Source organism: Alnus glutinosa, chromosome 13, assembly GCF_958979055.1.
Source record: "Alnus glutinosa chromosome 13, dhAlnGlut1.1, whole genome shotgun sequence".
Classification (NCBI taxonomy): Eukaryota; Viridiplantae; Streptophyta; class Magnoliopsida; order Fagales; family Betulaceae; genus Alnus; species Alnus glutinosa.
Window position 1 is genome coordinate 19,899,944 of NC_084898.1, and position 66,173 is coordinate 19,966,116.

At 38.2% G+C, this 66,173-nt stretch overlaps 2 protein-coding genes, 1 long non-coding RNA gene and 1 pseudogene across 5 annotated transcripts; 3 read left to right on the forward strand and 1 right to left on the reverse strand.

The window, feature by feature from the left end:
- The first annotated feature begins 20,773 nt into the window (after positions 1-20,773).
- Positions 20,774-22,411, forward strand: LOC133853942 (uncharacterized; annotated as a pseudogene).
- Positions 22,412-23,372: 961 nt separating this feature from the next.
- LOC133854963 (uncharacterized) lies at positions 23,373-41,267 on the forward strand. 2 transcript variants are annotated; one of them, XR_009896895.1, is made up of 3 exons: positions 23,373-23,754; positions 25,569-25,667; positions 40,990-41,267. It is a non-coding gene; the product is annotated as an uncharacterized LOC133854963 (long non-coding RNA). The 2 variants fall into 2 exon arrangements; XR_009896894.1 differs by lacking the exon at positions 40,990-41,267 and having other exon boundaries at positions 25,569-27,086.
- Positions 41,268-45,279: 4,012 nt separating this feature from the next.
- Positions 45,280-48,356, forward strand: LOC133854958 (cytochrome P450 CYP82D47-like). 2 transcript variants are annotated; one of them, XM_062291241.1, is made up of 3 exons: positions 45,280-45,410; positions 46,008-47,130; positions 47,601-48,356. In XM_062291241.1, the coding sequence occupies exons 2-3, from the start codon at positions 46,144-46,146 to the stop codon at positions 48,222-48,224; spliced, it is 1,611 nt and encodes a 536-aa protein (XP_062147225.1). In that variant the 5' UTR covers positions 45,280-45,410; positions 46,008-46,143; the 3' UTR covers positions 48,225-48,356. The 2 variants fall into 2 exon arrangements, with proteins under 2 accessions (XP_062147225.1, XP_062147226.1); XM_062291242.1 differs by having other exon boundaries at positions 45,287-45,421.
- An 8,942-nt stretch (positions 48,357-57,298) lies between these two features.
- Positions 57,299-60,672, reverse strand: LOC133853943 (putative receptor-like protein kinase At3g47110). Its single transcript, XM_062289963.1, has 3 exons — positions 60,307-60,672; positions 58,062-60,240; positions 57,299-57,720 (listed from the first exon to the last, which is right to left on the reverse strand). The coding sequence occupies exons 1-3, from the start codon at positions 60,670-60,672 to the stop codon at positions 57,299-57,301; spliced, it is 2,967 nt and encodes a 988-aa protein (XP_062145947.1).
- Between the last annotated feature and the right edge of the window lie 5,501 nt (positions 60,673-66,173).

The window sequence follows — 66,173 nt, forward strand, 5'->3', positions numbered from 1 at the left end:
CGAGTGCGACCACCCAACCCGGGTACCTCGTAACACCCGAGTCCGCGAATATCTCGGGATTACCCGGGATTTAAGGGACACGACACACTATACATAACTAGATCGTGCGCCCGAAGTCTCTCCAAAAAACATGTCACCCATAAGGGATCGTGCGCCCGAGATACGTGGTCGTGGAACCCGAAGTGTCCGTGCGCCCGAGGCCACGTCTTCCTCAACTGCCGATCCCTGCACAAACCGGGAACAATCCTAAACTGCCCATCAATCTCTATAAATACCAGAATCTCTTCTAATATTAAGGTACATGCTATTCTATGCTTTTAAAAATTACTCAGCTCATATTCAAACTATCATCTGACTTTGGCATCGGAGGGGGATCGTCGGCACCCCCCGACGCAGTGTTTATTATTTTGTAGATCATAAGAACAAAGCGAATCTTCAGGCGAATCATCATTCGACACGTCACCATGTCGAAAACTGTATCAACAGTTTGGCGCCGTCTGTGGGAACGCCATTGTTCCTTAAAAATAAAAATAAATCCGCAACGGTGACTACAGATCAATTCATGGCCGAAAGTAGCCGATGATTTCTTTCTTCAAGATCTTCACGAGTCCATGACAGATCTATTCAAATTTATATTAACATAGAGCAGATCTGCGTCCACCAACTTGTTGGATGTACGCTTGAAGTTTGCTCCCTGCGCGTAGAATTGATCCATATCCATCTATATCGGGCGTGCTTTAACGCACATTAATCCAGTGTTGGACCTCATCGTATATACCAGGTGAAGGCTGCAGCACATACAGTCTATACAAAGAGAAAGAAGAAGAACCTACGGGTATGTCATGTCCAACCTGGTCCAGGTTCTAATTCCTTCCCCGAAGAACTGGAAGAACCCTCGACTAGTCAGTTCTTCCTTTTCTGATGCCGGCGAACATCACGAATTGGCGTTACTGCCGGTGATGCCGAGTCACTTAAGGAGGTTCCGCTGACAAGAAGGTCTAGTTCTGACCCCGAGACCATCGGAACCCCGGTGACGCGATCCACTCCCGCTGACTCCGAGACCATCGAGAGCCCCGGTGACGCAATCCACAGGATGACAAAGGAAAATCTCCGGTACTTTGGGTTTTGCCCAGTAGAATGTTGGAGCCCAGAACGAAGAGGTTGTCAAACCCGGACCTCCGAGGCGGCGATGATGTTCCATTGCCACGGTAGTTCTAACCAGAAGCTTCTGACTCTCGTCCCGAGCTCAACCACACTCCGGTTCTTCCCTGGTCGGTGCCATTGACATTCTCGGTACGGCCATTAGATCCGGAGTACTCCACGATCCTGTTCTTGCCGAGTCTTGGAGCAATAAGGGAGCAATTTTCTATGATGAGTATGCTCCCCTCGACGTTGTTTCTCAGCCCCAGCAGCCCAATTGGCCCAGGAGTGCATAAGTCTTATAGAACTTCCGAGCTTAGAGTTCGACTCTCACTCTTACACCACTATGCTTAAAGATTGTACTTGAAACACTGACCCAACCTCAGGGAAGGATGGAAAGATGCTCCAGTTCATTGGGGAAGCGACGAGAAACGATGGCGCTGTGCAAGGAATGGTTTTGGCCGAAATCTTGAGCCAGAACACTGATAGGGCAGAACTTCAGCGACTTGCCGTCCAACTATACGCCGATGCCCAATTCGGTCAAATTCTCCCTTGTCTACTGAGTCGTGGCTCAGAACCTCCGTGGCACCAAAGACAGTCAGAATTCGAAGGATGCTCGAATTGTTTGCACGTTCTCGGCAGTTGGGATGATCTACTTGACCACCGAAGCCATCATCACCAAAGACCCCACGCTGTCCTTTGAATCAAAGTCACCCGTGTAGTGCCCCTTTGCCAGGTCGGGTATGTAAATCACAGATCGGGTCCACGCAAGGTAACTGCTGGTGAGTAATTTGAAGATCGGAGGATTCACTGCAGTATGTTTAGTAAATATATCAGAAAAAGAAAAAGAAGAAAAACCCAGATCAGTGGGCTATATTAGATCACAGTCTTGGCCTCTCTTGGCTACTGAGTCATGGCTTCGGGCTTCCGAGATGATGGCTACACAAATCTGGAACCGCTAGTGTCTAGCTTCCAGATCCACCTTGCCATCAAGAGGCTGCAATGTTTAGAAAAATTGAAAGAGGCCAACCCATGTTGTGAGTCGGCCAGTACCGGTTTTTCCACAAGTGTTGGGCTCGGTCCAATAAGTTAAAAAAAAAAACTGTGCATCGAGAGCTCCCTCCTTGGAGTCGGGTTACCCATATCCTGTAAAGGGTCGGTTTTGGATCCCAAAACGTCATCTCTATTCCTCGGTCGCCGGTGAGTACAGGTAGTCCTTCTTCCATTCGATTTCCTAAGACCTCAGGTCGGTCTCTCCCAGAGGATAGTCCAAAGCTCGAATTTTCACTCCGGAGCCCAGAATCACCAAGTAGAAGAAGACGGTGGTGCCGTCTCCGGTACTTGAGATTCCGGTGATGGGGTCTGTCGACTCTGGCGTCACTTCCGGTGAGCATACGAAGCCATCTCTATCAGATTCCAGCGCCTCTACGAGGACGAAACCCATCTCCCTGTATCAGATTTTGGTTTCAGAACTTAACCACCGGGTCTTGGCCCACTGGGTCATGCCGGAGCCCGAAGCGGCCTCGGTCATGGACTCTTCCCTGCCCCGATTCACTTCCGGATGCACCTTGTCCTCGGGTTCAAGGCTACTAAGTCTACTTTCAAGCACCAAATCAGTGTTCTTCGCTATCTTCCTTCATCAGAAAAGTCTTTTAGTAAATCACAAATCCCACATATGAAATTCGTGAAACACAAAGGCATATTCAAATCCACAAGGAACCCACCCGAGCCGATGATCATTCCGAGCCTAGGAACCCATCCGAGCCGTGGATCATCTCGGTCCGAGGGTGCATCCGAGCTGAAACTCTATCCGAGTTGAGGATGTCATCTGAGCCATCGTCCATCCGAGCCGATGATCCATCCCAAGCCGCGGATCATCCCGGTTCGAGGGTGCATCCGAGCCGAAGACTCTATCCGAGTCTAGGATGTCATCCAAACCACCGATCATCCCGGTCCGAGGGTGCATCCGAGCCAAGGATTCCATCCGAGTCTAGGATGTCATCTGAGCCATCGTCCATCCGAGCCGATGATCCATCCCGAGCCGCAGATCATCCCGGTCTGAGGGTGCATCCGAGCCGAAGACTCTATCCGAGTCGAGGATGTCATCTGAGCCATCGTCCATCCGAGCCGATGATCCATCCCGAGCCGCAGATCATCCCGGTCTTAGGGTGCATCCGAGCCGAAGACTCGGTCCGAGTCAAGGATGTCATCCAAGCCGCGGATCATCCCGGTCCGAGGGTGCATCCGAGCCGAAGACTCTATCCGAGTCTAGGATGTCATCCAAGCCATCGATCATCTCGGTTCGAGGGTGCATCATCCAAGCCACCGATCATCCCGGTCCGAGGGTGCATCCGAGCCAAGGATTCCATCCGAGTCTAGGATGTCATCCAAGACATCGATCATCCCGAGCCAATGATCCATTCTGAGTCGAGGATGTCATCCGAGCCATCGATCATCCCAAGCCGATGATCCATTCCGAGCCAAGGATTCCATCCGAGTCTAGGATGTCATCCAAGCCATCGATCATCTCGGTCCGAGGGTGCATCCGATCCGAGCCATCGATCATCCCGAGCCGATGAGTCGAGGATCCCAGGCGAGTTACGGAAACCATCCGAGCAAAGGATGCATTCCGAAGTCAAAAGTGCAATCCGAGCTAAGGTAACCATCCGAGCCGCAGATCATCCCGGTCTGAGGGTGCATCCGAGCAGAAGACTCCACCCGAGTCTAGGATGTCATTTGAGCCGTGGATCATCCCGAGCTGAGGGTCCAATCCGAGGACTCATTTCGAGGATCCCATCCCAACCGCGGATCATCCCGGTCCAAGGATGCATCCGAGCCAAGGATTTCATCCGAGTCTAGGATGTCATCCGAGCCATCGATCATCCCGAGCCGATGATCCATTCCGAGCAAAGGATCATCCCGGGCGGAGGGTCCAATCCAAGGACTCATTTCGAGGGTCTCTTCCATGGAGCCCAAGTGCACAACCTCATCAAAATATTGAGATATGCATACATATGTGCCGCTTAGACACAGGCGAGGATAATATTTCAAGCCAGAAGTTTTTATAAGAAAATTCCAAAAAAAAAGAAAAAGAAAAAGGGCCACGTTACCCTCAGCTTGCGCAACACGAAAAAGAGCTTTAACGCCGCCTCTCTCGGTGACAAATAGAAGCCTCACAAGAATCGATGGTCACTCAAAGCATCTCTTTAGAACTCATGTTTTTGATCTATTCGTCTCCTTGTGCCGTGTTAATACAGGGATCCACTGAAAAGCTCAAGAGGAGAAAAAGAAAAAAGTCTCGTCATGCCTCGAGTAGACTCAGCATGACTCGAGCCCCCGAGCAAAGGCCTCGGCATGCATCGAGCACACATAAGCCTTGGCAATCCCAAGCAAAAGCCTTGACAATCTCGAGCAGAGCCTCATCATGGCCTCCAGCAGACCCAGCAATCCCGAGCAAAAGCCTCGGTACGTCAGAGCACGAAGCCGAGCCGCCGTAAGCCTCGGGCCACCATAAGCCCAGAGCTGCCGTAAGCCTCATACCAGATCAAACCAGACCAGATCAACTCAAAGTGTTGTCTCCCTCGGTTTGAAACACAACCGGCTCGGAACACACACCCGATCATGGCCCTCGGTAGCACGGGGGTGACCCGGTTCAACTCAGACCAGATCAAGTCAACTCAAACCAGATCAACTCAAAGTGTTGTCTCCCTCGGTTTGAAACACAACCGGCGCGGAACATACACCCGGTCATGGCCCTCGGTAGCACGGGGGTGACCCGGTTCAACTCAGACCAGATCAACTCAACTCAAACCAGATCAACTCAAAGTGTTGTCTCCCTCGGTTTGAAACACAACCGGCGCGGAACACATACCCGGTCATGTCCCTGGTAGCACGGGGGGTGACCCGATTCAACTCAGACCAGATCAAATCAACTCAGACCAGATCAACTCAACTCAAACCAGATCAACTCAACTCAAACCAGATCAACTCAAAGTGTTGTCTCCCTCGGTTTGAAACACAACCGGCGCGGAACACATACCCGGTCATGTCCCTGGTAGCACGGGGGGTGACCCGGTTCAACTCGGACCAGATCAAATCAACTCAGACCAGATCAACTCAACTCAAACCAGATCAACTCAACTCAAACCAGATCAACTCAAAGTGTTGTCTCCTTCGGTTTGAAACACAATTGGCTCGGAACACACACCCGGTCATGGCCCTCGGTAGCACGGGGGTGACCCGGTTCAACTCAGACCAGATCAAGTCAACTCAAACCAGATCAACTCAAAGTGTTGTCTCCCTCGGTTTGAAACACAACCGGCGCGGAACACACACCCGGTCATGTCCCTCGGTAGCACGGAGGGTGACCTGGTTCTACTCAGATCAAATCAACAACCATTGTGCTTTCAAAGTGCTATTTCTGTGTTGCAACGTCAACAACCACAGATATTCGGAAGTCAGTCTATCAACTCAGGTATGCAAACTAATCATTATTCAATATATATACATCTGTTCTAACAAATTTCAGGGGTCCAGCTCCGGCACATACCATACGGGGAGGCAACCCCTACAACAAACCTTACGGGGAGTTAACCCCTACAACACACCCGGTCATGTCCCTCGGTAGCACGGGGGTGACCTGGTTCAACTCAAACCAGATCAACTCAAAGTGTTGTCTCCCTCGATTTGAAATACAACCAAGTCACTCCGATTATCCCCTTCGGTAATAATTCACATACAACCGGTTTGAAAGGCCGGCCACATGCACGAGCCACCTTCTCGGGATTGGAAAGTAACTCGGTCAAATCAAATAATAAACATCTCAAGAATAACTCAGACAACTCAATCAAATGCCGGCCTTGCAATTCTTCTCGTTGTTTTCAGCTAACCTCGAGCTCCCGATCCCAAGTCTCTAAATCAATCCGGAACACTCAATTCTTGATCCCCAGTCTGGACATACTCCTTCAGCACTCTATTGCAGCTTGATTATAGCTTGCTTCCTGGTCACAGTTTGTTCCTTCTCAGCCTTAGCGGCATACAGTTATGCAGCCAACACTATCTTCCAAGCCTGAGATACATTAAGCTCCGTAAAAGATGCTCTTTGTCTTTCTGGGAATCAATCAGTTCAGTCAACACCCATCAAGTCACCTGTTGTCGGCATGCACCCGAGATTGTGCAGGCCTGTGGCCGAACCAGAAGCTCAATTGGGTCGAATGAAACCAGAGAACCCGACCGGTCGTCAGAATCTTATGAGTATCCCGACCCCTAGGTCAGGAACATACTTCATCTCAGGAAGCTCAGCTCCAGGAAATACAAGAAGAGCATACGCAGATCTGGCATCTAGTTGGTCCCAAAAGCAGACATGGGCAAGATATACAGGGATCTCTATCCCAATATTGTCGCTTGTATTCACGGGACTGAGATTCTTCCTACTTGGCAGTTATCCTCCCCGGTTGGGGTAGCTCGGAAAACTGAACAGCTTCCTTCCTCAGTTTAAGAGGCATCAAGCTCGGCGGCAGCTGGGCTTTATCTCCATTAGCCGCAGTTAAGTCATTCAAAACTCGATCTAATGTTACCACTGATTCGCACACCCGGGACTCAAAAGTTGAACCGAAGTCGAATCGCATTAAATGCACCTTATTGCATACGTCAGCCGATCCCGAAACCCGAGATTTTGAAGGTGAGCAAATTTGAAATTTAGAATTTGAAAAAGTGCGGGAATTTTCCAAAGATGACTTTCAAAGGCCTCTGGACTGACACTCTTCGGGTGAAGCAACGACTAAAAATTCAAAACCTCCTCGGTAACATGCACCCGACTCAACTTCTGAATCCGTGATAAGTTAAGGCTGCTTGATTATTCCTAAATTCCCTTACGCACAAAATTTGCATAAAAGAATTGGGGGGTAACTGTTAGGGAAAATATTAGTTTACCAAAGCCTATCCAAATCATTTGGGCCTAACCGGTTCACCCGACCCGACCACACGAGTCCGACCACCCGAGTTCGACCACCCAACCCGGGTACTTCGTAACACCCGAGTCCGCGAATATCTCGGGATTACCCGGGATTTAAGGGACACTACACACTATACATAACTAGATCGTGCACCCGAAGTCTCTCCAAAAAACATGTCACCCATAAGGGATCGTGCGCCCGAGATACGCGGTCATGGAACCCGAAGTGTCCGTGCGCCCGAGGCCACGTCTTCCTCAACTGCCGATCCCTGTAAAAACCGGGAACAATCCTAAACTGCCCATCAATCTCTATAAATACCAAAATCTCTTCTAATATTAAGTTACATGCTATTCTATGCTTTTAAAAATTACTCAGCTCATATTCAAACTATCATCTGACTTTGGCATCAGAGGGGGATCGTCGGCACCCCCCGACGCAGTGTTTATTATTTTGCAGATCATAAGAACAAAGCGAATCTCCAGGCGAATCATCATTCGACACGTCACCATGCCGGAAACTGTATCAACAAGAACCATGTCTCAGACTAACTGGGAAGCTGATAAAATGTGAGTACTTTTGCCTTTTCTTCTGCATATTGTTCTGTTTTCTCTCTTGTTGTTTCATTATATCTGGTTTTTGTATTTCGGTTTCTCTTTTCTTGTCAGTAAATGGTTTCTTGTATTGTTTTCTGTTTGATTTGGGGTTCTGGGTTTCTGGGATTTTGTGGGTTCTGTTTGTTTTTTCAATGTTTTGAATCTAGGTTTGATCTTTGAGCTCTACCACAGTATAGTACTCAAATCACAAACAAAATCAATCTTGAAAATCTAAACTAAGATTAACAGAAACAAAAGAATCCATTGAACAAAAGAATCAATTAACAAATAAATGTCTTACAACATGGCCAGCAGAATCCATTGAACAAAATTACAAAAACATTCAAAGTTAAGACAATGCACTGTCGCAAAATTAAAAAAGCATTTTGTCTATACCCTCTAACTGAATTTCAAATTCAGCAGCTTCCTTAGATGAAGTATAAAAATCTGACGCCAGATCCCTAATTTCTTCCACCAAAATGATAGGTTTGACTTCTTCTCGCAGCTCGAATTTTGCACACCTGTATAATGTGTTAGAAGAACATAGAGGGCCTGAATGATCCTCTGTAAAATAAACTAAAACAAACAAATTATTCTTTAATAAATTACCTTAAGCTTAAGAGCATGGAAGCAACACAAACTAGTCTCCACTCCAGAAACTAAAACATATCACATGCAACATTTATTAAAATTGCATATTGGATATCTTTCCCATGTCTCCATAGCAAATTAAACCTCCACCAATGCAACAATGTTCCTAAACCCTCTCAGTCATTAATCAACAGAGAGTAAAGTTGGTTTTATTGCATACAAAATCAGAAAAGAAAAAAAAATAAAAATTCAGCTTAAAGTTTAATATATCATGTTATTATTGATCTTGATTAAAGCAGATATGCAATGCAAAACAGCAAAATTTTACCTTGATTTGACATCCAGCACCTCTACATTGTCTCCCATCACAACATCCTTGAGAACTGAGGGTTGGAATACAAACAACTGCGTCAAAGCTTGATTCACTTCCACGAATCTTAAAATACTTGTTTTTCTCTTGAAGGGTCATAATAAAGCAGGCAGTTGCGAGCATGGTACATCAGTATTGCTCCATTCTTAAACTTCTTCAATGGACGATATAAGCCATGAGGCCATCGTTGTTCAGTCTCAGTATTAACATGAAACACTTTACTCCAAGATTCTCGGACCCCATGCTTCTTCATCGCCCATATGCAAACACGGCCAAACTCAGCAGCATCACATATGCAGAGATGACCATTTAAAACACCCATGCTTATGAGATTTATATTCTTACCACCATAGCTGTTATACTTATCTGGGGGAGCTGGAATTAATTGGAATTGCTCTTATAAACGTCAAAATAAACAATTTTGGAATCCGCCTTCGTGAAATCAGGACGAAACCAATGAACTGCTCCATTAAGGTAGCTGGGAAATTTTTTTCCATATAGCATGAAGGGAGCACATGCCACACTTCTCCACGATCTAGTCCCAGGTGTATGTATCTTAGCCACCTTATCTTCGTACTCTCTCCTCCCACTAATGGGATCACAAATCTGTTGAGTGAAAATTCTTGTCACCTTATATTGTTTAGTTCTTGGACTGAAGCCCAAACAAGAATCAATCTTCTCTCTAGATTTCTCAACCTTGCTTGCTTCTGGAAGTTTGATAAATTCTCCAGTAATTGGATTGCATACAACAACAGGGTTGTTTTGTTTGGGTTCAGACAAGCACGTGCTTTTCTAGAGTACAACTTAGCAAATTCAGTACTGGATATACGATTGCGCCAAGGTTTGCATACGCACCTGCAAATGAGAATTGTCTTCATGGGAAGTTGAAGCAGAATTGTGAGAAAGATGGCTTCTGGGAGATCTGTTATGCTTCGAATTCCTTCATTGGCAACTTCCTCTGCTTCCTTGTCGCCATTTTGGGCATCAGAGGCTGTTGAGCTTCTTTTTCTTTTCATGGCTATTAGATACTAACATAGGTTGGAGGGTAAGTAGATAAAAAAATTACACTAAAAGAGTTTTCTATATTAACAATTTTAATCGATTATCAACCCAAATATAGACTAATGCATTAATTAACGAACTTAATCAGCGTAAAATGTTTTCTGTCCACGAGACAGAGAGATGACGAATATAAGCCGCAGAGAAAAAGAGGGGTGAAATTAAAATCCAGCGCAGTTGTCTGTCCATATTGCTTACAATTTGGACAGGCAATTGTGAAAGTGCCATTGTGGGGTTCACCTGCTCAGACAGTTAGACCCCATAAGAGGCACTTTTACAATAGTCTGTCTGAAAGTGTGGGAGAGCGGCAAAAAACCATTTACATAGAAGCGTAGAACATTTTACGTATAATGAAGATTATTTTTCTTAATCAACTAAAAACATATTCAGGTTGACCAATATTTTATGCTAAGCAGACACTCAAAATTAGAAAAAACATTTTTCATAAAATATTTTACGTCAAAACAAACGAAAAAAACAAAATCAAATTAACCCTTAAATCATATACACTGAAATAACGTAACTAGGTCCATAGTAAATCAATCCAATGAATCAAAAAACTTGATTCGTACTTTGCATGGATTTCCCTTTTCTTGAATCATGGAAGTAACAGCAAGAAACTCGAACACAGAGCAGCAGAAACCAAAATCGACTTTAAACAATTAAATATATCACAAAGCCGACCTAATAATCAGTTTGGTTATCAAAAAACAAATTAGAAAATACAATAAAAAAGAAAGAAAGGAGAAACTCAGAACTCCAGTAACCAAGTTCCAAGTTCTCTTTTTCACTGGTACATTTTCACATGAACCAAACACAATATACAAGTAATTTTTTTTGAAAAAAATGAAAACTTCACTTAACCCTTTAACTTATATCATTTTTGCAGTCTTCTTCCAAAATTTAAAAACTCTCAATTTAGTGTATCTAATTTTCAAATTTTTTATAATCTCACTCCTCCCGTTAGGATTTGAAATTAAATCAGATGGTAAAAGAGCAAAATGACCTTTATACTCCAGTAAACTTTATAAAATTACATTTAAAATACAATTATTTATATATTTTTTTTTAAAAAAAAAATGAGGGTATTTTGAAAATTTCTCATCGTTCTGTTAGGATTTAACGGAAAGGTGAGATTACAAATTTTTTAAATTCAATACACCAAATTGATAACTTTTGAACTTTGAGGAGAAAGCGCAAAAGTGACCACAGTTCATTGAGTTAAAGTGAAATTTCCCCTTTAGAAAACAACGAAAAAAATGACATATTTACTACTTTCCCCTCTTTTTCCTTTTTGTTCTGCCGAAAAGGAAATTAATTTCAAGCGCATTTAGAAAACAATAACGTTAGACATTTTCATTGCCATCTCTCATTCAACCATGCATGATTGAAAAAAAAAAAAAAAAAAAAAAAACTACTTGAGGTTTGAAATTGTGAATATAGATAGAGATGCAATGACAAACAGGTTGAGATAACATAAATGAGAGAAAATACCTGTCTCAGAAATCTGTCACCATGAAAGAGAGAGATGGAAAACGATGGGGTTACTATTGGGGTAGCGATGGCAACTAATAAGCACCAAAGTTGGTTTTTTTTTTTTGTTTGTTTTTTAATGTACATTCAAATAAGAAACAAACTACAAGCAGAACCCTTTTTAGCGAGAAAATGGGTGGATCTTTACCACTACATAGGAAAAAAAAAAAAAAAAAGGAAAATAAATGGAAATGCAGCCAGAATGATATCACATTGTCTTCGTCATTTTATCTCCTATTTTAATTACAACATTTCATATATTAGACCATACTTAATAATGGAGGAGTGTTAAAATTTTACTTCAATAATTGAATCCATTCATTTTTATTAGTTTAAACTTTTAGAATAAATGATGATTTAACATGATATCAGAATAAAAGTCCTGAATTCGAACCTTGTCTCCATCATTTTACTTCTCATCTCAATTAAATATTTCACATGTCACTTACTCATTGAAAAGAATGTTAAAATATCAATTAAATAAATAAAATAATCATTTCATATCAAGCTATCAGACACATCACCTATCTTAAACCCATCTTAACTAAATTGAGTAAAAATAACTATGAGCACTAGCAGTAGCTTCTATTAGATTTTTTTTTTTTTAAAATATCGAAAACTAAATTACTTTTTGCTTCCTTATTCAAATAAATTTCACAATAGCTTCTTTATCTCTTTCTTATACTATTTAAATATTTTTTTAAAATTAAATACTAGAGAAAATAGAGATGAATGAGAAATTATTTAAATATTATTTCAAATAAATGGTAAAAGAAAGAGAAAGCTTTATATATATATATATATATATATATATATATATATATATATATATATATATATATATATATATATATATATTAAAAAATGTTAAAGGAACCACTTTTACTTCCCTACATTTATGGTATAATTTTAAGTTCACTTGGTGTTCCCTTAGTTTATGGAACAACAAAATAATATAATTCAATAGTTTTTTTTTAGGAGTTTTCTCTATATTTAAGAAATGAGATGAGTTTTAAAGAAGCTACTGATACTGTTTAAAAAAAAATAAAAAATAAAATAAGACAAATACACTTTACCCCCCATTGTTTTACCACTTTTTCAATCTTTCCTTCAAAGTGAAAAAAATTGCAATACACCTCAACCAAGTTTCTTAATTTTGCAATGTAGCCCACGGCCTAGGGGTGGGTCTATTTCCGTAAAAAATGACGGACTTAAGTAGCTTAACAGCTACATTGCAAAATTAAGAAACTTGATTGGAGTGCATTGCAATTTTTTTTTCACTTTAAGATTGAAAAAGTGGTGAAACATGTTGGATAAAGTATAGTTTTCCAATAAAAAGAAAGAAAAGTACTCGCATATCAACACACTTTGTCTCTCTCTCTTGGAGGGGAGCCAAATATAACACATCCTTTACAAAATCTCACATGGTATCGAGCGTTCCTAAAGCTCACACTATTTTTTCTTTCTCGATCCTATTACTGGGGCAAAGGAGTTATACCTGAGTTTGGTTGGCTTCCATTTGCTTATGAACATTGCTGGAATTTATTGAAGAATTGTCCAAAATGGAGTACTAACAATGATAAAACAAGAAAACAATTATTCGGAAATGCATCTTCGCCTTTTACTGAAAGTCCGATAAATCTGGCGGAAGATAATGTCTCTACTAATAACTTTGTAGATTTGGAGAGACCTGAAGGCAGGAAGGCTACAAAATAGTGATTGAATAAAAAAAAAGAGCAATGATAACAATAATAACAATGATGATAATGTTTTGGGGTTACTAACTCAAATGAATGAAAGAGCAATGATAGCAATTAAGAGGAAACTACAACTTATAGAAAAAAATAGTGCTCAAGAGGATACTAGGATTCAATTTGAGGGAGAGAAAATTCGAGTTGAGGCAGAGAAAATTCGAGTTGAGGTAGAGAGGATTCAAATTGAGCAAGCTAAGTTACGAATAGATGAGGACAAAATCATGCTCACGGATACAAGTGGATTGTCTGAATCCCAAGGAGAATATATTCGTGTTCGACAAATGGAAATCCTTGAAAGTCGAAGGATGAAGTAAAGCATGTTTATGTTATGGCTGGAAATCATTTGGTTTTTCACTTACTGTTTGTTGGAACTTTTGGTTAATAGTTTTTGTTGGTGTAAAAGTTTCTATGTTGATGGTGATTTGTGGTTTGTTTATGTTTTAAAGGATAGTTTCTTTTTGTTCTCTTTTGTTCCTGGATCTCGTGTACTGAATTTCTTATACTGAATCTCATTTAAATCTGGATCTCTTGTACTGAATCTCATTTGCTGCAATTTAAGAATATTGGTTAGTTGGTGAATTCATTAAGTTGCTGGAAAATCTACACTTGTGTTTTAGAGTATTGGTGAGTTGGTGAATATATTGAGTGGTTGTGAATTTATTAAGTTGCTGGAAAATCTACACTTGTGTTTAAGAGTATTGGTGAGTTGGTGAATATATTGAGTGATTGTGTATTCATTAAGTTGCTGGAAATTCTGCTATATTTTAATGCTTATCAGGATTATAACTTCAGAATGTTAGAGACAAAACCAGTTATATTGAGTGTTGACAACTACTAATCTATGGAAAACACCTGGAGTGCTTTTCTTTCTTCATTAAAGCTCTGCATCTCTTCACTCGTCAGATCAATTAGCTTGTGTTTAAGAGTATTGGTGAGTTGGTGAATATATTAACTGGTTGTGAATTTATTAAGTTGCTGGAAAATATGCACTTGTGTTTAAGAGTATTGGTGAGTTGGTGAATTCATTAATAAGTTGCTGGAAAATCTAGACTAGTGTACGTTTAAGAGTATTGGTGAGTTGGTGAATATATTGAGTGGTTGTGAATTTATTAAGTTGTTGGAAAATATGCACTTGTGTTTAAGAGTATTGGTGAGTTGTTGAATTCATTAATAAGTTATTGGAAATTCTGGACTAGTGTATGTTTAAAAGTATTGGTGAGTTGGTGAATGCATTGCTTGCATTAAAGTCTATGTATTAAATGAAAGAATTTGAAATATGAGAGAACTTTGTGCTAATTACTTGATGATTTACAGCAGTGATACAATACATATATATAGGAAGAAGACTCCCTATATTGAGTGATACAGCTAATGTGCCTAATTAATGTGCATGCACGATTGCAGGGATTACATAACTGAAATAGATAGCATTCCTTCCTTCTGTGTCATAGGTAGCCTTGAGATCATAGCAGTAACACTTTCCTTAGACTGCTGTGATTCTTTCCTTTCTTGTTGATGTTAGCAGCTGTGCTAGGATTAATTGAGCCATGATTCATGCCTGACATATTGGCTGTGATGTTGGAGTGATGCTCGGCTGCAAGATTGATTAAGCCATGATCTGTGCTAGATAGATTGGAGAGATGCTCGGCAGAATTCCTGCTAGACAGCTTTGTTGTGCTACTGGAGTAGTTTGCTGCTACATGGTTGGGAATTGCCTTTTTGGGCAATGATGGACTTTCCTTGTGAGGCTCTGAGGTAGGTACACTAACATCCCCCCGCAAGCGAATGGGGAGGGCAGTGACCATGAGCTTGGACTTAAGGGCAAAGAAACGAGTCCAAGAGAAGCCTTTGGTGAAGATGTCGGCTGTTTGATCAAGAGTGGATATGAACTTAACAAGTATATCGCCATTGATGACCTTTTCCCGAATGAAATGGTAATCCACCTCGATGTGTTTTGTACGAGCGTGGTAAACTGGATTAGATGCAAGTGCTAAGGCACTAACATTATCACACCAGAGGATGGGGGCATGAGAGAGGGCTATGCCAAGCTCCTTGAATAACATTCTCAACCAGAACAGTTCGGCAGTGGTGAGGGCCATAGCGTGGTATTCAGCTTTGGTACTGGAACGAGAGACCACAGCTTGTTTCTTGTCACTCCAAGAAATCAGGCAGGGACCAAGGAACACTCCAAATCCGGATGTAGAGCGGCGGTCATCAGGACTGCCTGCCCAGTCCAAGTCACAAAAAGCTTGAAGCTGAAGGGATCCTTTTGTAAAAAGATGACCATGATCAATGGAGTTCTTTAAGTATCTGAGAACTCTTTTGGCAGCAGACTAATGAGAGGTGGAAGGGCTGTGCATATGTTGGCACAACTGGTTGACTGAGAAGGCAAGTTCAGGTCTAGATAAAGTGCAGTACAACAATGCTCCAACAACCTGTCGATATTCAGTAGGATCTGGGAGCAAATCACCATCATATTTGGATAATTTGGAGCCAGATGAGCAAGGAGAAACTGCTGGTTTGGCACGTAGCATGCGAGTGCGATGTAGGAGGTCAGTGATGTATTTAGCTTGACTCAAGTGCAGGGAATCAGAGGATCAATGAGCTTCAATGCCAAGAAAGAAGGCAAGAGGGCCGAGATCCTTGAGTGGAAACTTGAGCTGCAATTGAGCGATTAGAGAGGTGATCACTGAACTATGAGTACCTGTGACAATGATGTCATCCACATAAATGAGTAGAAAAATTTTAATGTTGTTCATGATGAAAATGAACAAGGAGGAATCCACTAAAGAGGCTACAAAAGCCAAGTTCCAGCAAAGCCGAGGAAAGGCAATTAAACCAAGCTCTTGGAGCTTGTTTGAGTCCATAGATGGACTTGTGAAGTTTGCAGACATGATCTGGTTTGGTGGAATCAATGAACCCCTGAGGTTGTTCCATGTACACCTCTTCCAGCAAAGAACCGTGTAAAAAGGCATTGGAAACATCCAATTGCCGAATGGGCCAGTCAAAGTGGACAGCAAGTGCAAGAACAATTCGGATGGTAGATGCCTTAATGACTGGACTAAAGGTTTCTTTATAATCAACTCCATCCTGTTGCTCAAACCCTTTAGCCACCAACCTGGCTTTAAACCGCTCAATACTCCCATCTGGTCTTTGTTTGATCCGATACACCCATTTATTTCTAATAACATGTTGCTGTGAAGGTCTTGGACACAAGGTCCAGGTGCCATTTGTAATCAAAGCGTCAAATTCTTGAGACATAGCAGCCCTCCATCTAGCATCTAAAACAGCCTTTGTATAGCAGGATGGTTCAATTTCAGAGAGTGTTGAAGGCAGATTGTTTGGAGGGTGGTTGGTGGTGTAATACAGTTTGTAGTCAGTAAAGGACTTGGGTTTTAAGGAGCCTGTGCGAGCTCATGTGGTCATGGAATGGGTGGATGTGAAAGGCAGGGTGCTATTTATGGGAGGAGGGAATGGTTGGTTGTTAGGACGTAAAGGCTCGGACTGAGGAAAATGTGGAGTGAACCTGTGAGTGTTGGAGGATTCAGGTTGAGGAGAGGTGGCAGCTGGGGGCTCAAAGACAGGGGATTCAATGGATGTATGATTTGCTAAAGTTTCAGAGGCAGTAAATGGAGGGGGCTGATTTGTGTGTGTATCTGTAAGAGTATTGGCAAGGGAAGGTAAAACAGGAGAAGGGAAACTTACATGTGGCAGGAAGGATGCATCAGGTTCAGCACTGCTTCTGGCAGAAAGTTGTGAATTGGCCGTCTCCTTTGCTGGAAATGAAGCTTCATTAAAAACAACATGCCTAGAGAGATAGACTTTGTTGGAGAGAGGGTCTAGGCACTTGTAACCTTTGTGGCTGTAACCAAGAAATATGCAAGGTTTGGATCGGTAGTCAAGCTTGTGGGCAGTGTAGGGATGCAGCAAAGGAAAGCATTTGCAGCCAAAAACTCTAAGCAAAGAGTATTCTGGAATTCTGTTGTATAATTTCTCAAAGGGAGAGGAGTTGGCAAGGAGTGGAGTTGGTAATCTGTTGATGATGTAAACTGAGGTTAGGAAGGCATCAACCCAATATCTTTTAGATAGGCCAGAATGTGCTAGCAATGTAAGACCGGTTTCAAGAATGTGTCTAAGCTTTCTCTCGGCCAGTCCATTTTGCTGAGAGGTGTGAGGGCAGGTTTTTCTATACAGAATGCCATTGTTGGTGAGAAAGGTTTGGAATCTTAAGGAATTGAATTCTCCACCCCCATCAGATTGGAGTTGACGAATTTTACAAGAGAATTGATTTTCAGTCAAAAGTTTGAACTTAACAAAATTGTCATATGCCTCAGATTTATAGTGCAGAGGGTAAAACCAGGTGTATCTTGAAAAATCATCGATGAAAATGATGTAGTATTTGCAACCACTCATAGAAGGTATGGGGGAAGTCCAAAGATCAGTATGGATTAGTTCCAAGGGTCCAGAGCTCACACGAGTAGAAGGAGAGAAAGGAAGTTGTTTACTTTTTCCTAACTGGCAGGAATCACAAAACTGATTCTTATTGAATTTAGAACATGAAGTAGGCAATTGATAAGCCTTTATTACATGATTGACAACATAAAATGAAGAGTGGCCTAGCCTAGAATGCCATACATCAGTAGAGGTTTTTAAGCCTAGTAGGGCAGTGAAGGCTGAAAAGGCCTTATTGTTTTTGAATGGAAAGCTTCTAAACCGCAAAGGGTACAAGCCATGTTCACTCCTTCCTTCCAGCAGAGTTGCATGAGTCCGGATGTCCTTCACAAAGTAATGAGATGTAGTTAGAATAAAATAACATGAGTTATCTTGACAAAACTTTTGGATTGAAAGGAATCTCGTAGCAGCATGGGGGCAGTGTAAGATATTTTTAAGATGAAATTGATAATTTGCAGAGTTGAGTATAGTAGAACCAGTGTTTTCAATCTGAAGGCCAGCTCCATTGCCAACTGCTACCGAGTCCTTGCCTTGGAAGGGCTGCTGAATTGAGAGATGTTCCAGCTCATTGGTGATATGTGCATTAGCACCACTGTCGGCTAACCATTTTTGTTCCTCAATTTCAGAATTGAGTCGGGCCACCATTGCTGTCAGTTGAGATGGAGGGTGCCTTCCTTGAAATGAGTAGTCCATCCTGTGGAAGCAATCAAGGGCCTGATGGCTGGTTTTACCACAGATTTGACACGGTACCCGATTGGAGTTATTGAAAGAAAAACTATTCTGAGATGGGGATGACTGCAGCTGAGAGGCTTGATGTCCACCAGGGTGATGGAAGTTCTTAGAAGATCCGGATCTTGGTAGAACCTGTTGAAAGAGGTGTTCTTCATCTTCCTGTTGTAAGAGGGAGGTCCTGGTCTAAATGGTTTGCCTTGTTTCTGCATAACAAGAGTAAAGTTGCTGCCATCTGATGTGACATCCTGTTGTTGGTTGAAAAGCATCTCGTGAGAGAGCAACTCATCTTGAAAATCTGAGAATGAGGCTTCTTTGTCTTTGGAGGTCATTGAGAAGACCGTGACAAAGGCATTGAAAGAGGGATTGAACCTAGGGCCGGCAATTTTGACACGACCCGACAATCCGACACGAACACGACATGAAATTAGCGGGTTTGGGTCATAAACGGGTTTACCCGTTTAACTATGTCTGGCGGGTCACCCGCGGGTGACCCGCCAGACACGATTAACTTTTTTTGTTTTTTTTTTAAAAAAAAAAAAAGAATAGATATAAAATTGTATTGAGATAAAATAAAATATGGCAAAATTGTAATTTAAAAGAGAGTAGAGCTAATAATAAAATAAGACATACTTGGTCTTATGACTCTTATCCACAGCCACGTGTGTGGCTGTGGATTTTTTTGGCCTTTTGGCCAAAATTGTTTTGGCTTTATTCCCTTGAATCCTGACGCAGTGACGCCTCTCCCTTTTTCCTATTATTTCTCTTTTCTTTGTTCCTTTTCTTTGTTTCTTCTTCGTATCTCCTTCTGTCCTTCTCCATTCTCCTGTCGCACAGCAGATTGAGTGAGAGAGAACAGATCTGTGAGAGAGAGAGAGAGAGAGAGAGAGCTGATTCGTAACTCTGTGAGAGAGATGCAAAAATTAGAAGAAGAAGAAGAAGAAGAAGAGAAGAGCATGGGTTTTCAGCAGAGATCAAGAAAGAAGAGGTCAAAGCTGGCTAAAGCCCTCTTGTCTCCAATAGCCGATCTATGTAAACCTATTCCATTTTTTTATTTTTTTCTTTTACAATGGCAATATTTTCTTATTAATTTTCGTTATTGCAGATTTGATATTTTTGTTTTTAATTTAGTAGTTTTTTGTGAAGAATACTTCATTTTTTGTCATTTCATGGAAGATTTTGTATTTCCTTATTTTCTTTTTTCCCTCTCTAGTGCAATATTACTCTCATTTGCAGCCTGTTCTTTGCAAAAGGTAGTCTACCTTTCTTTTTTTTGCCTTGAATGATGAAGTTTGTAGTTCATTTGAGGGTTAGAAAGTCTAAACGGGTCAAACGGGTCGTGCCAACCCGATACGACCCATTATGCTAAATGGGTTTCACGGGTCGTGTCGGGTGACCCGTGAAATTGCCATGTCGTGTCGTGTCTGGAGCTCCGACCCGTTAAGATAAACGGGTCGTGTTTGGGCCTATCTTAAACGGGTCGCGGGTCTTCACGGGTCGTGTCGGGTACCCGTTTTGCCAGCCCTAATTCAACCCACTGATGATGTAGGAGATAAGGTCCTCATCATCAATAGGTTTCCCAATGGCAGCAAGCTGATTTGACCAGGACTTGGCGGTTTTTAGATAATCAGAACAAGACTTGGAGCCTTGTTTGAGAGTTTGAAGCTGGCGCTTCAAATGTGAGACATGAGACCGAGTGGAAGAGGCAAACTTTGTTGCCAAGGAGGTCCATACTTGCTGAGAAGTTTGGAGTCCATAAATAGTGGAGAGGACCGATTCACTGAGATGCACATTGATCCAACTCAGGACATATTGATCCTTTTTTCTGCCAAATAGTATAGGCAAGATTGAGTACTTCTTTTCCTTCAGCATCAAGCAAGAACTGAGGAGGGCAGGGTTCAGAACCGTCCACTATGCCCATTAATTCATGAGTCTTCAAGATGGGAGCCAATTGAGTGGTCCATGGCAGGTAATTAGGACCCTCAAGTTTGATGAAAACAAACTGAGTGAGGTTTGGTAGAGTGAAAGTTGGGGCAGAAGCAGATGATGAGGAATCCATGGGAGTTTAGCAAGATAAAGGAGAGATTGAAAGCAAATAAGGGCGTTGGCCTACAAAGGCTCTGATACCATGAAAGAAATTGAAATATGAGAGAACTTTGTGCTAATTACTTGATGATTTACAGCAGTGATACAATACATATATATAGGAAGAAGACTCCCTATATCGAGTGATACAGCTAATGTGCCTAATTAATGTGCATGCATGATTGCAGGGATTACATAACTGAAATAAACAGCATTCCTTCCTTCTGTGTCATAGGTAGCCTTGAGATCACAGCAGTAACACTTTCCTTAGACTGCTGTGATTCTTTCCTTTCTTGTTGATGTTAGCAGCTGTGCTAGGATTAATTGAGCCATGATTCATGCCTGACATATTGGCTGTGATGTTGGAGTGATGCTCGGCTGCAAGATTGATTAAGCCATGATCTGTGCTAGACAGATTGGAGAGATGCTCGGCAGAATTCCTGCTAGACAGCTTTGCTGTGCTACTGGAGTAGTTTGCTGCTACATGGTTGGGAATTGCCTTTTTGGGCAATGATGGACTTTCCTTGTGAGGCTCTGAGGTAGGTACACTAACATTAAAGTCTGCACTTCAATACACCACGCACATGCAAATTCATTAACATTCAAGAGCTTTTTTTTTGTTTTATGCTACCACTTCAATACACAAATACACTTCATCTACAACACAATGTCTATCAATTCTATAAGAAAAATGCTCCTGGAAGACTCTGACTCTGAGAATGAGTTGGAACTACTTTTTGCAATTATTCTGGCATGTAGATATTTCAAAAGAAAGGGAGGATCTAGTTCATGTCGTCGTGGTTCTATTCCGGGACGTATGTTCATCGATCGTGATTCTTTGCAAGGCCACTAAAGGCTTTTTCTGAATTATTTTGCTGATTCACCAGTATATCCTCCAAAAATATTTCGCAAGAGGTTTCGGATGCATCGTCATCTTTTTTGTCGTATTTTGTCTAAGGTAGAAGAGTACAATCCATACTTTGTCCAAAGAAGAAATTGTGCTGGAACAATTGGTTTGTCTTCCCTTCAAAAAGTGACTGCCGCATTTAGAATGCTCGGTTATGGAGTACCAGCTAACTACGTTGATGAGTATGTGCGAATTGGAGAAACCACTGCAATAGAATCTCTTCAAAGGTTTGTTAGTGCGATGGTTTCAATTTTTTCTAATGAATACTTAAGGTCTCCAAACAGCAATGATATTGCTAGATTGTTAGAAGTTGGCGAAACTCGTGATTTTCCAGGGATGTTAGGTAGTATTGATTGCATGCATTGGACATGGAAAAATTGCCCAGCTGCGTGGAAAGGTATGTTTACTGGCCATTGCCATGAACCAACAATAATTTTGGAAGCAGTGGCTTCACAAGATCTATGGATATGGCATGCGTTTTTTGGGTTACTGAGTTCTCACAATGACATCAATGTTCTAGAACGGTCTTCTGTGTTTTCTCATATCACTGAAAGGCGTGCTCCTCCAGCCAATTACACAATCAATGGCCATAACTACACAATAGGATACTATCTTGCTGATGCTATATATCCACAATGGTCAACTATTATAAAGACAATTTCATGTCCACAAGGAAAAAAGGAGCAGTGATTGGTGGGGGACTCCCAACCGGCTCCCATCCCCCACTTTTCAATAAATAAATCACTTTTATTCAAAAAGTGATTTTTTTTATTGTTTTATTCTTTGTTTTTGAATAAAAGTGATTTATTTATTGAAAAGTTGGGGATGAGAGCCGGTTGGGAGTCCCCCACCAATCACTACTCGGAAAAAAGGCAAAACTATTTGCTACAGCCTAAGAGTCAGCAAGAAAAGACGTGGAAAGTGCATTTGGAGTGCTTCAAGCACGATTTGCAATCGTTCGTGGACCTGCACATGGTTGGAGTCGTGAAACGCTCACTTACATTATGAAAGCATGCATAATAATGCATAACATGATCATTGAATACGAACGAAATAAGGACGATGCTAGTGACATTGATTATGAACAAATCGATGAAACTCCCTATGTACAAATTTCTCACGAGCATACTCCTGGATTTCTGGAGTTCATTGAAAGGCATGTGAACATTAGAGATTGTCAAACTCATTCCCAGCTACAATCCGACCTTATCGAGCACCTATGGCAATTGCATGGTCAATTTTAAGAATTGTTAATCTTATTGTATGTTTGTAGGTGCTTTGTTTTCCTTTTTGCATTGTTGTTTTGTTGTTGTTGTTTTTTTTTTTTTTTGTTCTTAAAAAAAAAAAAAGAAAAAAAAAAGTGAATGGAATTTGCTTTATGTATTGGGTGCAATGTAGCTCAAAGAATGTGTGGAAATTCAATATTTTTTTCTTTCATTGAGTGTTGGCAAAAAAATAAAAAAAAAAAGAACAAGAAATAATATTTAAATGCAAGTAGAGAGTTGAATAGTGAATCTGCTGGAGAGAATATAGGATAAACAGTAGTTAAAGTAGAGAGTTGGCCTTTTTCAACAGCTATTATAACTTTCATTGCTAGAGATGCTCTTAGTTATACCTTGTAGATGGAAGGGAACCAAAGTTTGTAAGGACACCATCACATACGTGCACAAGTCATTTTAGAGGATCGGTGGTCCCGGACACGAAGAGGCCCAGGATGCTAAAGAGAAAGTATTGTACAGTTGTCAAAAAGAGGTAAATGAGTCCATGTCTGTAAAGACCAATAAAAAAAAATAGGGAGTTTGCAATTAATAAATTATATTTATGAAATAGTTGAGATTAATAGTAAATTCTAAGTTATATTTATATGATGTTAATAAATATTAATAACTAATCCTAGTGTAGTAAATAATTAATTGTAAATGTAAGTTTAATTGAACTAGATATTGTAGATTAAATATCAATTAACAAGTGAAAGAATTAAAATGTTATGGGGAGCTACCATAATTTATAGGGAGTTGAGGCTTTAAAAATAAAAGATATCCCACCATTGCCACGTGTCGGCCTATGGCTGGATGGGAGAAGATAAGGTTATCTTCTCCCTCACTTTTCAGCCCCACACACACTTACACGTCACTCTTCCTCTCCCTCTCCCTCTTTCTTTTCTTTTCCTCTCTTCTCTCTACTCTCCACGCACGCTCTCTTCCTCTTCCTCTTCCTTTCTTCTCCTTCCCTTTCTTTTCTTCCTCTTTCCTCTGTTCCGCACACCCCACTGAGTCGAATCTCTCCTCTCCCCATTTCTTCCTTCTCCTTTCTTCTGCATGCTGTCACGCACACGGAGATATAGAGACCGAGAGAGGCGATCGGAAGATTGAGAGAAACTGAGACCCGTGAACCCTTGAGGCTTGTCGAACCCGATCGGTGTGCTGGGTCGTCGCCGATGTCCAGAGGAGTGACGATGGTCGAACCAGGGGCGGATTGCGGTCAACCTAGGCCCGATTTCCGGTGGGTTGATGGCTGGTCGCCTATTGGTGTGATTTCCGGTGAACCCAGTGATATTTTTCAGTGATTTCTGAGGAATTTCTAGTAGGTAATTTCAAATAGTTCTTCAAAATTTACTTGGGTTATAGATCGTTAATTTGTATTGGATTATTGTTGAGGGTGTTTTTCCAGAAATGTTAACCCCTATGAGTAGCCGGGTATTGTCTTGTTCTTGGTGGAATATTAGTTTTGTTTTGTTGTGATGATTTTGGGTATGGAATTTCTATGAATTTGTCCTATAATGAACGGATCTTCTCTTTGGGTTTTGTAGCTACAGATTTTGTAGTGATTTAATGGATTATTATTTGGAATTTGGTGTTGGATTTTGAGTATGTGATATGGTAGAGTTTTTGATTGGAGATGGATTATAATTTCTAGTTGTTGTTGGCCGAATGATGCCTTTCCTATAGGTTTTGGTTTTTGATGATATTAGTCTATGTTTAATGCTCTAAATGGGAGTAGTAAATTGGTGATGATGTGTATGGAATTTAGAAGATGAATTGTGATTTGTTGAAGAGATTGACTCTATGTGTTGGAATTATCAATACCCATTGGTTTGTGACTTTACTGTGATATCGGGATGTAGGGGCTAAATTATTGTTGAAGATTATTGTTAATGAGGTGCTTCCTTTGGAACCGATTGGGAGTTGGATTTGTGGATTGGTTGACTAGCATGTAGATGTTGGAATTTTGGTAATGTTAGTTGGTGTTCAATATGCTAGAGTGGATTGATGATTTGATATTGGTAATATGAGTAATAGTGAAATTGATCTTTAGTATAGGTTTTGGTGTGTAGTTGGTTAATGATGGCTAATGTGTTCTCCATGATATGCTTATGATGTCGAATATTTTAGGTGTTGATGAAGTTGAATTAATTTGGGGGCGGGTTGTTAATTAATAGTTGAATTCCTCATTTTAGTGTTCTAAGTGTGATGACTATGAGATTGTATTAGGTTGAGGTCATAAGTAATATGGTTCTAATCTTGGTGGTAATTGGGAAATGAGTCAAAGTAGCTAAGTATAGAGCTTAATATGGATAACAAGTGAAGATAGCTAAAATAAATTCTAGAACTCATCTATGCCCATAGGTTTAAAAAAAAAAGAGTAAAATATAATCCTGAACTTTGATGTTTATGTATATGCCTCAAGCTTTAATAAATAAATATATTGCAATATGTGATTATAACCTAATCTAATAATCAATATGTTAAACAAGATTAGGTCCTATAATTTAAATTACCTAGATGGTTAGTAGTTAATGAGTGAAGTGTTGAATATATTAGTAATTGTATTTAATGGATAAAAAAAAAAACGAAATAAACTATAAACCTAAAGCCTATGGTTAATATCAAAAGAGGACAACGATCCTAATAGAGTGTTAAAGAGCTATAGATTACTTAAATAACCCTAAGTTTGTAAAAATAAGCTAGTAAGCATATAGAAACACAAATGTAATATAAATCCATTATGTGACAACTTAGTACCTAATCCATCTGTTCATGTACACTAAAGTATTTTAATATATGATTGAATTAGGTTTAAGCTTCTTAAGTGTTGTATACAAGTATGTATATGAGTCAAATATACATTGTTAACTTAATAAATAAGCAACGTGTTACAAAAATGAATTAATAATGATAATGTAATACAATAATTATAAATAAGCTAATAAAAAAGTAATGCATATTCTAATTAATAAGCATGATATAATAAGAACCTATAACCTAAATGATAACCTAGTAATAGTTGAGGATACCTAGTTAGCTCTAGAAGCGAGTAAAGTGATGTGTAAGCACGTGGGTAGTTTATGTGTCATAAGGGTATGAGATTCAATAGTTAGTCTGATGTCATAAATGTTTGCAGGCACGTGTCATGATTGGAGACTTCAACTTGTTCTCCAATGTAGAGTTCAAGTAAATAGAACATGGGGAGTATTCGAGTCATGAGTCCTATGCAGCCAATGTGAGTATTCTACTCACTGAGAAGTATTATTTTCATATATGATGAATTGTAAAATGAATAGTGTTTTACAAACCTGAACCAACTGTATGTTGATTATGATTTGTTTTGGATGCTTTGAGTACTTTTGAGTATATTGAAATTATGATGATGTTTTGAAATATGAATATAATATGCGATTTTAGAGCGAGTATAAGTTGGAAATTTAAGTTATGAAAATTGTCTAAGAAATGACATGTAGAACTGTTTATGTTTTATAAAGAAAGCATGTGTTAAGAGCATGATTATGAAATTAAATGTATAGTATTTAAGCATGAGCATTGAGCATGAAACATGAACGCATAAACAAACTATTAGGGGGATCTATGCCCCATAGGCATGAACTAGAAGGGGGACATACGCCCCAGGGGGATATACGCCCCAAACGCATGAACTAGAAGGGGGACATACGCCCCAGGGGGATCTACGCCCCAAACGCATGAACTAGTGGGGGATATATGCCCTAGGGGGATCTACGCCCCTTACGTATGAACTAGTGGGTGGACATACGCCCCATCCGAACACACGCATGAACTATGGGGGGACCAACGCCCCAGGGGGATTTACGCCCCATACGAACGTACACATGAATTAGTATTGGGAAATTTACGCCCCTTAGGAATATACGCATGAACTAGTATTGGGGGACCAACGCCCCATAGGAGCACAACCGAAACTTACAGAGCATGTATAGCATTGTTTTCATGAGTGTGATGTTTTTATACTATGAGTAGTTTTGCTAGACGTATTAGTATGCATAAGAGTCTCAATGGAGAAGAACTTATGTATATTTCTATCGGATGGTTGCATGATTTAAATGCCATTGTTTCCTATAACGAATCTTCTACGTATAATCTTAGCTGCCTAGTATGTTAAATGTTTTCTATTAGTCGGTGTTTGCTATATCAGCTATGTGAGTTTTCAAACAAAAGTTTATAAGATTGGTGGCTGTTATAGTGCACGCATGACTAGAAAAAGAAAAGTTGGTTCTTTGCGAAAACTCAGTGAATAGTATACTTCTGAGGTCTTAGTATATTTGTTTATGCTAAGATGGTGGGCTCATGATTCCACCTATACGGATGTGACAAACCCCCAAAACCGTATAGATGATGTTCCTTTGGTTGCTCCGGTCGTAGTTGATGGTGTTGTAGAAGTGTACTTGGGATATTATGACTGAAGTTCTCCGTGACGGTCATAATTGTGGGACTAAGGGCGTCCTCTATTTTATAGGTTTGGTATATGTCTTGTGACGCTTGTGTCACATAGTATTTGTAAAGCCATTATTTTATACGATTATTATTTGGATAAGCCTTAAACAGATAGACATTATGGCTCTTTTTGTGTAGATATCAGTTTATGTTTATAGATGTGACTTCTGCTGATCAGATTATGTTTTCTGCTGCATAGATGTTATTAGGTGTGTGTTACTCTGATTATCAGGTATATATTATGAGGTATATACCGTATGTTGGCTTTACGACATATCGTCGTGCCACTATGATGACTCGTTTATATTTTAAGAGATTAATGTTTATGATTTATATATATATATATATATATATATATATATATATATATATATTTATATATATATATATATATATATATATCTATATATATATATAAATAAATAAATAATAAAAAAAAAAAAAAAAAAAAACGGGTCGTCACAATGTCCGAGAACGCCTGAGAGGTACATTTCGAGAAGGATGGCCGAGGACTTGTGGAGGTGTCCTCGGACCCCGGTGAGAGGCCTGCCTGGAGAAGGTCTGGCCATGGAGCCCGACCTGGTGTTAAAAAAAAATATGGGAAGAGAGAGGACTCGTGCATGCGATTTGGAAAGAGTTGGCTTGCTGCTAGCTACTGCACTTATTGTTCGGGAAGGCTGAGATAAAAGGGCTGAATAGAACTTTTGGTCCCCTCCACACTCATCGGTCATCGTAAAAAAAGGGGGGGTCATCTCGAGACCGAACCTGTTAACCTCCCATACCTGAGTGCCAAATATCCCAAAGAGGTGGTCGAGGCCTTTGGCCGGCAAAAGCCACTAGGGAGTAAGAATCTGAGGAGGATCCGTCCACCATGGGCTCGTATGGCTGAGGATTTTATAGAATTCAACAACTAATGATTCCTGTTCGGCCATCCCTGCTCTGCCTTAGTATAGGCAGATGACCCACTTGGGGGTGTTGGGATGACTTGTTAAACTTGACCGGGCTCTTAGTTCCGACAGCAGCAAAGCCGTCGTACACGAGCTGTTTGAGAAAAGGGAAGATCGGGCGGTCCAATGTACTGGGAATTCATTAACCGGATAGGCAAAGGGATCAAGGTATGCTGATGGAGTTGCTGGTGAATTGGATTATGGAAAGTGGCTTCTAGAACGCCATCGCAGAAACTTACACTCATGACTAGCAGAATTGTGGACAGTTGGGTCAGGTCCTAGTTTGAGCCACCCTAAATCAATACTCAATCCCTTGGAAATAACGAGATAAGTTTCAATCTCTCTATCTTTATTCCATTCAGTTAAATTTTGGGTATTAAAATATGCGGTATGGATAAATGTCTTATGATAAAATCCATGAAAAAGAAACCTCAGAGCATCAAGCCTAAAATGGTCTCTCGCTCTAACAATTAACAAAGATTAGTGAATTATTATGCCCTTATACCTCCACCACTGCTTCGGAGCACAATTATGGAGAGTTCTAATAATCTCGCAATTCCAATAAGAATGGTTTGATGTCCTCCTATACAAGAAGCCTAGAACTTCCCTTCTGATGCTTGCTATCTTTTGGTATTTTTACAAGACAAATATTTGGGCTTGTGAAAGAAAGTATCAGAAAATGTTTGGCTAAATTTATTTGCAAAAAAAAAAAAAAAAAAAAAAGAGAGAGAGAGAAGAGGAGTTATGGTAAATCATGGAGCTGTTACATCCTGAGCTTGGGTTCCGAGCTCTCGACCCAAGAAAAGGAAGAGGTGATGATATTTCCTTGCCTAGTTTGGGAGGTGGAGCCATGGTAGCTCCAATCTTTTAGCAACAGAGGCTATTTTCCAGGAACCAGATATAGGGAACAGGTTTTTGAGCTCATATTATAGGAATGGGAATTGATCCCATCTTGATAGCCTGCCCCCTGGATTTATTGATCTTTTTCTATAGCACTTTTGCATGAGCTTTATTTTTACTATGCAGACAAATAAAGCGAAAAGGAAAGCTCTTGAAGTTGAATTCCAAGAGCATTGTTTGAGGGCAAGAGTCGCATTAATTTCCGATGACATTTCCGGATTAATTTACAAGGCAAGGATAGGACCTCGTAAAAAACAAGGAAGGACGAAGATAGCACCTCATCAAAAACAAGGAAGGACGAGGATAGGACCTCATAAAAAATAAGGAAGGACGATGATAGGACCTCGTAAAAAACAAGGAAGGGCGAGGATAGGACCTCGTAAAAAAACAAGGAAGGACGAGGATAGGGCCTCGTAAAAAACAAGGAAGGGCGAGGATAGGACCTCGTAAAAAACAAGGAAGGACGAGGATAGGACTTCATAAAAAACAAGGAAAGGCGAGAATAGGACCTCTTAAAAAACAAGGAAGGGCGAGGATAGGACCTCTTAAAAAACAAGGAAGGGCGAGGATAGGACCTTGTAAAAAACAAGGAAGACGAGGATAGCACCTCGATAAAAACAAAGGAACCTGCCCTTAAAAAGGGATATACGAGGGAACGTCCGACCTCGGACAAGGACACCCCTCCTGATTGAGGACAGGGGGTGATAAGGACACCCCTCCTGGTTGAGGACAGGCGGGTGATAAGGAACCCCCTCCTGGTTAAGGACAGGGGGGTGACAAGGACACCCCTCCTGGTTGAGGACAGAGGGGGTGATAAGGAACCCCCTCATGGTTAAAGACAGGGGGTGACAGGGACACCCCTCTTGATTGAGGACAGGGGGGGGTGATAAGAACCCGACCTTAAAAAGGGATTTACGGGGGAACGTTCGACCTCGGATAGGGACACCCTTCCTGGTTCAGGAACGTCTTTATTCGGACATGTCACCATGTGAGCTAGTCCGATCTCTATTCCTAGGACAAACCACTCAGGTCAGTTTTCTCAGACCAGAATGCTTTAGGGGGGGGGGGGGGTAGGATATTGAATATTTTATGAGTATATTTTTCAAAATTGTAATAGAACTTAAAAGGAAATTTTGACAGAAAGAAACTTTCGTTTTCATTGAATTTGCAAGAAAAATCTGGATGAGGAGCACAACCTCATTAAAAAATCAGGATGAGGAGCATAACCTCATTAAAAAATCAAGATAAGGAATATAACCTCGACGAAAAATCAGGACATGGAATAAACCCCTATAATAAATCAAGGAATCACAACCTCTATAGCGAATCATCATGGGAAGACAACTCATCTCCACTAACAAGACTCCCTCAAATTTTTTGGCCTTGGGAAGTTTCAAAGGATAATTGAAAAGATAATTTAGTCACAATGATGACCTGCGAGGCCAGGCCTATATTTATATATGCATAAAGGAGGAGATCAAAGTAAAGACGTTAAAATGACGGATTGAAGTGCTTGAAAATAGCAAAGAAAAGAGATCATTATTGATCATTGTGTGAACAAAACTTAATATGGGCACAAATTTTGTGCAATCTCCTGTTCCGAGGAACCTTCTCGAGGAGTACCTCCCGAGGACCAACTTCTTTCAGATTGGTGGGGGTAATCATAGAATTCTTTCTTGAATAGAGGACCCCTCTTTCGGATAAGGAGATAAGAAAAGCGTTGACTTCTTGCAGACCGACTTCACAAAGTTGGAATGGGAGTAGCCGAAGACTATCTTCTCTTTGGATAGAGAGAGGGTTAGTTTCGGATTGAGATAGATAACCTCTGTTGAATAAAGAGGTAATATCGGACACCATTCCCCTTTGGATATGTAGGTAAATCACCCCACCTAACAATGTGGATCCCATCCATGAATCATGAGGAATAAAACTAAAGATTTATCAGTTGGGACCTCGAACAATGAGTCCGGGACCGAACGCTCGAGGTCATCAGTCAAAGACAGTAAGTCTAAAGTTACAAGCCTAAGGTTATGAAAGAGAAGGGAAGCCAGACTTCCCCACTTACCCAAGCAGACTGTCCATAGGCTGCTACAGCTCGCAAGCGAGGAGAGCACCTCGGTAAAAACAAGACGTGGAAAGGACCTCGCTAAGAACAAAGGAACCCACTCTGAAAGTGGGATAGATCAGGAGGACATCCTTCATTGGATGAAGCTGAAATGCCTATCCCAACCTTGGGATAACCCTGACGAGTCCAGGGAAGTGGCCATGGAATTCAAACAGAAACAAATCCATCCGCGGATAATGCTGGGATAACTACTTCCCTATTTGCCCTTATGAAATTATATTCATCATCGAAACATGTCAGAATGATTATTGGGAACGCCAAAGAAGCTGATCTACCGGGAACTGCAGATTAGTAATGATGACATCGGCATGGGAAATTATAATTTTTTGTTTCCAAGGTTGGTTAGGCTAGGGAACCCCTCAGAACGGAAGTGAATCCCTTTAGCGAATTGGGTAGGGAAGGTGTTCCTTATAGCAAATTTTGCCAGTTAGGCATCATCGACATTTGAACTTATGCTACGGGATAATGGAATAAAAGGACCAAATTATCTACTCCTCAGATTGATTCTTCGATAAGTCGATGGAAAGTTACGGAAAATCTCTCCTTGGATAAGGAGGTATCCCATGGATAAGGAAACCAAAAATTCTTCCTTAGATAAGGAAGCTAAAAATTCCCCCTTGGACAAGAAGTCCACTTTTGGATAAGGAGACGAATCAGACATCAGCTCCTTGCAGATCGGACCCATTAAGTTGGAAAGGAAGCAGCAAGTGAAGCCCCTCTTTGGATGGAGTAGAAAATTACCTTAGATGAGGAGACTGATGTAGTCCCTGAAAAACGTATGATGACATAAAGGTAACCATAATGGCTGACCTCCCTCGAGCAAAGGATCATGTCTTTGGATTTGGATAATTACCCTCTCTTGGATGGAGAGGAAACCTCGGTAACTATCTTCTCTCTTTGGATAGAGAGGGGGGTAAAAAGAAAGTCCACATAAACTTTGTCAATTTGAGTGGGCGGGCTCCAAATTGTGAATCGAGGTACCCTTTTCGGGTTCAGGCTATCCTACCTACTCAAAACGGATTCCTTGAGCACCTTCAATATAGAGATCATAACATGAAAGGACAATCAGAACCACTGGCTACACTAGCAAAGACAGAAGTAATTATGGCGGTGAGAGAGGAAAGGTCGAAGGTTATGGCAGTACTCTTTTCGGGCTTGAAGGTCTAAGCGTTTGGGTCTGACAGTATCGATATGCTTGCAGGTTCATGGCATAAATTTGGGAAAAATGGAGAAGCCTAGCCGGGAACGATAAAAATGTTTGTATCATCTATAAAACCTAGGATTGCGGGAATAGCGATTGAGGAATGATTATTAGTGCATGAATCCAAAGGTGGAGATTGAAGGATCAAGCCGTGGCTGGTGTATGTGAATAGGGAAGCCCCGATGTCCCTCAAGATTTAAACACTGTCATTTAAGACAATGGAGAAGTCTTCTGACTTTTATATCGGAGTATTTAGTACAAAGATCAATGGGCGCCAGTCCTTATGTAGGGCTTAAACTGGAAAAGTATCTCAGTATGGTGAGTTGACTTGGACACCGGGTCAAATGGGAAAATTTCTCATAAGTAAGGATATTTGTGAGAAACGGTTGTGGTTCCAACTGACTTTCCGAACTTAGGGTGCACTCACTGAAGGATGTTGTCCCCAGAATCTCGACCTTTATTGAACTATCATCCCTTGTCACAGTGCCAGACAAGTGCTTGAAAACTAGTGGGTGCTACGACCCTGGAACCATCATCCCTATTCGAAACACTCCTCGGACAAGTAGAAGGGTCAACATGCTAAACCTATAATTTAGGTAAGAAACCCCCGCACAGTGCTCTAGATCTACGATAGCATACCAACTCTCCAGTGGCAAAGGGAACAGGCTACGCTTAGCCTAAACCATTGTGGTCGAGGACAGTTCCACTTAGTCGCACGGTTTTGTCCGGCATCATCGGGACGAAATTAATTTTTTAGCAGTTATCTGTGCTTGGGTTATATCAGAAATGGGGAATTTTCAATTGGACGACCAAGAAGTTGAGCAAGGAAATCGAGATGATTAATGAAGGTCTCATAGATAACAAGGCTTTTGAAATCGACTAGATGATTGACCTCCTCATCGTCATAGTACTAGTCTGAATGAACTTGGTGAGTTGTCTCCCAATGGCACCTACCTACAACAACTTGGCGTCCCATTACCCTTTCTTCAAAGAAGTGGAAGGGGCCACTGCGCCTCCAGTAGTCCCCAGACTTTGGACATACCAGTTAACATGCATCTATCTACCCTAGGAAATTGGCGGTCCGGCGGTAAGTTTCCGACTATTGTGAGTAAGGGGTATGTTAAAGTGCCCTCAAGGTTATTGTCCGGGGGAAGCACAATGCAAATGCTCAACACGATGTTATGCGGGTATAATTTTATGATTTTTGAGGCACCCATTTTGGTGGTAGTCTGGGGAAGATATTGAAGATGGATTTGGGATTCATGTCATAAGGATATGACTTTCATCAAAAAAGAAGATTTCATTATATTCACTCAAGGTGTACATATACATGAAGACAAAGAGAACATACGACATCTAAAGAATGCTCTACAAGATAATCATCTGATCACAAGCAATCCTAGTATTACAAAGATGGACTGCCTGAAAATTTCGAAGGATTCATCCACACGAAGTCTGAGGGCAGTTTGAATAGTTGGGCTCTCATGAGCAGTTGGGGCAAAATCAGGGCGCTGCGCAGTGTCTGCAGGTTGGACAGGAACAGGTTGGCGTAAAGCCGAAAGTTGCACACCCCTGTGCGTCTAAAGCCGGAGATCATACATCCAACAGAACCGCTACGGAGAGCAAATACTTCAGGGCCAGGAACTTCTGAACTAGGATCATCCTTGATAAATTTGTGAATATGTATGGTCGTGAATACCACACAAGGAATGAAGAACATTGTGAGAAGATTTGAAGAATTCAAAAAAGGACGAAAAGGAAGGATTTGATTTCCGGAAAGGGGGTAAGAAGAAAGGAAAATCTTCTTGAATGAGTAGTCTGAAGATCAATGACATTCCAGCTAAGGAAAGCGCGAATATATAGGGAAAAAGTAATCAATGCATGCACGATTTACGGGGCGTAAGGTGCGCCTAACTGATGGAGAATTTATGAAGGAAATAAATTCCCGATTGCTTGCCATAAATGGCTTGGAGCCGAGTGGAATGGCGGTCAAAGAAACGCTTAAGTTTCCATGGAATCAGGGGAAAGCGTTACGCAAATTAGATGAGGAATGATCGGTAAAATCAGCCAAACTCTAGAGGTTCCATTAGATAAATTCTCTCTATCCTTATAATAAAGATAGGAGAATTTGGGGGTAATTGTTAAGGAGATATTTGTCCCTTATTTGAAGTGGGGTCATATTTGTAATGTTCAAGACATTTTGTAATAACTAAAACGCAAAATTTGGGTAAATAATTAATTTAAATTAAATTAGCGTCTTTAAAATGTAAGAGAATATTTTTAGGTTCAAAGAAAAGAAATTACAAAGATAAAATAATAATAATAATAATAAATAAATAACAAAAATAAATAAATAAATAAAAAAGAATTAAAAAAAAAAAAAAAAAAAGACAAACAAGGCCGCACGGCCTTTTGCTCAAAAGGCCATTCGGCCATTTGAGCAAATGGCCGTTGGCCATTTAAGTTATGAAGGACCTGATGGTCCTTCATTTAATAAAAAAAAAAAAAAATTGTAAGTGTGAGGCGCATGTGCGCCTCACCTAAACATAAAGGAAAGAGGCAGTGACTCCCTCTTTCCTGTATGACCCGAGAGAAAAGCAAGAAAAACAGAGGAGGGATTTCCTTAAGATTTTTCACACAAAAACTTTGATTCACGAAGATCTAACGGTCCGATCTTCGATCCGTCTTCGGATACGAGATCCTTGCACTCGGATCTACATTCCTACCGTTCACTTTGAGGTAAAACACTAAACTCACGGTTTTGTGATTTTTGGGTAAAAGTAATAGCAATTTCCCACGATGCAACAAGTGTGGGAGGCTGCATACTGGGGAGTGCCGAATGGGAACGGGGGTATGCTTCAAGTGTGGCAAGACCGGCCACTTTATAAGGGAATGTCCACAAGCAAGTATGGAAAGGGGACAAGGGTCGCAGACAAGCGTCAATCAGCCAAGGCAGACAACTCTCGCAAGGGTGTTTGCACTCACTCCAGACAATGTCCTTGCTGAGGAGAATACTACCGATGTAGTCACAGGTACAATTCCTCTGTTTGGTAGTGTTGCTTGTGTGTTGTTTGATTCGGGTGCTACGCACTCGTTTATCTCCTTATCATTTGTGAAGTTGTGTAGATTGAGTACTGAGCCATTAGAACAGAATATATGCGTGGCCACCCCTATTGGCGACACTTTTACTTGTAAAAAATGTGTGGACAACTGTCCTATTGTAATTGGAGGGAGAACCTTGCCAATAAAGCTAGCAGTATTTAGCATGTTGGGCTTCGATGTCATTCTTGGCATGGATTGGCTATCGAAGTACAAAGCTAACATTGATTGCCATAGGAAGGAAGTCACATTCCAACCTCATGGTATGGAAGAGTTCCAGTTCCAAGGGTCTAGAGTGCAAGCGACTCCGCCACTTCTCTCTGCTGTCAAAGCAATCAAGAGTATCAGAGAGGGTGCACAAGCTTATTTGGCCTATGTTCAAGCCAAGCCTGAAGTTAGGGTGAAATTGGAAGACATTCGGGTGGTATGCAACTATCCGGATGTTTTTTCTGAAATCACAGGACTACCTCCTGATCGAGAAGTTGAGTTCTCTATCGACCTGATACCGGGAACTCAGCCTATCCACAAGCCACCTTATCGGATGGCTCCGACTGAGTTGAGAGAATTAAAAGAACAGCTTCAAGAGTTGCTTGATCGGGGTTTCATTCAGCCTAGTGTATCTCCGTGGGGAGCGCCGGTTTTGTTTGTGAAGAAAAAGGATGGGTCTATGCGGATGTGCATAGATTACCGCGAGTTGAACAGGGTGACAGTTAAAAATAAATATCCCTTACCAAGGATCGACGACTTGTTCGATCAACTCAAGGGAGCTTCGGTATTTTCAAAGATAGATCTACTTTCGGGGTACCATCAGCTCAAGGTACGGGAAGGAGACATTCCAAAGACAGCAATTCGAACACGGTATGGCCATTACGAGTTCTTGGTGATGCCATTCGGATTAACAAATGCACCGTCAGTGTTTATGGACCTGATGAATCGAGTATTCCATGAGTACTTGGATTCTTTTGTGGTAATTTTCATTGATGACATATTAGTCTACTCGACTAATCAGGTCGAACATGAAGTACACCTGAAGACGGTAATGGAGAAGCTAAGAGAAAAAAAGTTGTTTGCTAAATTGAAGAAGTGCGAGTTTTGGCTTGAAGAAGTGTCATTCTTGGGTCATGTTGTGAGCAAGAATGGACTTGCAGTGGATCTAGCAAAAGTGCAAGCTGTAGTTGAGTGGGAACGACCTACAAGTGTGCGGGAGATCCGTAACTTCTTGGGCCTTGCAGGTTATTACAGGAGATTTATTGAGGGGTTTTCTTCATTGTCAGGGCCACTCACTGCCCTCACAAAGAAGAATGCTCCATTTGTTTGGAGTGATAAATGCGAAGCAAGTTTCCAAGAGCTGAAGCGTAGACTAGTTACAGCACCTGTGCTTACACTGCCTATGGAGTCTGTTGGGTATGTCGTGTATACAGATGCATCCAAGAAGGGATTAGGATGTGTGCTTATGTAAAAAGGCCGAGTGGTAGCCTATACCTCAAGACAGCTGAAAGAACATGAGAAGAACTACCCTACTCATGACTTGGAGTTAGCAGCAGTTGTCTATGCACTGAAAATATGGAGGCACTACCTCTATGGTGAAGAGTGCGAAATTCACACTAATCACCAGAGTCTCAAGTACATTTTCACTCAAAGAGACTTAAACATGAGGCAGCGCAGATGGCTTGAAGTGTTGAAAGATTACGACAGCAAGATGTTCTATCATCCTGCTAAAGCCAATGTAGTTGCAGACGCGTTGAGCAGAAAATCTCGTGATGATGAGACTAATTCTGAGGAGCTTATGGACCAACTGTCACAGCAATTCGCCGTGGTGCAGATTGATAAGGTAATGACAGGTGGTCCTCCTATTATGGCAGCACTCGTAGTACAACCGCATAGTTTGGACAGAATCAAACTCGCGCAAGAAGATGATCTTGAGCTGCAGGATCTCATTGATAGGACTCGCCGTGATGAAGAAACGGGGTTCTATCTCACAGGTGAGGGAATATTGAAGACAAGCAGTGGGAGGACAGTTATCCCTAATGATGCTGAGTTGAGAAAAGACATTCTTGATGAAGCTCATCAGACACGATATACGATACACCCGGGCAATAACAAGATGTACCAGGATCTGAAAAAGAAGTTTTGGTGGTGTGGCATGAAAAGGGATATTGCTGTATATGTTGCACAATGTCATCCCTGCCAGCTTGTGAAAGTAGAACATCAGAGACCTGCAGGGTTACTTAAGCCACTTGAAGTGCCTACGTGGAAATGGGACCAAATTGCTATGGATTTTGTTGTTGGTCTTCCAAGGGCACCAAGCGGACAAGATACTATATGGACAGATTAACGAAGTGTGCCCATTTTCTCCCCATCAAAGTTACAGACTCAATGGACAAGCTAGCAGAGTTATATGTGCGGGAGATTGTTAGGCTGCATGGGGTGCCTATCTCCATTGTGTCGGATCGTGATCCACGGTTCACTTCAAGATTTTGTGAGAAATTGCAGAGTGCTATGGGGACTAAGCTGAATTTTAGCACAGCTTACCATCCGCAAACCGACGGCCAATCTGAGAGAACCATTCAAACTCTCGAAGATATGCTTAGGTTGTGTGTGTTGGACTTTAAAGGGAGTTGGATACGTTATTTGCCACTAGTTGAATTTGCTTATAATAACAGTTTTCAGGCGACTATTGGCATGGCACCGTACGAGGCATTGTATGGGCGCAAGTGTCGATCACCATTGTATTGGGATGAAGTCGGCGAGAGACAGCTATTGGGGCCTGAGTTGGTACAAGAAACGAAGGAAAAGATTGAACTCATTCGAAAGCGTATGCTCACCGCTCAAAGTCGACAAAAAAGCTATGCGGATAAGCATCGCTGTGGGCTCGAGTTTGCACTTGGGGACCTTGTATATCTCAAGGTGTCACCAATGCGAAATGTGTATCGCTTTGGCAACAAAGGCAAGCTCAGTCCAAGGTATGTTGGACCATTCCAAGTGCTAAAAAGAGTGAGCCCACTAGCATACAAGATCGAAATGCCTCCTAATTTGGCGGGCGTTCACGATGTTTTTCACGTCTCTCAGCTGCGGAAGTGTGTTCACGATCCATCACAGGTGATTAGTCACGAACCTCTTGATATTCAACCAAACTTGACATATGAAGAGTTGCCTGTGCAAATTCTGGATCACAAAGAGCACCAGTTGAGAACCAAGTCCATCCCTCTTGTGAAAGTTCTATGGCGAAATCACGGCGTTGAGGAAGCCTCATGGGAGCTTGAGCAGCAAATGCGGGATAGATATCCCCACCTGTTCGAGTGAACCCAGGTATGGCCATTCGATTCATACCGATTACGTATTAATCCATAATGAAAATACATGTTTGCATGTTCACCAAGCGGATAAATGTCCAAATTTCGAGGACGAAATTTTTATAAGGAGGGAGGGATGTAATGTTCAAGACATTTTGTAATAACTAAAACGCAAAATTTGGGTAAATAATTAATTTAAGTTAAATTAGCGTCTTTAAAATGTAAGAGAATATTTTTAGGTTCAAAGAAAAGAAATTACAAAGATAAAATAATAATAATAATAATAATAAATAAATAACAAAAATAAATAAATAAAATTAAAAAAAAAAAAAATTGTAAGTGTGAGGCGCATGTGCGCCTCACCTAAACATAAAGGAAAGAGGCAGTGACTCCCTCTTTCCTGTATGACCCGAGAGAAAAGCAAGAAAAACAGATGAGGGATTTCCTTAAGATTTTTCACACAAAAACTTTGATTCACGAAGATCCAACGGTCCGATCTTCGATCCGTCTTCGGATACGAGATCCTTGCACTCGGATCTACGTTCCTACCGTTCACTTTGAGGTAAAACACTAAACTCATGGTTTTGTGATTTTTGGGTAAAATCTTATAAATGAGTTTAATCTTCTATGTTCTTTAGGTGTTTGGGCTTGTTGGGACTTGCTTGAGGCTACCCAAACCTTGAGTTTTGGGTTTGGTAATCTTGTGGTGAGTTTTCCTCAAACCCTAACTCTTAGTTATTTTATTTTAGTTGTGTTTTAGGGTATTAAACCTTAGTAAATGCTATGGGTTAATGATGTTGTGATTATGGTAGTGTTTTATAATTATGGGTTAGGTTTGGGAAGTCTTAATTTGATGGGTTAAATTAATTTGGGGTTTTGAAGTGTTTAAAACATAGATTGAGAATTAATGGATTAATTGCATTGGAAGTGTTAAATAATTTCAAATCATCTATGACTTTCACAAAAAAAAAAAAAAAAAAAAAGGCATTTATGGGATTAGGTCCTAAAAATAATAATTTATATAAATTGAAAATTTGAATCGCAAATTGAGGAATATTTTCATGTATAGGTTTAGGTAATTAGTAGGAAATTCATGTTGTAGCCTTTGAGTTATTCAAAGTGCTAATTGTTATAGTTGTTGGTTAAAAGCTAAATGGTGCATTGTGTTATAATTATAGCGGCACTTTGAGGGTCAAACCTAGGATTATTGGAATCAAGATTACGAGTAATCCAAGGTGAGTATTCTACTCACTGAGAAGTATTATTTTCATATATGATGAATTGTAAAAGGTATAGTGTTTTACAAACCTGAACCAACTGTATGTTGATTATAATCTGTTTTGGATGCTTTGAGTACTTTTGAGTATATTGAAATTATGATGATGTTTTGAAATATGAATATGATATGTGATTTTAGAGCAAGTATAAGTTGGAAATTTAAGTTATGAAAATTGTCTAAGAAATGACATGTAGAACTGTTTATGTTTTATAAAGAAAGCATGTGTTAAAAGCATGATTATGAAATTAAATGTATAGTATTTAAGCATGAGCATTGAGCATGAAACGCATAAACAAACTATTAGGGGGATCTATGTCCCATAGGCATGAACTAGAAGGGGGACATACGCCCCAGGGGGATCTACGCCCCAAACGCATGAACTAGAAGGGGGACATACGCCCCAGGGGGATCTACGCCCCAAACGCATGAACTAGTGGGGGACATACGCCCCAGGGGGATCTACGCCCCAAACGCATGAACTAGTGGGGGATATACGCCCCAGGGGGATCTACGCCCCAAACGCATGAACTAGTGGGGGATATACGCCCCTTACGTATGAACTAGTGGGGGGGACATACGCCCCATACGAACACATGCATGAACTATGGGGGGGACCGACGCCCCAGGGGGATTTACGCCCCATACGAACGTACACATGAACTAGTATTGGGAGATTTATGCCCCTTAGGAACATACGCATGAACTAGTATTGGGGGGACCAATGCCCAATAGGAATACAACAGAAACTTACATGAGCATGTATAGCATTGTTTTCATGAGTGTGATGTTTTTATACTATGAGTAGTTTTGCTAGACGTATTTGTATGCATAAGAGTCTCAATGGAAAAGAACTTATGTATATTTCTATCGGATGGTTGCATGACTTAAATGCTATTATTTTCTAAGTTTCATTGAAACAAAAGTATTACAGTAGGTGAGGATGTATGTAGATGTTTCCAACAATGGAACTTTTACGTATATGCTCAGCTGCGTAGTATGTTTTAAATGTTTTCTATTAGTCGGTGTTTGCTGTATCAGCTATGGGAGTTTTGAAACAAAAGTTTATAAATTGATAGCTGTTATAGTGTACGCGAGACTAAAATAAGAAAAGTTGGTTCTTTGCAAAAACTCAGTGAATAGTATACCTCTGAGGTATTAGTGTATTTATTTATGCTAAGATGGTGGGCTCATAATTCCACCTATACGGATGTGGCAAACCCCCACAACCGTATAGATGATGCTACTTTGGCTGCAGGTACTCTAGAGTTAGATGACGATCCAATAGCGTCATACCTGGGATATTACGACTGAGACTCACCGCGACAGTTGTAATGGGTTGGACTATGGTGTCCTCCCTTTTTGGTATATTTTGTATATGGCTTGTGACGTGAGTGTCACATATTCTTTTGTATAAGCCATTCTTTTGTTATATGATGTAATGATGTTAAGCCTTAAACAGATAGACATGTGTATGGCTCTTTTGTTAAATCAACAGGTTACGTTTTAGTTGTATTATTCCGCTGAAAATATGATGGTGTTATTATGTTTTCTGCTGTTAGGTATAACTCTGATTATCAGGTATATGTTATGGGGCATGTGTCATATGTTGGCTGAGCGACAAATAGTCGTGCCACTGTGACGACTTGTCTATTGTTTGTAAAAAAAAAAAAAAAAAAAAAAAAAAAAAAAAAAAAAAAAAAAAAAAAAAAAAAAAAAACGGGTTGTCACAATATTAGCCCCTCGGATTTCGTCTGAATTCAGGACCCTGGATTGGTCCTCAAACCTTGAGCCTTGGCCAGACATCTCAGTCTTCATTTATTGGTACAGTTGATTCAAGTCAAATATATGCATAGGACACCGTGCCTGACAAAGGGACAGAGGAAGACTAGATATTTATCATGACAAGATTTTCTCTGGACAAAAGGGAGAAAAAAGGGAATGTGCACATGTATGTGATATAAAAAAAGGAGTATCTAAACTATTTTACAGTAGGATCAATCACCCTCTCTCTCACTCCCTCTCTTCTGTAGATACTCGATTGACTTGACCGTTGGAAGAGGCTTCGCCGGCTAACCCCCGGCGGGTCTTTGCTGTTTTGCAGGCCAAAACATAGACGAAGGGATGTCTCTGATGATGCCACGTCACTGCGGAAAATTCGACATCAACACGATACACACGTGATTCTCTTGATCCGGCAGCACAAAGGGACACGCATCTTCTCAAGGCGCCGATAATTCTGGGTTTTGTGGTATTTGAGTTAGTTAAGATCCGATACGTTCCATTGTTTCCAGCAAAGAGAGACGAATTTGGAAAGCATGTTATTCTCCAAAGATGGGCAGCACCTAGCCATGTGTCAGTTTTTGCTTCACAGAAATACATTCCAAGCAAGACGTGATCTTCCAGACCTGAAGGTCACTTTTTCCTTACACGGACGTGTTTTCCATAACTAGGAGAGCAGCATCGATTCTTTCTTGCACAAAGACACATTTTTCTTACCTAAAGCCGTGCATGAGCTCTATATATACGAGCTTTTCATGGAAACTAGGGGGTGTGCGCAGAGGCGCAAGACTTTTACATTATTTTTTTATTTTATTTTTCTTTCTCTTGTAATACGAGATGTGCGGGATGGCACTACTTTGGATAAATATTTTTATCCCAGTCATACTCTTTTCTTTTGTAAGTCTCTTAAGTTTGAATTAGATTTTCTTAATAAATTTAGTATTTTATTTTTAGCCATGAGTAGCTAATTTTTTAATTAAGATTGACGATGAAACCTACCTAGCTTTGATAATACTTTCATTCTTGTTATTTTATCTTATGCAACTCCAATATTTATCAAATTATTGTTTAAGTCCAATATTCAATTAATTGATTTATGTCTTTTGATTGGATGATTATTTATGAAAAATTGGATATTCAATGTGTTTCAACCGATTGATACATCGAATGATTTGGTTGAAAGAGGATATTCATTGTGATTTGTTTGTCAAAACGGATACATTGAATGATTTGATTTCAATTGGGTGTTCGTTGTGATTTGTTATTAAGTTGGATTCATTGAATGATTTAATATAATTTTTACAGAACCTTGAACAATGAATATGTCTTAATTGTTTATCGGGTGTATGAATAAAATACAAGAATGCGTTGTTTGATATGGTGAGATGGATTCTAAAACCTTAGTGTGTTTTTTTATTGTTTTTAATTCAGTTTTTATTTAGTTTATTATTTTACATTATAAAATCCCAAAATTCGAAACAAAGTTAAGATAAAATTAGTTTATATAGAAATTAAATTTCACAACACAATTCCCTGTGGATTCGACCTCGCACTTGCACAACACTATATTGTAAACGATTTGTGCGCTTGCGTGTATTAAAATTTGCACATTAGGAAGCATAGAAGAGCCTTAGTATATTCCACATCCTTTTGGTTTGGTGATTGAATGTCTCGAAAACACCGTGAAGAGATGTGAGAAACATATTTGGGATTTTTGCCCTGACCGGGCTACCAAGGCTCGTAGGACTAAAGTAAACATACTCTGACATGGCAGTGATTTGCAAGAACAGGGATCCATACCGTTTACCAACTCCATAGATTTGCGGAATCACATCATGTCGTCAGACCTAACGGACATCCTGGGGTCCCTAAAAATTCGGATTTCTACCCATCCCCATTTCGGGTTGGACATGTGATCCCAGGAAATCCGGAATGCACAATTCAAGGCACAGTTCCTCCACCCACTCCAGAATGCCTATAAATACATGACTCCCCAAGTATTTGAACATTGGGATTTCTTTACTTTTGCTCTCACCTACTCGCTTGACTTAAGCATCAGAGAGAAAAACGTCGGCCAACACCCAACGTGTTCTCGCTGTTTTGCAGAGTACACTAAGGCCTGAGCTACCACAGGAGCAAACCGAGTTGTTAAAAGAACGAATTAGGAGTTGACACATCACCAAACCGAAAATTGCATCAACAGGTGGTTACCATGTCCCAAAAGGAACTTGGCTAATTAATCACAAACCTTTGGAAAATCCATATAGTTCCACACATATGGTCAGATCCTTTGACATTCTAGCCAGAAATATTTCTCACCACCCAAAAAGATATTGATATTAGGGGTAAAATTTTTGAGTTAATCCCGTTTGGAAGTGGTAGAAGAGTTTGCCTTGGAATATCTTTTGGCCTTTAAATGAAACACTTAGCACCGGATAGTTTCTTACAAATATTGTATGAGATCTCAACTCCTTCGAATGCGTTGGTACGTTGATATGACTGAGAGCCCTGAACTAACGAACTTGAAAGCCATTCCAGCCACTTGAAGTTCTCATCACACCACACCTACCTTCCAAGCTATATGGATTAACCACCGTCTAATTAATACAATTCATGGCCATGGATAGGCCTAACTACTGTGATGATACGATTCTCATATTATATATGAATATGCATATTATTGCAATCCCTTTATTATTAGGGATTTGATTCTTGTACAACACCAATACAACAACTGTACAACAATCCCTCACATGAGGGTGGGCCCCAGTATGTGGGACGCACCCTCATGTGAGGGATTGTTGTACAGTTGTTGTATTGATGTTGTAAATCTAACATTTTCCTTATTATTATGAAATATTTTATGATAATTATATGATTACAATCTTTTCATTACTCAATGTTTTTCTTATAATTATTAATAACATAAAGATAAAGAGCTCCTATATATCTTTTTTTTTTTTTAAAAAAAAAAAAAAAATCAATCATTAGATCTGTTGGACCCACATGTAATTTTTGAGGAAAAATACATATAACCCCCTCAAACTACCATCACATTGTTAATGTCATTCCAAACTACAAATTGTATCAATCTCACCCTCCTAAACTACCGAAAAATGTCAATATCCCCCTAATGACAAAAATATCATTCATAAAATTATTAAATTTTTTAAAAATAAACTAAATTTTTTTTTTTAAGTTTTTATTTTTGGTTTTTTTTTTAAAAAAAAATTCATTGTTTTTCTTTAATTTTTTGATTTTTGATTTGTTTTTTAAAAATTTATTTTTTAATTTTAGTTTTATTTTAAATTTATAAAGACATTTTTGTCTTATTTAAAAAAGTTTAGATTCATTTTTATCTTTTTATTGATCTTAAGAAACATCGACACAATAGAGGTGGAGCCGGCATTCAACTTTGGGGGGCAAGGTTGAAAAAAAAAAATTAAAGGTAAAATTTTAATTTTATTTTATTTTTTAAAGATTTTGTTTAATTTTTATTTTTTATTTTTTTTTTTCTGAGAAACCCTTGGGCCTTGGGGTAGGCTAGGCCTTCAACGCTGTATGTGGTTCCGTCACATACAAAATTAGTAGTTTGGAGATATTGATAGTTGGAAATGATTATTTGTATTTTTTTTTAAAAAAACGAAAGAATAAATCAAAGTTACAGTTGATGTGACCACGTCTTCACACTGCACATGGGAAAAGCGGAACAGTGTATATGAGATCTCAATTATTACAGATTCTCAACAACTCTCAAATCTCACTCAATCTCAACCAAGCAAAAGATAAAGCTTTTGTGGCAATAGCGAGAGGCGAGAAAGCTGAGAGACCACAGTCCGTCGGTCTGCCCGTGCGTCCACTGTCTACGCGTCACCGGTAAGTGCAACGTGAGTTATCTGTTCCTTTGTTACTCCTCTGTTAATTACTTTGTGTAGTCTCTGATTGTGGCTTTGCATGCCACTTTAGGAACCAAAATATGGTTCAGCTTTCGAAATTTGGGGCTTTTTTGGAAAGAAATAATCGTAAGAGAGCAGTTGGGAATGAAGGTGGTGGACCGGTGGTGCAAGCCACCGTCTGGCTTCACTGGGTGGGAGACTTGAGTGGGGGTTGGTTGAAACTTGCCATTTTTATCTCAGCTGGCTTTCAGAATAGAAGTAGAAGTTGTAGATAAGTCTGCAAGTCTTTTCCAAATTCCAGTAGAGTTATACAATTCTGTAGGGCAAATATATTTGTGCAAACCATTTTTTTTTTAAATACTAACATTTGTTGTGGAATTCATGCGGGTGAGACTGAGTATTTGGGACCATACATATCAGACCCATCTTAGTTCTTACATTCAAAAAAAAAATGTACAAATAACACTCTTAGAACTTTATGACCAATACTCTGTACAACTTTGAATTTGTTTTAATCAGACTGTCTTATTTATTGGTTTTACGATATCTTGTTCTCACATCTCCATCTCTTATTTAGTGGACCAAAACGATGTGGTTCGATTGGTTGCATGGCCCAGTCAAGATGATCACGTGGTGTTAGCAAATCTTGAAATGAAGAGGCACAATATTTGACCTTGAATATATACAAGCTAGGGACTGCGCGCAACAAAACCATGCACCTTCTCCCAAAACCTCTATCCAGAAGTATGCTCTTTCCTCATGCATCCTCTGCAACTTTCATGGCCAGTATCTTCGCCTTTTTTCTGTTCCTCTTCTTTCTATTATGGATATTAAGAAGGGCCCAAATAACTGCTCGTAAAACAACACTTCCACCACAAGCCGGTGGCGCGTGGCCTTTGATTGGCCACCTCCACCAATTACGAGGGACAACACCGGCCCATATAACATTGGGTAACATGGCCGATAAGTATGGATCGATCTTCACTATCCGGCTGGGCGTACATCGGGCTCTGATAGTGAGCAGTTGGGAGATAGCAAAAGAGTGTTTCACCACTAATGACAAAGCCTTTGCCAGCCGTCCAAAAGCTATAGCTACACAACTCATGGGCTACAACTATGCCATGTTTGGGTTTAGCCCTTACGGTCCTTACTGGCGCCAAGTGCGTAAAATAGCCACCCTCGAGCTCCTATCAAACCACCGCCTTGAGATGTTCAAAGACATCCGAGTGTCTGAGGTAAATACATCTATAAAAGAGATATATGAGGTCTGGGTCAAGAACAACAAGAAGTTGGTAGAGATGAAGAGATGGTTTGGGTCCACAACCCTAAATGTTTTATTTAGGATGGTTGTAGGGAAGCGATTTGATGGGACTGCAACCAAGGATGAGACTAATGAAGATAACGATCAGTGGCAGAAGTTAGTAAGAGATTTCTTTGAGTTGAGTGGTACGTTTGTGGTAGCAGATGCTCTTCCTTACCTAAGGTGGTTGGACTTGGGAGGGTACGAGAGGGCCATGAAGCGAACTGCAAAAGAATTTGATGATGTCGTTGAAGGTTGGTTAGAAGAACATAAGCAAAGGAAAGTTTCTGGTGAGGCAAAGGGACACCAAGACTTTATGGATTTGATGTTGTCTATTGTTACTGACGACGAAGAGATCTCTAATTATGATGCTGATACAATCACTAAAGCTACATGTCTGGTAAGCTTTTGATATACCCTATAACTAACTTCACATGTATATATACAACAAGATGCATGTTCCTTGAATATTATGAACATATATGCATGAATATTTCGTTAAGTAGAGTGATTATCATTGATCAACTAGCTAGTATCAAATAGGCATAGGCATCATAGAGTTCATAGTTGTTTTGTAACCATTTTGATGATACATCCAAGAGAAAGATCATCAAGTCCATGACGAGAAAAATAACAATCAAATTAATATATATAATTGGCTTAACAATGTGAGGGAAGTACTGTTGGTTTATGGAAATTCTTCGTTTTAACAAAAGAGAAGTATATATGGTGGATATCCCCCCGTGTTGTCAGGTTGTGAAACTATATATATATTTGGTTAAGTCTATCCAAAAGCTAGACGGCTAGTGGTCCAATATTCAAACTTTTTTTGCCTGACCATCTAAAACTTCGACTTTGGTACTTTTGCAGACCCTTATCCTAGCGGGCACAGATACTACAACAGTAACAATGACATGGTCTCTCTCTTTGCTTCTTAACAACCGGGAAGCCCTAAAGAAAGCAAAACAAGAGTTAGATGTTCAGATTGGCAGGGAGAGGCAAGTAAATGAATCTGACATGAAAAACCTGGTCTATCTCCAAGCTATCCTCAAAGAAACAATGCGTTTATATCCTGCTGGACCGCTCTCTGTCCCGCACGAATCCATGGAAGACTGCACTTTGGCTGGCTATCACGTTCCAGCAGGCACACGACTTCTTGTTAATCTCTCAAAGCTCCATCGAGACCCACATGTGTGGTCTGATCCAAATGAATTTCGGCCAGAAAGATTCCTAACAACCCATCTGGATGTTGACGCTAGGGGCCAGCATTTCGAGTTTATACCATTTGGCACCGGCAGAAGAGGGTGCGCGGGAATCTCTCTTGCGTTGCAAGTTATGCATCTCACACTTGCCACCTTGTTGCACGCTTTTGAAATTACAACCCCGTCAAATGAGCCCGTGGACATGACTGAGAAAGTCGGACTTACCAACATGAAAACCACACCACTTGAAGTCCATCTCACTCCACGCCTTCCTACCCATGTATATGCATGATTTGATGATTAGATATTTGATCATTAAAATGCAAGCTAGTATATATTTGGTTGTACTAATAGTACTTATATATGCATGAAAATTGGAATCATGTACCAGAGTTCTTAGACATAAAGTATCTAAATTAATATATATTATGTTGTCTACAAAAATATATACATGGATGTATGGGCTTTGTTAAATGGAGAGGCGTCACTGGGGCGAGCCCCTCCACGTACGTGCTTCTGGAATCCTAAAGTGCATAAAAACCAAGTGTTATAAATGGTTTTCTTTTTACGTATAATAAAGGTTATTTTTCTTAATCAACTAAAAACATTTTCAGGTTGACCAATATTTTACACTAGGCAGACACTCAAAATTAGAGAACATTTTTTACAAAATATTTTACGTCAAAACAAAAGAGAATAAATAAATAAATAAATAAAATTAACCCTGAGATCAACTCGACAAAAATTCAGCTCAAACTCATATACACTGAAATAACTTAAATAGGTCCACTAGTAAATCAATCCAACGAATAAAAAAACTTGATTTGTAATTTTTAAAGCCCACCTAATACACTGAAACTCGAACACAGAGCAGCAGAAACCAAAATCGACTTTAAACAATTCAATGTATCTTAAAGCCCACCTAATAATTAGTTTGGTTAGCAAAAAAACAAATAAAAAAATACAATAAAAAAAGAAATAGAAACTCAGAACCCCAGTAACCAAGTTCCAAGTTCTTTTTTTCACTGATACATTTTCTCATAAACCAAACAAAACATACAAGTAATTTTTTATTTTTTTTATAAAAAAAAAAAACTTCACTTAACCCATTAACTTCTATCAATTTTGCAGTCTCCTTCCAAAATTTGAAATTCTCAATTTAGTGTATGTAATTTTTTAATTTTTTGCAATCTCACCCCTCCTATTAGGGTTTGAGGTTAACTCAGATGGTGAAATGAAAAAATAACCTTTATACCTCTATAAATTTTATAAAATCACCCTTAAATTACAATTATTATTATTATTTTTTTTAGAAAAAAAGTATTTTGAAATTTTCTAACCCTTGAGTTAGGATTTAACGGAAAATCCTAACATAAGGGTGAGATTACAAATTTTTTAAAGTTCATCACTTCTAATTGATAATTTTTAAACTTTGGAATAAATTTGCAAAAGTGACGACAGTTGAATAAGTTAAAGTGAAGTTTTCCCTTTAAAAAACAACGAAAAATATGACCCATTTACTACTTTCCCCTCTTTTTTCTTTTTGTTCTGCCAAAAAAAAAAGGAAATTAATTTCAAGCGCATTTAGAAAACAATAACGTTAGACATTTTCATTTCCTTCTCTCATTCAACCATGCATGATTGAAAAAAAGAAAAAAGAAAGAAAAAAAATCTAGTTTTGGGTTTGAAATTCTGAATAAAGATAGATCGAGATGCAATGACAAATAGGTTGAGATATAACATAAATAAGAGAAAATACCTGTCTCTGAAATCTGTCACCAGGCCATGAAAGAGAGAGATGGAAAAGTGCAAACGATGGGGTTACTTTTGGGGTACCCATGGCAAGAGATAAGCACCAAAGCTGGGCGTGGGAAACTAAGCGCCAACACAGAAAAGCGTGCCAATAGGCAATAGCCTTTTATATTTTTGTGGGTTTTTATTTTATTTATTTTATTTTATTTATTTTTTATTTTTATTTTTAAGTACATTGAAATAAGGAAACAAACCGAGTAATCTCACTTTAGAAATTAAGAGTTTATTAAGTATCTATAAAAAATAGATAATTTTTAAAATTATTATTTGATCAATCACACGTTTAATGGTAATTTTAAAAGTTATCTCATTTTTTTATGGACACTTAATATACATATAGAACTACTCAAACAAACTACAAAGCACGAAGGGATACAACCCTTTTCAGCAAGAAAATGGGGTTGGATCTTTACCACAACATATGAGAAAATATGGAAATGAGAAAAATAGGTGGGAATGCATCGAGAATAATATTACATTATCTTCGTCATTTTAATTACAATATTTTACATATTAGACCTTATTAACGGATGAGTGTTAAAATATTACATAAATGATTTAATCCACTCATTCTTATTAGTTTAAGTTTTTAGAATAAATAATGATTTAACATAATATCATAATAAAAGTTTTGAATTCAAATATTGTCTCTATCATTTCACTTCTCATTTTAATTAAATATATCACATATTAACACTAACTTATTGAAAAGAATGTTAAAATATCAATTAAATAAGTAAAATAATCATTTCATATCAGGCTATCAGACACATCACCTATCTTAAACCCATCTTAACTAAATTGAGTACAAACAACTAAAGAGCACCAGTGGCTGCTTCCATTAGATTTTCCTTAAATGTAGAGAATCAAATTACTTTTTAATTACATATTCAAATAAACTCCACAATTGTTTTCTTTATCTTTTCTTTATAATATTTAAAAGTTTTTAAAATTAAATGTAAGAGGAAAGAGAGATGAAGAAAAATCATTTAAATACTATTTTAAATAAATGCTAGAAAAAAGAGAAAGCTTTTTTTATATTAAAATAATGTTAAGAGAATCACTTTTACTTCTCTAAATTTAGTGTTTCTTTAATTTAAGGAATAGCAAAAAAAATTTGTGTCAAAAGTTTTTTTTAGGATTTTTCTTTATGTTTAAGGAATGAGATGAGTTTTAAGGAAATTACTGTTACTGCTGCTACTTAAAAATAAATAAATAAATAAAAAGTACACGCATATCAACATATATTCTCTCTCTTTGAGGGGAGGATATAACACACCTGCAAACGAGTCCCCTCCATTGCCAGATCATATGATAATTTAACTTGTATTTTTTATTTTTTATTTTTTTAACTAGTGGCCTTTTGATAAATGCATCTACAAGTAGCGCACTTGGGTTCAGAGTTGTAATCCAATGTTCAAGCTTAGTTTGTTTATTTATTTTTCGAACACAAATCAAATTCTAATTTATTGTCCATTTAAATAGTTTGTTTGAAATATAATATTTTATCATTTCAAGACACAATTTTTGACCACTTTGCACATATAATAAGGTGGTCCCCTTGTTAACTTTAGATTTTTTACACTACAAGAGTTTTGTATATTGATAACTTTAATCGATTATCTACCCAAATATAGACTAATGCATTCATCAACGACCTTAACTGAGAAACTAAATTTCCACAACCTCATTTATTTCAATATAAAATGTTTTATGTCCGCGAGACAGAGTGAGATGACGAACATGAGCTACAGAAGAAGAGAGGGGTGAGATTAAAATCTAGTGCAGTTGTCTACCCATATTGCATATAATTTGGGTAGGCAATTGTGGAGTTTACCTGCTCAGACAGTTTGGCCCCATATGAGGTACTCTTACAATAACATATCTGAAGGTATGAGAGAGTGGCGAAAAATAATTTACGTAGAAGCGTAGAACATTTTACGCATAATGAAATTTATTTTTCCTCATTAACTAAAAACATATTCGGTTGACCAATGTTTTACGCTAGGCAGACGTACACCCAAAATTAGAGAAAATATTTTACTTCAAAACAAACGAGAAAAAAATAAAAATATATAAAAAAATCAAATTAACCCTGAGATTAACTTGGCAAAAAGCTCAAACTCATATACACTGAAATAACTTAACTAGGTCCACTTGTAAATCAATCCAACGAATTAAAAAAACTTGATTTGTACTTTGCATGGATTTCCCATTTCATGAATCATGAAGTAACATCAATCATTGTCTGATAATCAGTTTGTTCGGCGAGAAACTCGAACAAAGAGCAGCAGAAACCAAAATCAACTTTAAACAATTCAATATATCTTAAAGCCCACATAATAATCAGTTTGTTTGTCAAAAAACAAATTAAAAAATACAATAAAAAAAAAGGAGAGAAACTCAAAACCCCAGTAACCAAGTTCCAAGTTCTCTTTAATTTTCACCGGCCGATACATTTTCTCATAAACCAAACAGAACATAGAAGTAATTTTTCTTTTTCTTTTTTTTTTTTTAAAAAAAAATAGAACTTCACTTAACCCCTTAACTTCTATCATTTTTGCAGTCTCCTTCCAAAATTTTAAAATTTTCAATTTATTGTATCTAATATTCAATTTTTTGCAATTTAGTTAAATGGTAAAATAACATTTATACCACTGTAAATTTTATAAAATTATCATTAAATTACAATTATTTTTTCTTTTCTTTTCTTTTTTTTATAAAAAAAAAATGGGAGTATTTTGAAATCTTCTTACCCTTCCGTTATGATTTTCTGTAATTCTAATAGAGTGATGAGATTGTAGATTTTTTAAAGTTAATTACATTAAATTGATAGTTTTTTAACTTTGAAAAAATGGTTCAATAAGTTAAAGTGAAGTTTCCCTTCTAGAAAACAATGAAAAAATGACATATTTACGTACTTTCCCCTCTTTTTCCTTTTTCCTTTTTGTTCTGCCAAAGAGGAAACTAATTTCAATCACATTTAGAAAACAATAACGTCAGACATTTTCATTGCCTCTCTCTTTCAACCATGCATGATTGAAAAAAAGAAAAAAGAAAGAAAGAAAAAAAAAAAAATCTACTTGAGGTTTGAAATTGTGAATACCTATCTCAGAAGTCGCCATGAAAGAGAGATGGAAAACGACGGGGTTACTATTGGGGTAGCGATGGCCAGAGATAAGCACCAAATTTGGGAGCGGGAGACTAAGCGGCAATAGGCAGTAAAATAATCATTTCATATCGGGCTATGAGACACATCACCTATCTTAAACCCACCTTAACTAAATTGAGTACCGGTGTAAGATTTTTTTTAAAAAAAAACAAATGAAATTTAAAAATAGTGTTTTTAAAATATACGATTTAAAAAAAATAATTTTTAAAAACGCAATTAAGTGTTTGGTAAAATTACAGTTTAGCAATGACATGTCACTTATGTGTCTTATGACGTGGCTCTAGGACATGTGTCGCGCATATAAGGGTGATAACTGGTACTGATGTGGCAAATTGTTAGTTTTTTGACGGAGAAATGGACGGTGATACTATCTCTGTCTTTCCCGTATCTCAGGTACTATTTGTGATACGAATTAAAGCATAAGGGGCAAAAAATAAAAACTTTAAATCACATGTAACAAAAATGTGTTTAACCCTTAATTTTTTTCAAACACGAATCGAATTTTAACTTATCATCTATTTAAATAATTTGTTCAAACTCATTTTATTTATTTTTCAAACGTACTCGAGGTTGTTCACGAGCTATTCAATTAACTTATTATTTTCATATTGGGGCAAAACCAACATTTTTTGCTTGGGAGGCTGAACTTACGCAAATAAATAAAATACATAGATTTAGTCATTTTGTGTGTGCGCGCATTAATGTAAAATAAAAGACAAAGAAATTAAAAGTGGTCGGGTTGTTGAAGGGAGAAAAGTGGTCGGGTTGACTAAGTTGTGCTTGTAGTGTATGCTCATTTCATTTGCTTCTCAAGAATTTCATTATCACCCTTTTTGGAGTTTTATAATTTTTCCTACAATTCATTTCATATTTAATTAAAAAAAAAAAAAAAAAACCCTCCAAATACCTTAGCATTCTTTCATAAGTTTAGTACTCATGCTTTTATTTGTGCTTGCATAACTTTATATTTCAAGAGTCACTTTTCATAATAAGATAGACATTAACTATACACACAATATATAAATAACATAATAATTCTAAGACATTATAACATAATTTAACATAACTTAAACATAATCATCAAATGTGTTGATCTAAGACGGATCATCATCAAGAATAGGAAAATATTACAAACCAAGTCTAAGATCATCATCTCAAGTCATCAAAACACGTACAAGATAACTAAATCCATATTAAGCCTCATAGCCAACGTAACTCAATAGAAGGTACAATACCACACGTACACAAACCCGATGAAAGTGAACAGTTCCTCTAGCTTGTGAGTCCGCATGTACTCTACCATCTCAGGGTTATCCACGAAGAAGATTCTAGCTAAGTCGTCAATAGAAAGTCTCTTGTGTCGGTTCTCATACCGAATCATCCTCGAACTCGCCACTAAATATAAAACAACCCATATTTACAGGCGAAAATATAAGTGTAAGTCAACAACTTAATGAGTAATAATACACGAGGTAACATGTTATCCTATGATGAATTCAATCGTTATAACAAAAGGTTTATAAATCACAACCAATATAATGGCATAATGTAAAGTTCTCTGTTAAATGACAGTTATATCATAATAATGCACTACATATATAGTATATGATATTTAAAGTGAACATGTCATAATTCAATTTCATATGGTCTATCAAAGCTCTTAGTCCCTTCTTGGTAGATTTAGTGTAGTCCTGAGGGACCTATAATACAATAATGGTGCCCCGGTGAAGTACACATACCGTCATTGTTAGCGGCCCGATCGGATTTAAGCCTCGGGTGATCCACATTACTAAAAATATTGTCATTGTGACCCTATCTATACACTGTGCGCCAATCACTTATAAAACTATTGGATCCAAGGACAAACATAAACATAAATCTCTCGACCAGATTAACTTGTATAATAATAGCACATGGTCATCATCCATGCATGAAGTACTATGTCATACGATGTAATTAACCGTTGTTTTTTACATACATGCATTTACAAAACTCATATATTTTATCATTCCATTATTCATCACTCATTTTCACAAAAGAATAGTTCATATTATTCAAAAGCTATTTCATGCGAGTTGTGCTTATGCATGTTTGATGCATAAAAAATCATGTCATGAAAAAAACATAATAACAAATATTTGTGAGTTTCACTCATTTGGCTCATAATCTTGCTCTAGGTATCTTCCTTAAAAGTCTCAAACTTCTAAATCTGTGAAAGGATCACAATCAGTCTATGGTCTTATGCTAAATATATAGATTCTAAACCCTAAACTATTTCAAAATAGACTTACTGCTTGGCCTCGATCATTCGGTAGGAAGTATCAAACATTCAGTGCTCAGAAGAAACCCTAATTTTAAAACCTAAGGTCCTAACTAATCCTCAAACCGACACATCTAAGGTCCTACTAAAATTCTAGACATTGTTCTACACACGAGTAACGTCTTCAAGCATATAATAGCTCACTATTGACTTTAAACAACCAATACATAACTAGATCTAGCTAGGATCAATCCTTATCATAACTCATGGGTTTACTTTAAAGTTCTTAAACAGAAAGTTGTCCATGCAAAACCAACAAGATATCATGATCTAAAGCATAAAATCTCCCACTCAATATCCATCACCTAAACTAGCACATTAATCCTAGGTACTCAAACCTACAACTAAGAGGCTAAACCTATGAAAATAAAGCTCAACAGTAGCTAAAAAATGATATTCCAAGCTAACAGTAGTAATAGAATTGAGGTTAGGCCAATAGGATTACTTCTCTTCGAAGACAAAACCACAAGAAAGCACATTCTCCCTTCAAAACCCACCCTTTCACTCTCACTAGGGTTCTTTCAACTGAAAGATGACAAAAATGGAAGCTAAAGGCATACAAGGTGTATTTAAAATAGCCCAAGCACAAACAAAATAAGCTGAGGTGGTGAAATTAATTGCTCCCAAGCTGTCTTCAAACTTTCACCAGCGATCGTTTAGGATCCAATCTCAAACATTCTCTCTCCTACTTCGAACGTTCGACCCACACAGAAAATTATAAAAAGTCCAAAATTTTACTTCTTCCACTTGGAATCGACTCCAACATTCTTGAGTTTTATTAAGGCACTCTTAACCCTAATTAATACTTGGGGTGTTACAAAATTGGTTTTTCAATATTTAAGCAAAAACTATCACAATTAGGTTGAAGCATAAACATAAAATGATAACTTTGAAAGAGAGAAAAATGGGTTACTTACAATAGTGTGATTTTTGATCAAGAAGAGAAATCGATGAGCTTCTCCCTTGCCAAATAGTGTGGTATTTTATGGGATAGTGAAGTGTAGTAGGTGTTCATGGGTTCCTGGAAGCTTGGGTGTTTGGCGAAGGCTTGAGAAGGGTTGATAGGAAGTGAGAAAAGGGGGGGAATGGGGAAAAAATTGCAATGGCCAAATGAATGGGCAGCCAAGCTTGAAAAAAGAGGGCTATCGATTCAATAAAGCGACTTACTCCAAGAACCAATGGTTCTCACCAAGTGTCAAAGGTTAATTTCACATAACATGTGGATCCTTGTGGGTCCTATAAGGGAAATAAATTTTCCACATTACATTACCCTACATCAACTTTACACCAAGACACATAGGGTGTGTGACCCATACATGTGGGTCCCATATAGATGGATTCCACACCTAATGTGTCTTGATGTAAAGTTGATATAGGGTAATGTGATGTAGAAATAACACATCTCGTCCTATAAATTTAATAATTGATTTAGAAAAGTGATGTACAAAAGATGTACAAGAGATATGCAAAAATCATTTCTCATTCATAATAAACTACCTAGGCCCAATATCAATGGCCCACACATCTAAGCCCATTACTCTGAACCAGTGAACTATTTTCCAACGGTTTGCAGTTATATTCTTGGTAGGATTCTCATAACTATGAACCAACAACAAAATATCACAAATAACAAAAAATAATAATAAAATAATAATAATAATATATGTTTATATTGGCAATTCATGTTTGGCACATAATGAATCTTATTAAAAGACAAGAATTATATTGTCAAAAAAAAAAAAAAAAGAGGCAAGAATTAAGATATAATTACCGTGTAAAAAAGTGAGATTACTATTTTGAATATGATAAAAATTGTATCTCCCCTTTGAATATGAAGAAAAACATTTTTTTTTTGATAAAAAAAAAAAAAACATGACAAGAAAACTGATCAACAAAATTGCAGGGCCAAACGGAGTCTCCAGAGTGGTTATATACCATTTTATTCTAGAAACGTAATGTAAGCAACATATAGTCTTGATGCTCCTTTTTTTTGGCTTTTTTATTTTTATTTTTATTATGATATGAATGGCAACTGATCAAATAAATAAGTTAGCGTACCTAGCTAGCTCATTATTCTTCTGTTCCCCTTCTTAAATTTAAGAAATGCATCTCTAATTGCACTTAGTTTGTTGACGACTTCATTTGTGGGCATCCGCTCATGAGGTGATGTTGCAGAGCACAATAGTCCAATCTGCAATACTGAGACCAAACAATCCTCCACTCTGCTTCTGGCATTGAAATGAGGATTTACTTCTTCATTGTTATCGTTATTTGTCTCATCATCAACATCTTCTTCAAATGGCATTGATGAGTCCACTATATCCATGACACATTCCGGCAAAGCCATTGCAGTGAACTTGTGAATGCTCAGGCCATCTTTGAACAAGTCATCAGTAGGTCTTTTCCCAGTGAACATCTCCAACAAAAGTACCCCATAGCTATAAATATCTCCAAGCACGGAAACTTGGCCACCCATCCCATACTCTGTAATTTATTAATACATGATCATTAAGATAGTCTTCTTCAAAACTTAAGAATTTATAGTGTATATTTATATATACTCTCTCACACACACACACCCATCCCATACTCTGTAATTTATTAATACATGATCATTAAGATAGTCTTCTTCCACACACACACACACAATGGAGCTAAAAATTAGACTTGGACTTATCAAAATTAGGCTTGAGCTCTCGTTGAAAACATACCTAGAGGAATGTACACACACACAATGGACCCAAAAATTAGACTTGTACTTATTGGACCTAAAAATTAGACTTGGACTTATCAAAATTAGGCTTGAGCTCTCGTTGAAAACATACCTGGAGGAATGTATCCGACGGAACCCTTCAGTGCAACTGACAAGTCTGACATACTTTGATTTTTAGAAGGATTATGTGATGTTTCAATTACAAACTTTCCTAATCCAAAGTCACCGACATGGGCTACTATATCTTCATTGAGGAGGATATTGCTTGGCTTTACATCACAGTGAACAATTGGCATTTGGCATTGGAGATGTAGATATGCCAATGCATAAGCAACATCCATGGCTATGTTCAGTCTCTGAATAAAGCTCAAACTCCTACATCGATGTTGCTCATCCTCTATAGGATGTAGCCACTTGTCTAGGCTTCCATTAGACATGAACTCAAAAACTAGACTCTTAAAGTTGTTCCCTTGATGATCAATGCTTGAGCAAACAGTAATAATCTTAAGGAGATTACGATGGCGTAAACTTCTCAAAGCATTGCATTCATCAATGAAACTCTTGGAAGCTCCTTGATGTTGAAGGTTTAACACTTTAACTGCAACAATTACTCCATTGCTAGAGAGAACTCCTTTGTATACAAAACCAAAACTTCCAGAACCGATCAAATTGTCTACAGAGAAACCATTAGTTGATGCTTGGAGTTCTGCATAAGTTATATAGGGTAATTGGCCATCCTTTAAGGAAGATGTGGTCAAAGGTCTCTTTCTCCAGTTTTTAACCATAGAACATTTGAGGAAAAAACACAATAGAACAAGTACAAATATAACTATGCTAGCGACAATAATTACTACTTTGAGTGCAAGGCGTTTCACGGATAAACGTGGACTCTTCTTGTAGCATTTTGGTAAAACTAATTCTGGGACACCACCACATAGCTTGTCATTTCCAAAGATTGAGATTGCGCTTACATTTGAAAAAATCCCATCACTTGGCACTTTCCCTTCGAGATCATTATCAGAAAGATTGAGATGCTTAAGTGACAAAAATTTGCTGAGAAGTTCAGGAATTTGCCCAAACAAGTTATTGCGCGAAAGATCTATTTCTTCTAAACCTCTTAGTGTCTCTAGAGATGGAGGGATTGCTCCTTCAAATGAATTACCCTCCAAATGCAAACGTTCCAAACTAGTACAACTACCAAGGAAAGTAGGAATTTCACCTGATAATTTATTCTCCGAAAGATCTAATTCCCCAAGATTTTTTAAGTTACCCACTTCAAATGGCAGTGTGCCTGTCAAAGAATTATGAGACATGACCAAAGAAATCGATAATGAAGAAATACCAATAACCTCTTTTGGTATGGTACCATTGAGATTGTTACTAGAAAGGTTTAGTTGAAGTAAATTTTGGCAGTTTCCTAGGCTTGGGGGTATACTTCCCTCCAATTTGTTCTCCTCCATATAGAGCACTGTCAATGTAGTTAAGTTTCCTAAGGAGGAAGGGATCGGCCCTGAAAATTTGTTATGGTCCAAATATAATCCCTGTAACTGCTTCAGCTTCCCAAGAGCATCAGGGAGACGACCACCCAAAAAGTTATGTTCTAATCCCAGACGGGTCAAGTTAACAAGGTTGCCAATCCCTCTGGGGATGCCTCCATGTATCATATTAGAACCCAAAGTAAGAATATTCAGCTGGGAGGAAAGATTGGCTGTGGAGCTGGGCAATACTCCACCAAATCGATTATAAGCAAGACCCAAGACCTCCAAACTAGTACAGTTAGCCAAAAAACTGAGAAAATTCAGGCCATCAACTTTCCCATTTCCAAGATTATTGTTATCGAAATTAATTCTAACCAAGCCACGCAAACTTGCTAGATTTTGAGGCACCATCCCAGTGAGACCATTTTCTGCGAAGTCAAGCAACTGAAGTCCAGAAGCATTTGACAATGACACGGGAATAGGTCCTGTGAAACTATTAACACCGCCGGCAAATATTTCAAGGTTAGGAAGAGTAAGGCCAACATCGGGTGGCAGGCTTCCATGCAGTTGGTTTTGAGTAACAGAAAAATAGTATATGGAAGATATATTATAAATGAGAGGAGGGATAGTACCAGACAGATTATTCCCATAAAGTTGAAAATATCCCAAGCCTGATAGACGGCCAAGCTCACTAGGTATGCTACCTTGTAGATTGTTCAGGTGAAGGTTAAGAATAGACAGAGAAGAAAAGTTTCCTATCCACGATGGGATAGTTCCTGTAAGGTTGTTGCTGCCAAGTTTCAGGTGAACCAACTTTGACAATGAACTGAACTGCTCTGGAATCTGCCCAACGAGTTTGTTGGCACTAACATCAAGCACTCTAAGTTGTGCACAGTGACTTAAATTAGTTGGAAGGTTCCCACCATAGTAATTCCGACTCAAGTTGAGATGCTGCAGGCGCTCTAGTCTTCCCACTTGTTGAGGAATTACACCATCGATGCTGTTGTTTCTCAGGTTGATTCCAGTAAGGTAAGTAAGATTTCCAATAGAAGGTGTTATAGAGCCAGCCAATCTTTGAGCTTCCAGGTTCAAAACCATGACTCTTTTACTGGCACTGAAAAGGCTGCATGTAACACCAAACCAGTTGCAGAAATGGGTGGAGTCATTCCATGAGCTCATGATTTGAAGTGGGTCTTCACTAATCCGACTCTTGAAGTCAAGTAACGCCAAGCGATCAGACGACATCGTCTCATCTTCAAAAGCGGGAATTCTTGCAGATTTCAAACTTGGGCTCATAAACAAAAGAAGAATTCCATGAAAAAATATTAAGAAAATCCACTCGGATTGAAGACAAGAGTGCCCCATCTGGTTGGAAATATATGATTATTTTCAAATAGGGACCAAGTCTGATACTGCTTCATATGAAAATATTATAAAATTCCAATGAGAGTTATGAAAACAAAAAAAATGTTGTGGGTCGACTGATTGGGATAGAAAATATAGATGGCGACGTGGCGTGTCATTCTGTTCCAGCTTTTCAATTTCATTCTTAGAGTAGTTGCCGGCTACCTATTATAGCTTTAGCCCCACTTATTAGGTAAAGAAATTATGGATCGAGTTAGTTTTATTTTAGGCCCACTTATTAGGTAAAGAAATTATGGCTAGCTCCTAGTATCAAAGGAAAATGACCCTCTCTAGTTCAATTGAATTGGAGAAGATTTATTTAGTTTTATAAAATTATCCTTTCACATTTTTATAGACAAATTTACTCTTCAAATAACACTAACCGGATCCTCTCTAGTTGACTACAAAGGATTCAAATGCGGTATCAAAAGATTGGTCTCATCGATACGATTCATATGATCCTCATCTCATGTTGAAAATAAATAAAGAATATAGGAAAACTTACAAAGGCAAAAAATATATATGAAATTTAGACTATAAGGCTCAATAGTAATGACAATATCTTTAGAACGTATTTTGTTTCCTTTCAAGTGCTAAGGGTATATGGCAGAATGGGAAAAGATTTTTGTGCAACTTTGTTGTTCACCTATCGCTACTCATGACAGAATAGTCTCTAGAATACAATGAAGTCCAAAATGTTACTTTAAAATGGCACTTTTTAGAATAATAAAAAACACCCTCATGGAGAATTGGACAAAAAATAAATTTGTAAGAGACAAGAAATAAGCTATATGCTTCTGTGTCTAGCTTGAAATAATGGGAAGCCTACGCCACTTTAAATAAAAAATCATATTTATAGTGATTTTTGACCATTGAAATAATGGTCACAAATTTGTAACCACCAAAAACCCCTTCAATAATACATTTAAGTAACCACAAAAAACCTTAAATAATATATTTAATCTCTTTTGGAACCACCTCCTTGAGAAATTCAGATTCTACATGCAACATGCATTTTCATGGTCGAAGGTACGTAGAGCACTCCCAATAAACTATCTCCTCTTTTAAGCTAATTGTGATTTATCAGCAAAATGTAGACCGCTTTACCTTTCATTCATCTGCATCTGCATCTCCATCTCCGGCCGGCCATCTCTATGTACTTTCTGTAAAAATAGGAGTAAATGCAGCGTTGCCGTAAGGCATTGGAATTGGAAGTTAGAAGTTTAATTAAAAGCAGATGTCAAATCCTCCTTGAAATTGATTGTTTTTCTTCTCAAAGGTAGAGACTAACGTTTGGGTAGTGGGAATTTAAAGACGATTTTGTCCCTCAGTCTTCCAAGCACACCCTAAATAGGCTTCAAATGTCAGTATACACATTTCAAGATACATGGTACAAAAGAAGCAACTACGTACATCTGATTGTCGTCAGCGTACATACATATTATATGTCTTACAGCACTTAGCAAATATATGTCTTACAGCATAGCCAGCAGAATCCATTGAACAAATTTACAAAAACATTCAAAGTTCAGACAACAGTGCACTGTCACAAAATTACAAAAGCATTTTGTCTATACCCTTAAACTGAATTTCAAAACTAAGCTTAACTATAGGAAAAAGTTAAGCTTAAGAGCATGGAAAACATGCAACTTTTAAAAGTCATTGATTAACAAAAGAGAACCTTTTGCTTAGAGCCAACTGACCAAACCTTGGATGCAGTATACAAAACCATCAGGAGGTAAACTACCCAAAACATTAATGAAAGGTGCCCAAAATAACAACCTCAGACCAAAAGCTGGTTATCCTAAGGTTGTTTTCTAAACTCCATGACATTGAACAAATTCAGCAGCTTTCCTCAGACGAAGTATAAAAATCCGACGCCAGATCGCTAATTTCTTCCACCAAAATGAGAGATTTGACTTCTTCTCGCAGCTCGAATTTTGCACACTGTAAGTTGTGTTAGAAGAACATAGAGGGCCTGAATGATCCTCTGTAAAATAAACTAAAACAAACAAATCATATATATATATATATATATATATATAAAAGCCGAGTTCTTCCTTAGAATGTCATAGAATAGTGACACGTGGTATGAACCTATACTTTTTAGTGATTAAACCAGTCATTTAAGTACTGAACCGGTCTTTTAAATAAAATTGAATTTGTGGTTGAACAATTTTTCATTTGAATGTTTATGAGATTTTTTTTTTTTTTTTTTTTTTTGTTCATTTGCTTTTTCGAATGTTCAGAATTATATATGATTGAAATATAATAGGTATCACATTGACATTAAAAAAAATTCTTGCTAATTTTCTATTTTATATTTTGATAATTAAAATCGTGGTTTTCTTCTTGCTATTTTTCTTCTTCATACTTATTTTCATTCTAAACTACACTTATGGGAACAAATATTTTAACATGTTTTAATTTATATGAATTAAACTAAAGATAAGGGTCTTATGTATTAATTTATTTAAATGTTTTATGAGATATTTGTTTTTCTTTTATGTGATTTTTACGATTTTCACTTGTTTTTTGTAAGTATTATTCTGCTTTTGAAAGTCAAAAATGGCAAAATTTTATTTGATTATTGTGCACAAAAGGAATATAAATGTTTTGAAAACACTAAAGAGTTAATTAAGCATTAAATTTGAAATGTTTTTTTAAAAAAAAAAAAAAAAATTCTCACTAATTTCTACCTCTTTCTCTTCCTTAAAGTAAAACTGGAAAAAAAGAAAAAAAAAAAAAAAAGAAAAAAAAATAAAGTAAAATTGAACTGCTCCATGTATTTCAAGTGAAATAAACAGTGCGTTTAATATTCCTAATCATCTCTTCCATTGAATAGAAAATGAATAGAAACATTTAATTTTGTTGCTATTAAATTCTTACTAATTTCTACCTCTCTCTTTCTTTAAGTAAAATCTTTTACTCCAACACTGTTTCCCATCCCACTAAATGTTCATTACAAACTAAACCTTAAAGAGTTAAACGTCAGTTTTTTTTTTTTTTTGGGAAATGTTAAAAGTCACTCCAATATTTCTCACTTTCTCAAATAAATATATGGAGAAGTAATGGTTTGTGCCTATGCAAAACTGCAATGTTGTTTACATTACCGGAGAGTGGTGCTCAAAGTAAAGAGAGCAAAATTTTTGCTATTGTTGGAACCTTTTTGTTTGTAATACTGCTATAGCCTTTTTTTTTTCTTTCTTTTTAGTTTGCCTTTCAAGTTTGTCGGGGCTGTGTTCACTAAAATTGTAAATAATATGTTTATATTTATTTTATGTGCTTCTGTTTTTCTAATTTGATTTTTTATCCTTATTTTTGCATTGATAATTCATATTATTTTTTTATTTTGTTGAAAAAGTAGTTTCTTTTACGCTATATATAAGAATGATGGTCGAATTAAAAAATATCTATCTGACTATAGTTTATTCCTACACCTATAAATTTCTTTGGAACCGGAAAAAAGTATATAAAAAAATAATTATTTTCTATTATATTAGTGGTTATCATTTTACATATATTTTTTTTTACTTTATTTTCTATGATTTTGTTTTTTCTTTACATTTTATTTTTGTCCCTATTTCCTAATTTATATTATTTTTTTGTTCTAATTGCTTTTTTTTTTTTTTTTTTTATATCCTTCAGTAGAGTACCCAAAGGCCCGAGCCACCGAAAGAGCAAACCGAGCCGTTAAAAGAACGAATCAGAAGCTAACACGTCATCAAATCGAAAACTGCACCAACAGATAGTTACAATGTCCCAAAAGGCACCCGGCTAATCACAAACCTTTGGAAAATCCATATAGATCCACGCATATGGTCAAATCCGATGACATTCTTGCCAGAAATATTTCTGACCACCCAAGAAGATATTGATATTAGGTGTAAAATTTTTGAGTTAATCCCGTTTGGAAGTGGTAGAAGAGTTTGCCCCGGAATCTCTTTTGGCCTTCAAATGATACACTTAGCACTTGCTAGTTTCTTACAAATATTGTATGAGATCTCAACTCCTTCGAATGCGTTGGTACAAATATTTTCATTACTCAGTGTTTTTCTTATAATTATTAATAACATTAAGAAAAAGAGCTCCTATACTCTTTCTTTTTTTTTTCTTCTTTTTTTTTTTCTTTTTTTTAATTAACCATCGAATCAGTGAGACCCATATGTAAGTTCTTAATCTGAAAGTCTTCAAGCTCTAGTCAAACTCGGATGCTGGTTCAGTATGCCGACCATGCACAAACCAGTCAAGTGAAGCAATTTCTATTCTCGATAGGATCAACCGTTACATCAAAATGATGGAAAAAAATGGCAGATAGGAAGGAAAATCTCAGTCATTGGCCCCTTTTCCTTTGATAGGATCTAAGAAAATCTTTCTGAAGACAAAACAAGAAATTAAAAGATAACGCGTTCACGGTTGAAAATGATTTGAGTGTCCTAGACGTCTGATAGCGGCGCACAATTTTGTTGAAAAAATCTCGCTACTTAACCAAGTAATCAAGGGCCTACAAGCTGATTGAGAGTACTCATTGACGTCTACAGTTTTCTGGACAAATTTTGGGAGTGCTCCAAGGCCCCAGGAATATGACTTTATGGCCCCGGAAATATCGCTTTTTTCCATACAAGATGATTTAATTAGCCTTCCTTTCTATTCTATTACCATGTCAATTTCTTTTAAAAAAATAAATTTAAACGCTATCGAAGCAGAGTAAAATATTTTTGGGTTAAAGACGTGGTTTTTTGACTTTATTTTTTTTTATTTCTTATGTTTCATTTTGTATTGTAGATGATACTTTGTTTATGGCTAAAGACTTGACGAAAGTTCTTATGTTCCATGTCACTAGCCTTAAAAAATTGACGTGTCCCTATGATTAATTAGAAAATTAAAAAAAAAACTTTTAATAAAAGGTCATTGGGGTGGTTCGGTCATGCCCAAAGAGCAAAATGGGAGTTGTCGAAACCACCTCGACAAGGCAAAAAAAAAAAAAAAAAAAAAAAAAAAAAAAATCTAGGTCAAGAACCCAATTAGAAAATAATAATAATAATAATAATAATAATAATAATAATAATAATAATAAAAGGTCAAAGAACCTAACATTTTTTTTAGAGAAAAATATATATAACCCCTTCAAACTATCACCACATTGTTAATGTCTTTCCAAACTACCAATTGTGTGAATCTCTCCCCTTAAACTACAGAAAAATGTCAATGTCCCCCTAATGACAAAAATATCATTCACAAAATTATTAAATTCTTTAAAAAATAAACTATAAAAATTATTTTTATGAAAATCTAAAATAAAAAAAAAGGTTATACAAAAAAAAAAAAAATAGAAACGATTT

Bases quoted from the DNA above. Each gene is read 5' to 3' on its own strand.
- LOC133854958 (XM_062291241.1), top strand. From the start codon at position 46,144: ATGCACCTTCTCCCAAAACCTCTATCCAGAAGTATGCTCTTTCCTCAT. The intron at 47,131-47,600 runs GTAAGCTTTTGA...GTACTTTTGCAG, and splicing joins TCACTAAAGCTACATGTCTG to ACCCTTATCCTAGCGGGCAC.
- LOC133853943 (XM_062289963.1), bottom strand. From the start codon at position 60,672: ATGTCGTCTGATCGCTTGGCGTTACTTGACTTCAAGAGTCGGATTAGT. The intron at 60,241-60,306 runs GTGCTTGATGTT...TCATTGTCAAAG, and splicing joins GTCACTGTGCACAACTTAGA to TTGGTTCACCTGAAACTTGG. The intron at 57,721-58,061 runs GTATGTTTTCAA...AATAAATTACAG, and splicing joins CGTCGGATACATTCCTCCAG to AGTATGGGATGGGTGGCCAA.